This window comes from Onychomys torridus, chromosome 11 (genome assembly GCF_903995425.1).
Source record: "Onychomys torridus chromosome 11, mOncTor1.1, whole genome shotgun sequence".
Classification (NCBI taxonomy): domain Eukaryota; kingdom Metazoa; phylum Chordata; class Mammalia; order Rodentia; family Cricetidae; genus Onychomys; species Onychomys torridus.
This window is the reverse complement of record NC_050453.1, coordinates 50109768-50171490: the sequence shown is the minus strand read 5'-3', so window position 1 is coordinate 50171490 and position 61723 is coordinate 50109768. Positions and strand designations below refer to the sequence as shown.

Here is a 61723-nt window from a genome sequence, read left to right as displayed (position 1 = left end):
CATGGAAGAAAACAAGAGAGGCTCCAAAGGGTGAGCTACATTCTACTCACTGGCATGTTCCTAACACTCTTAAAACAGTTACTAAGTAATAGTTTCAATAAGTGGAGTTTCTACTAATAAAAAACGGTGAGATGGGCCAGGCGGCGGTGGCGCACGCCTTTAATTCCAGCACTCAGGAGGCAGAGCCAGGCGGATCTCTGTGAGTTCGAGGCCAACCTGGGCTACCACGTGAGTACCAGGAAAGGCGCAAAGTTACACAGAGAAACCCTGTGTTGAAAAACCAAAAAAAAAAAACCAAAAAAAAACCCAAAAAACGGTGAGATGAAAAGATTACTGCTCTGACTTTTTAATAACAACTAAGTCCTGAAAATATATACATAGTATCTAGAAAATAAAGTTTATTTTTCTTAAGGGTGTTTTTTAAAGCAGTATTTTTTCACACTATTTACTTCAGAGTAAGCCTGGTGGTAATTTGGAAAATGAGACTTGTTTACCACTTGAGTATATCCTATGCTTAATGAGGTTTAAAAAAAAAAAACAACAAGCCTTTCTATGGAGCTCTATTACATAGCAACATAGGCTGTTAAGACCTAATTGTGTTTGAGAGTTATTCCAAATAAAAACACCATACATATTCACAATTTCCTAAAGCAATCATGCATATTATCAATTCCTAATGTCTAAATAAGGTAAAAGTTTTGCGTAATTCTCCTGTACCTCTTACTAAATCAATGTGCTCCCATGTATGAGAAAGGAAAAGCTAGAATGGTAGGCAGAGAGGCAAACCCTTCTAGGCCGCCCCTCTCCAAAACCACCCAGCCTCATGCTGGGCATGGTGGCACACATCTTTAACCCTAGCACTTGGGAGCCAGAGGCAGGAGGATCTCTGTGAGTTTGAGGCCAGCCTGGTCTACATAGTGAGTTCCAGGACAGCCAGGACTATGCAGAGACCCCCTGTCTCAAAAACACAAACAACCCCCCCCCAAAATATCTAAGATTTCTTTCTATTCTGTGATTTTAAGATAAAATTGCTTTCAGAGGGGGTCTTCCTTTGTTTTTCTTTTTTCTTTCTTAAAACTTTTTTTTTTTTTTTTGAGACAGGGTCTCACTACTTAGCCTTCACTGGCTTGGAACTTGCTATGTAGAGTAGGCTGACCTCTAACTTCGAGGCCTATCTGCCCCTGCCTCCCCAGGACTAGAACTAAGGCTTGTGTCACCAACCTGTCTTCAATGTTAGCCTATTTATTAGGCCTACCTAAACGCTGTAGAAGAGTCACCTCTAATCTGATTTCCTTGACGGAGTAAATATTTGCTCCTAGACACATTCTGCTTGCCTAAAGCATTAGCTAAATAGTGCAGAAGTAAAAGAAATTAGCATTTATATAATATTCCCTGTAACAGTTCATAATAAGTTACATCATATTAAAACTTAGGCCCTGGGTTTAAAGAAGCCAATAGCTCTCATGTAATTCTTAGGGTTTCGAACCTTAAATACAATTTGAATTATGAAACTTTAATGTATCAGGATTAAAGATGTGAAACCACATGTGACTGTATTAAAGCCAGAGTAGCATCAGAAGCAATGGTATTGAGAGTGGGAGGTGATGCTCTCTTTGCTAATAACACCAGAGGGGACATTTTCTTATTCTCAGAGCCTAGTTTTCTTGGGAAGAGAAGAAAATATGTACACAAATCCTCACAATAGCAAAGACCCTTCCTTCCCCAAATAAAAAACTTCACCCCCTACACACATACAAGGCTATGTAACCTACACTTACTAGTTTTTGACTTTTCATATAAAGCGAGAAGGCTTTATAAGCCCTAGTAAACCTTTAATATTTAAAGAATACATAGAACAATTAAAGTTTTAGTATAAACTACCTTGGATACCATTACACAGTCAAGAGAAAACCTGCTGGCTTTTCAATAGGCCATTTTCACGAAGAACTCCCCAGTGAAAACACACGACTGCTCAAGAAAAGAATGTGCGTCAGTACAGTGGAAAAGAAGTTACTTTGTACAAAACATGCTTTTAAGTTTCCTACGTAGACTGACTGGTTGATAGCTGCCTACTCTAAAATTGCCTTTGAACTTGAAGGATCTAGCTTGCTTGATTATTTCTATGCTTTCGATATTTCTATCAAAAAAGGAATTAGACAAAAGATGGATAGTGGACAAAAATATAAAAGACTACAGATAAACTTAATATTAGAAAAATATAAAAATTAGTTAAAGGTATTTTAGGGGTATGGGAAAAGCTATGTCTTTACTGTTGAGATTTTAATTGTTACACTGTCAGGATTATGGATGGAGGGGACTTAAGCATGTGAAACATTTTGTTTGCATTACAAATATGAAAACAGGGAAGCATTAGGTGCATGAAACACTGTTGCTGCTCAGAGGGGATCATTAAGTATGTCTCCACCTATGGCAGTAACTACAAGGATACACAGCAAACTCCTCAGCCTGCACAAACTCAACAATCCCTTAGGGACTTCCATCATGACCAAATGGCAACAAATTCTAACAAGTACAAATAAAATACCTGAAATAAAACATCTTTGTCATTGAATAAGAAAGCTGTTGTTCCTATGATCTTAGAAAACTCTGAATTTGTAAAACTCATTCATAGTTTAGCTTTACCAAGTGTCTTGGTATAAAGGTTTACTTTGTGAGGTTCAATTCCATCACAGTCACGTGGTCTAGTGCACTCCGGAGTATTTGGACAGTATCAAAACTGTCCTTTTTCAGTGAAAACATTTAAGAAAACAAGCACTTCTCAAAAAGTGACGTGTGAGGCTACTTACACTTTAGGATCTCCCCTGCTTTAAGTACAAATGTGTGATACCCCAGAGTAAAATGTGACTATTTTACAGTTTCTATCAAAATGAGGTTCGCTATAGAGAAAGCTACAGTATCCTGAAGACTTCTCAAGAGCTAGCTGAGTACATGCACCTTTGGGCTCAACATGTTTTTCCTTCCTTCCCTCCTTTCCTGTTCTTGGCAAAGTCCATTTCCACTATGCACACGCTGATGACACTTCTCACTACTGCATTGAGCTGGGAAGTAGCTGTGACTTTTCAGTGAAGTCCACTGCAGCAGTGGACCCCTCAGGTCATTCCGGTACTTATGGTTAAATTATATCCAACGTGAAATTTCGAATTACATCCAGAGCTGAAGTATCAAAGCCGCACATATCCAACATGCCTCTATCATCAGGGTCTGCGATGGTAAAACCATTTGATGTCATCCCACAAACAATCAATTTAGCAGGAATATCCATTTTCTGTATGAAAAATATAGGCAAAAGTAAATACATATATAATTATATGCAAGAAAAACTAACAAAAAAATCCTTCAAAATTAAGGCCTTTTTTGTCGTGCTGGCCTAGAACTCATAACCCTGGTTCACCCTACCAAATGCTGGGATTACAGGTGTGTACCAAGTCTAGCTTACAGTTTTGATATACACAATACATCTTGCCTTCCAGAACTATAATTCGGCCCCCATTCTCTCTCTGACTCTCTGCTCCATCTCCCACCTGTTTCTCTTTCTTCTTCCTACCTATCCTTTGTGCTACGGACCAAACCAGGACCTTGAGTATACTAGATAAGATTGTCTACCATTGACCTACTGAGCTATAATCCCAGTCTCTCTAGATGTAGTTGAAATCACATAACTAAATATGAAGGAAGAAACAATCAATGGAGGTTCATTTTGTCAGGCACTATATATAATAAACCTATGAAAAAATATACTTAATGATTTTGTTTGATAAAACTTTCCTTGAGACAGGATTTAACATAGCCCAGGCTGGCCCGAAACTTGGTATATAGCCGAGGATGACCTGAACTTCTGATCCCAGTTCCTCTCTTTCCAAATGCTAAGACTGTAGGTATGTAGCACCATGCCTGGTTTTGTGCAGTGCTGGAGATTGAGCCTAGGGCCTCATGTGTGGTAGACAACTACTCTACCAACAGAGATACATCCCCAGCTCTTCTCTCTCTTTCTTTTTTTTTCTTGTGACAAGATCTCACTATAAGTGTAGCCCAGGCTAGTCTTGAACTCCTGCCTCAGACTCTTTTGTTTAAAGACTTTATTTTTAATATGCACGTGTGTGATGCAGGTGATTGCGGAGGCTAGATGCATCAGATCTCCTGGACCTGGAGTTATTGGCAGCTGTGAACCATCCAACATAGGTGCTGGGAAATGAACTCAGGTCCTTTGCAAGTGCAGAGTGTGATCTTAGCTGCTGAGCCATCTCTCTAGTCCCTTGCCTCCACACCTTGAGTATTATGATTACATGCTAAGCCATCATGCCCAGTTCTAATGAACAATTTTTTTTTTGAGACAGAGTATAACTGTTGTACCAACCTTACAAAGTACATACCATTACCTACTATGACATTTGTCAGTGAACTAATTTTTTCAGATCCACAATTAGCAGAAGAGTCTTAGATCCAATATCCATGTTGTGGAATATTAGTTAAAGATGTGTTGCATTTGTTTATGCTGTGGAACATTTGTTTAATGATGCAAAGATGTGTTGCATTCTTTTATGTTGCATTTGTTTAACTCTGTGAAGCTGTGTTACTGTGCCTGTCTAAAACACCTGATTGGTCTAATAAAGAGCTGAATGGCCAATAGCTAAGCAGGAGAGAGAAATAGGCAGGGTTGGCAGGTAGAGAAAATAAATAGGAGAAGAGATCTGGGAAGAGAGGATCAGGGAGCAGAAGGATAGGAGGACTCTAGGGGCAAGCCATGGAGTAAGAAGTAAACAGATGTAGATGGTATATAGAAAGGTAAAAGGCCAGAGGCAAAAGATAAGTTAATTTAAGAAAAGCTGGCTAGAAATAAGTCAAGCTAAGGCCAGGCATTCATAAGAAAGAATAAGCCTCTGTCTGATTATTGGGGGCGGGAAGGCAAAGAGTAAAAGTAAACCAACCACCAACATATCCAGACTGTTCTTAGTCCAAATACTATTTCTTCCTTTATGGAACTCAAAAGTAAGGCATTCATGAGAAACCTGAACCCTACCCACAGAGCTGGACTCAGCAGATGTTTGATAGGGTCTGCGATTTACTTTTCTAACGTGAACACCAAATGATGTTACAGCTGGTAGAAAGCTTATGTTGTGAGAACCACTGTTCTTCATAGCAAGTTCTGCTTTCCTTCTAGTCACGTGATCCATGTGTTCACACTCGACAGCCTAGCGACCAGTGTCTACCATAATGGCCAGAACAGTAACAGAACACTTCTGTCCAGGAGAAGGATCAAAACAGATCTATCCCTACATTTCGAAGACAGACTGAAAAAGGTGCTGTGACTTTATGTAAGCCTTTAGTTCTCACAAGTAATAACGTCATTTTTCAAGGAATGCACTGTATCATTAAAAATATTAGCTGAGGTCAAATACTTATTTGGTCATTATCAAAAGCTGCTGCCAAATGACATCCTTATTAATATTTAGCACTGGAACTGGGTGATGTCTGTGTTGTCCCGACCTTTTTATTTCAAGTACTTCTGAGCCCACTTGACACTGGGTTTCCACACAAATGAAGAGAATGTACGCAAAGGGAATGAAGTATTGTGTGGTGTGAAACAGGGTTGAGTTTTACCTGTCGGTATTCCCTCAGGGCAACAGCAGGATGCACCTGTCCGGCAAAGGTCTCATTATCGGTGAATACAATGAAGACATCGGCAGCTGTGTTTGTCTTCTGGGCCCAGATCATTGGAAGAGAGCAATCGGTGCTACCAGCTGGGACCTAGAGCAGGAAAAAAAAAAAAAAGTAGGATTGTCCAGCAGATGTCTGAAATGAATACATAAAAGCCCTACTTTCTAGAGCACCATTTTATGTAAAACCAGTATCGAGGCTTTGCCATGCCTGCACATATATATTTTCTATTGTGCTTGCTATGAGAAGTTAGAACAATTCCTTCCTACAGATATTATGCATGCCCCAAGTAAAAAAGTTACAGGACATGCTAATAAAACAGTGTCTTACTTTATTCATAGCCGTTAAAACCTGCTGTAAGGTCATGTCTGTCGTCACAGGAAACGGTACCATATCACATGCAAAAGCAACCACTGAAGACTCTTTCTCTGTTCGTGTGACCACCTGTAAAATGCAATGGTAACCATTTTCAGCCTACTGAAATAATTAGTCTCTTAAAGGCTTTTAAAACTGTATCTCTGAAAGGAATACTATGGTGCTTATTATGCTGAAACTTGTTTTTGTGTTTCAGAATATAGAGTCATAGCACTGTTCATGGCTGGTGAGATGGCTCAGCGGGCAAAGGTACTGCCCAAGAACTCAATCCCTGGAATCCACAACTCCTATAGGTTATCCTCTGAGGGTCTGCCTCCCCAAGAGCCAATGCAGTCAATGAAGGAAAACAAACACCAAGCATGACTCAAAAAATCTCCGAGAAACTGGTATTTACAGCACCCTTTGAGTTGAATAAACAAACACATGCTTCTCATTTCATTAAATTAGGAAATAAAGGCACAGAAGTGAAGGCTTCCTTGCTACATGGTGATGGAAGCATGGTCGAGAACTGAACCTCCCTAATGCCCACCTCTAGTTTCTTGAGCTTTTAAATATTTTTTTTTCTTTCTTTCTCCACCCCCCCCTCCACCCCCATCCCAGCCCCCAAAATAGGTTTCTCTATGTAACCTTGGCTGTTCTGGAACTAGCTAGCCTTGAACTCAAAGAGATCTGCCTGCCTCTGCCTCCCAAGTGCTGAGATTAAAGGCATGCAACACTACTGTCCAGCTAAGCATATTTTTTTTTCTCACCATCTTTCGAACTATCATCTATTTTTGCAAATACTAGTAACATTTAATCTTGCTACAGAATTTGGCAGCTCAGTTCAGTATAACTAAAACTTTGCGTTATAAACTTATCTTTAGATATAAATTGATAAAATAAGTGAAAAAATAATTCTTATTTTGTTTTGTTTTTGTTTCATGTGCATTGTCTAAATGTATGTCTATTGTGAGGGTGTCAGATGCCTGTAGTTACAGTTGTGAGCTGCTACGTGGGTGCTGGGAATTGAACCTGGATCCTTTGAAAGAGCAGCCAATGCTTTTAACTGCTGAGCCATCTCTCCACCTCTACAGTTTACTTTAAACACATTTTAGGGATCTCACCATGCACATTGCTGCAGCAACAGTACTAGCATTGAGTATACTACCCAGAACTCTCTGGTTCATAGACGCACTGACATCAACAGCTAGCAAGAAACGCTTCCCAGTCGGCTCAACTGTCTGAAAAGAAAACAAGGTGGTCATGAAAAAGTCAGAGTCTGTAAGTAGATTAAGCTACCAAAAAACAAACAAACAACCCCCCCCCCCCACTTATTTCTTTATCTTTTATTCAAAAGGCTCTCAGAGGAAAGACCTGTTTTTTGATGTGTAAGTTAAGTGTCTATTATTTTTAAAATTCTGTTATTAATTGGTAAAACGAAGAAAACAATGTAATCAGTTTAATTTTACTTAAAGAAGCTAAGGTCTTAGTTTTTTTTTTTTTTTTTAAGGTCCTAGTTTTTAAAAATTTTCTTAATGAAAAGTGGGAACTTCTAAGGTTTATCTATTTATTTACACTGTGGTAAAAGATAAACAACAGCCTTTACTGTTTGCCATTTTGAAAAGTATAATTCAGCGGCATTAGTATGTATTTACAGCTTGTAAGCACCGTCTCTATTTCTAGAGGCTATTATCACAATCTAATCAAGCGGCACCCTTAAGCCTCTGCATTCACCTTGAGCAGCCTCGCACCTTCTGGCTCTCCAGTGTGTGCTTCACAATGCAGTCACAGAACACACCTGGGTACCTTTTGGCTCCTGGAGTAATGCTGGGATGATCACTGGTGTACAAGTACAAGGTCAAACACCTCCTTTTCGTCTTCTGGGACACACAGAGGCCGAATTCTTGATGGTATTGTAGATTTCTTTCCTTTTTTTCCCTGGAGACACGGTCTTTCTATATAGCTTTGGCTGTCTTGGAACTTGCTATGTGGACCAAGCTGGCCCTTGACTCAGAAGTCTTCCTGACTCTGCCCCTCCGATGCTGGAAAAGGCATCCACTCCCGGCAGTTTGGTAGTTTTACTTTACTTTTTATGTTTTGTTTTCGATGTTTCTTTTTCAGACAGACAGGATGTTGTTATGGAGCCTGACCGGCTTCACCCTTACTATGTAGCCCAAGCTGGACTCTGAACTCACAGTGACTGCCTCTACCTTAGTCCCACCATGCCCAATGTAGTGGGAATTTATAGACATGTGCAGTATGCTGAGCACTGAATGTTTAACATTTGATCCTCATTTTTCACTGGATGCAACATTTTAGATTGTCTCTGATTGACAATAAAAAAGGGTTCCAATTTTTCCACATCTCAATACCTGTCTGTTACTTTTCTGTTAACAGCTATTCAATTAGGTACAAAGTGGCATCTCTTGGGCTTTTGATCTGGGTAACCATATTGAGTATCTTTTATGTACTTACTGGCCAATTATACATTTCCGAAAAACTATATATTTATGCACTTTGCCTATTTTTAAAATGACTTGTACTATTGAACTGCTGGGCTTATAGATATTAAACCTTTTCAGATATACAATCTGCAAATATTTTCTCCCATTATATAATTCTTTTCCCACTTTCTTCATAACACTCTATGATACACACAAGTTTCTTTTCCTTTTTTTTTTTTTTCCCCCTTGACACAGGGTTCTTCTGTGTAACCCTGGCTATACTGGAACTCACTTTGTAGACCAGGTTGGCCTCGAACTCACAGCGATCTGCCTGCCTCTGCCTACCAAGTGCTAGGGATTAAAGGCGTGTGCCACCGCTGCCTGGCTACAAATTTCGCAGTTCAATTTATTTAGTTGTTATCACCTGTGCTTTATTATTCTTTTTAGTTTTCATTTTTAGCTCCTAAATTTAGGCTACTGATCTCCTTTGAAATATTGTTTGAATATGCTGTAAGACACTGATCCATTTTGCTCCTTCCATATGTAAATGTGCAGTTTTTACAGGAACATTTTTGAGAACTGTCCTTTCTGAATTAACTAACTCTGAAGTCCTTAAACAACAACTGTCCAAATGTGTTTGTTCGTTCCAGACTCTTGTTTTATTCCTTTGTCTTTATGTCTGTCCTTTCAAGAATAGCACAATGCTCTGGTTACTGCTGCATTGTAATTGAGTTGTTAAATCCAGACATATGGATCCTGCAAATTTGCTCTTCAAGATTGTTTTGGTTATTTGGAGTCAGAATTTTATATGGATTTTTAATTTTCTGCAAATATGCCATTGGGACTTTGAAATCTGTAGATTGCTTTGGGTTGCCTATTCTCTTCACACTCTTCTAATGTACGAGCGTGATGTCTTTCCATTTGCCCTTATTCTTTTGGTGATATTTTATAGTTTACAGTGTGTAACTCTTGCACACTATTCTATTTATTCCTGTCTTTCTTTTACTGCTATTTTTTTTTTTTTTTTTTTTTTTTTTTGAGCTGAGGATTGAACCCAGGGCCTTGTGCTTGCTAGGCAAGTGCTCTACCACTGAGCTAAATCCCCAACCCCTTACTGCTATTTTAAATAGTCTCAGGTAGCCCAGGGTGGCCTTGAACTTGCTGTGTTGTGGAAGGTGGCTCTAATCTTCTGACTGCTACTTCCACTACCCAAGTCTTAGGATCACAGATCTGTACCACCAAGCCTGGCTCATTTACGTGTGTGTGTGTGTGTGTGTGTGTGTGTGTGTGTGTGTGTGTGTGTGTGCGTGCGCGCGCATAATGTATTGCTTTATAACCCATAAGTCTGTTGAATTCGCTTAACTCTAACATGGTTTATGTGTAAATTTCTTAGAGTTTTCTACATAGAATACTGAATATGCTACGTGAGGCTTTTTTCTTATAAAATTACCACAACTTTCTGTACTATGTGTCATTGAAGTGGGAAAAGTAGCCACCTTATGCTGGATCTTAAGGAAAAGCTTTTGATGTTTTATTTGAGTATGATGATACCTATGAATTTTTGTTAAATATAAGCTTGATCATGGTGAGGAAGTCACCTTCAAAGTTATTAAGTGATTTCTTGATTTTTTTTTTTTTTTTTTGTTTTTCGAGACAGGGTTTCTCTGTGTAGTTTTGCACCTTTGCTGGAACTCACTTTGTAGACCAGGCTGGCCTCGAACTCACAGAGATCCACCTGGCTCTGCCTCCCGAGTGCTGGGATTAAAGGTGTACGCCACCACCGCCCAGCAATTTTTATTTTGGTTGTTACTGTTAGATTTTGTCAAACGGTTTTTCTCTATCAACTGACACGATCATGTGAGTCAGAGTTAAATGTCACCTGGTAATTATGCATAACCCTCTTAATTTGCTACTCAATCTGGATGTTAGGTTCTGTGGTATATCCAGAAAATTTTGAAATAAAAAATATTTTAACTTTTAGCTCTGATTTCCATTTGGAAAGCCTGATTACCAGATTGATGAGACTTGGCTCCCAATTAGCAATGGAATTAAAAAATAGTACCAAGTTGAAGGAACCCACAGAAATACAAATTCTCAAATTCAGTAATTTATGACTATGACTTTAAAAAGTATTAAAATGCTACTGCTCAGAGTAATAAGAATTACTGATAAACTTACAACATCAATTTTGCAGCCACCTTCATATCAATTAAGAAAAACCCATGCATATATACTTTAGACTGGCTAAACTATTAATATTATCATTAAAATGTATTTTAAACTATTAAATTATCATTAAAATGTATTTTTACAAAATATACTAATCCCTCAGTCTTTTTTAAATGAACAAAATAAAACTATTACCTTAAATGTTTTATAAAATGCAGCATCCAATGCTTGCAAAATTTCTTTATCTGGAGTCCACTTCAGCTTTCCTCTGAGCCCATGGCCTGTTCTGTAGGTCTCTAACGCAATTAAAACATGAAATGGATGTATCCGAGCCTAGAAACAAGACAGACAGAAGGAAGTTGCCAACTTCAAGAAAGAATAACAATTATGAATCTTCAGAGTGCTGTGGGATGGTCTGTATGTCAAAGGTGTTGCTCTGATTAGTTGGTAAATAAAACACTGATTGGCCAGTAGCCAAACAGGAAGAATAGGCGGGACAAACAGAGAGGAGAATTCTGGGAAGTAGAAGGCTGAGGAGAGACACCGCCAGCCGCTGCCACAACAAACGAGATGTAAGGTACCGGTAAGCCACGAGTCACGTGGCAACTTATAGACTAATAGAACTGGGTTAATTTAAGATATAAGAACAGTTAACAAGAAGCCTGAGCCATTAGGCCAAAAAGTTTCAATAATATAAGCGCCTGTGTGTTTATTTTATATGTGGGCTGTTGGACTGCTGGGGTTTGGCAGGACCCGGAGAGAAAACTCTCTAGCTACATCAGAGTTTTATATTACTAGAGGTAATAAAGACATTTAATAAAGAAAGAACAAATATTAAACTTAGATTTAAGAATTAAATGCAACTTGTCATGAGAGAAGTCTTAGTTTTCCTGAGAGCCAATTTCTTTAGCTAACCAAGTCATGGGCCACACATACCTTCTTGAGCAGTTTTTCATTGCAGAGTTTTTCACACACTAGAGAGACTTCAGAGTTTCCTGGTTCAAGCACTGAATTAGCAGTCATCTTTCCCAGATTCCTCAGCAGTGCAGGCAGTGGCATTTCTTGTAACAAAGCCTTCCATACCTGCAGGGAAGAAAGGAACCATACAAGGTGAATAGCAGCATAGCTAGAAATGTAAAGAATTAAGGGGAAATGAGTCAGTGTGACATAGCCAAATCAACCATATTAGCAATATATTCTGTGAAGCGTTAACTTAGGGTTTCAAGTACTTCCAGAATGCAAATCAACTGATCAAAGGTTTATCAAATAAGAAACGGAAGGTTTTGTGGAGGAAATATAGAGCTCTTTAAATTTTCGAGGTAGCTTTTTTGTTTGTTTGTTTGTTTTGAGACAGGGTTTCTCTGTGTAACAGCTCTGGCTGTCCTGGAATTTGCTTTGTAGACCAGGCTGGCCTCAAACTCACAGAGATCCACCTGACTCTGCCTCCCGAGTGCTAGGATTAAAGGCCGTCCAGCAACATTGAATATTTTTAATAAAAGCAACATTGAATATTTTTAATAAATATCACTTTAAAGCTTTGTTTGGATTCATTTTCTATCTTGTGCTCTCTCTATGTATGTGTGTGTGTGTGTGTGTGTGTGTGTGTGTGTGTGTGTGTGTGTATAAAGGCCTGATGTTGATGCTGGGAATCCACTCACTTTCTTTTTCAGGCAGAGTCTCTCCATCAACCCCAGAGCTCCTTGATAAGCGATTAGGCTAGTCTTTCTAGTTCCTTGCTCTTGGGGGATCCCATCTCCGGGTTCTCAGCTGGCATACGAACACTGGTTGGTCCTCTTGCTTGTCCATCAAGTGCTGTAAACACTGAGTCATCTCCCTATCTCCTTCTCTTGTTTTGGAGGGGCTGGGGACTGAACCCAGGGTCTGGAGCCTGAGGCTTCTCTTTTCAAAGGAACTTACTCACCTCTTTAGACTTCAAGTGATTTGTGAGCAGATGTTCCCTGACTAACTGGTGTTCTTCAATGAGATGAATGACTTCCAGCTCATCTTTTGTGCGCTTCACTTTCTCCACAGCCTCCAGATACTTGAATAGTTTTTCAGTCTCCACAGAAAGTGCTTTTTCTTTATACAGTTCATGGACCTCTTTCCAGCCCTTTGTAATATATCTGGTCACGATAGCAAGTCCTTTAACAAGATGAAGAAGTGGAAAGGCAAGTAGGATTGGTGAAAATAGATCGGACACGATCAGCTTGACTAAGGGCAGGAGCTGACTGCCATAAGTGGGATGTTATGTTCTGCCACCCAAACATAGTCAAGCAAACGAAGTAAGTTTTGTATGTTTTTTTAAACACACCGTTACTGTCTAAATATGTGGTGGTGGGAGAATCTGCCTATAGTTTAAGCTAATTGTACTACAGAGGTACTTTTGAGATCCTGAAATTATAAACTTTGTAGGTAGTGTCTACTCCATGTCCATAACCTCATTCAGAGTACAATGATTTTCATACTGATTTGTCCTAACCTGAATAAATGTGGCTTTATGAACAGGAATGATTAACTGGAAACAGGAAATTAAATTGTTCAACAACAGAAATTATTACAAGCCCAATATTTTAAAAAAGGAAAATAACTTGTACATTCTTTTTACAATTTTTTTTTAACAGTAAAAAGAGATTTTGAGTGAGAAAATCTTTGTTGTAGCCTATAATTTGCTTCTGGTAATATCTTTTGCTGAAAACACTTCTTGCCTTTTAAGAGATTGAATTTTGTTAGACCTTGAAACCAACTGAATATGCCTTGAGGTCATTTAAAACTATGTACTCAACCTGCTGTTGTGGAATATTATTTTAAGTTGTGTCACATTTGTTTATGCTGTGGATGTTTGTTTAATGATGCAAAGATGTATCGCATTCTTTTATGTTGCATTTGTTTAACTCTGTGAAGCTGTGTTACTCTGCCTGCCTAAAACACCTGATTGGTCTAATAAAGAGCTGAATGGCCAATAGCTTGGCAGGAAAGGATAGTTGGGGCTGGCAGGCAGAGAGGATAAATGGGAGGAGAAATCTGAGAGGATGGAGGACTGGGGAGCAAGAAAAGAAGGGTCCAAACACCCAGCCACACTGCTAGACACAGAGTAAGAAGTAAAGAAAAGATACACAGAAATAGAGAAAGGTAAAAGCCCAGAGGCAAAAGGTAGATGGGATAATTTAAGTTAAGAAAAGCTGGCAAGAAACAAGCCAAGCTAAGGCGGGGCATTTATAAGAAAGAATATGCCTCTGTGTGTATTTATTTGAGAGCTGGGTGGAGGGCCCACAAAAAGAGTTTAAAAAAAAGAAACAAACAAACATAAAAACAAAACTACAACCTGTTATCCTACTGTGTATTTAGCTGTTTTAAGTTTAACCTGCCTTAAGAAAACAAAGTAACCGACTTGGATTTCCTATGTAATCAGCTTTTACAACTTAAGCAAATCTTAAAGTATCTACTCTTCCATGCCCCCAACCCAGACTAATGTATTTATGTGTGTTTATATGTGTGTGTATGTGTGTGTGTGTGTGTGTGTGTGTGTGTGTATGTGTGTGTTGTGGTAATTACGTAAGTTAAAAGCAACTTAAAAAACAAATATCTCAAAATGTTGGAATCAATACATGGACATTGATAATATCAGTGTTGGTTTTAAGAGCTATTTTGGTCTGTGTGGTTCAGTAAAGTAACTTCTTCCCTTGTAAACTTTGTTAAGGATTCTTACAGAAAAGTATCCCTCATGCCTTTCCCAGACCATGCTTTTTGTGCTATTCAATACAGAGCAAAGCCCTTTGTCAGGACAGGCAACAGGAACAGATTAGAGACAAACTACAGACAGACAACAGCTAGGCCACAGACCACCAAGTACAGACGGAAGGAAGACAGAGAGAGAGAGAAGTGAAGAATTCAAATTTGGGCTCACTCTTGGTCTAAACTCCTCCAACGGGAAGTCTCTTTTGTTCATTCCTTAATGCACATTTCTGATAAACTGTAACCTTTTTACCTCTTAATCTTCAAATCCGTAAAGGGTAGAGATTAACAAATTCAGGTGAAAATATAAATAGGTCATAGTGATCTAAAAACTGTCAGGATTGTGGTGGCCAGCCAGCATCAATTGACATGCGCTGGTTTAGTGCTGTGTCGTGTGCCCACCCCCCACCCCACTAGAAAAAAAGGACTTTCAAGAAGTCTTAGTCTCTGTGCGTAGGCCTCTAATTTTTAGCTCCTTTAGAGGCTGAGGCAGGAGGATCTTGAGTTCTAGGCCAGCCTGGGCAATTTAGTGAGACCTTGCTTCAAAATAAAAAAGTTTAGAGGGTGAGAGATATAGCTCAGTGATAGAGAATTTACCTTGTATGTGTATAGCTTAGGTCTAATCTTGGAATGAATAAGTAATGAAAGATAATAAAAGGGTTGGGGATATAGCTCAGTACTTTATAGAGTACTTGCCTACCATGTATGAGGCCTCAGGTTCAACCCCAGCATGGTCAGCTGATCTGAAGGCAGGTCAGAATATAAATTTTTATATGAAGTCTTCTGATTTTTTTAATATACTGACAAAACTTAATTTTTTCTTAAAATATTTTTATAGGCTAAATGAAATATATCCCTAAGTAAAACTGAGCCAGGCTATGTGCTATTTTTGAATTCTAATTTAGATAATTCAACCAAAAATTAATACTAAGATGCAGTGATTTCTACAGTATTGTAACTTGCTACCTTACAGATTTAAGACAAAGCTATCTTAAATGCTTCACATAAAAATGCCTTCTATGCTGTTTTTCCAATAAAAATAAAAATCCCTTAAATCCACAAGTACATAATAAATCCTTGATTAACAGAATTATACTTTGACTTGTTTTTTCTGTTATAAATGCACATTTTAGTTAATACACTAACATATATATTACTCTATTGTTCATAGTTTGTTTAAATTTCTTTTCACCTAGGGATCATCTATGATGTTGACGTTATCAACAAAACTTGAGTATGAGCTTCGCTCTCAGCAATTTAGAAAGAAATTTTCAGCTGGGCGGTGTTGGTGCACGCCTTTAATCCCAGCACTAGGGAGGTAGAGGCAGGAGAATCTCTGTGAGTTCAAGGCTAGCCTGGGCTACCAAGTGAGTTCCAGGAAAGGTGCAAAGCTGCACAGAGAAACCCTGTCTCAAAAAACCAAAAAAAGAAAAAAAAGAAATGAAAATTTCATGTGGAAGTAAATTTAGGGAACATCTTCTAGTCCTGACTTATAGACCACAAAAAGGAAGCCCATATAGTATCTCTTGTTCAGAGACTAATCCGTTCCTTATCACTAGTAATCAGGGGTCTTTCTACACTGAAGAGCTTGCTCTGTACTACCCCAGTGTCAAAACACAGAGTAAAATGACATCCACTGTACATTAGATCAGATTTAAAGTGAAAATTGGTATGCTTAAGGAAAAAATACACATGTATTTCATGTGTGTGTGATATTAGGATGGAAATGGGTTTTTCAAATCTAGGAAAATATTGAGGAGAGTGGCTGGAGAGATGACTCAGTGGCTAAGAGCATTTGCTGTTTTTACAGAGGACCTGATTTTTGATCCCAATACCCATGCCAACTGCTTTCATTCACAAAACATAATGTTGATTAATTGATTCAGACAGATTTCAAGCCACCTGGACACTGAATACTTGCTATAGATAACCCAGCCATTACTAAGAATCATGACTGATTGACAGGTTAATAGTTTACATCCTAAGATGGGACCAGTTATCGAGAATGCTCACCAGTGACTATGTCTGTGAGTGCACTATAGACAAGGTTCAGGGTTAGTATGCCTACATCTTCTTCACAGCAGGTGGCAGACAGCAAAACTGCACTGCTCTGGATTGCTATTCTTCCCCTGTCTTGCTAAAATCTGCCTGTCATGGATCTGGAAGGCTATGCTGAACTAAACATTTGGGACACTAATGTACGAAAGTGCCTGTGGAAAGGGACTTGAAAAGTTAGTTGCAATTACCGTAATTACTAATCTTTCTTAGAAGGGAAATTAAAACCTAAATATTAATAACTCAAAGTATAAAATCAGCATGTTCAAACTTTGATTATCAATGTCAAGATTACCTGTGGCAGGTCTTTAGTGTCAAGCTGCTTTTACGTATGTCTGGATTAATTAAACAGCATTACGGTCAGTGAGAGAAAGCTAACTCTAGAAAACTACGTCTTGCAATCCATTAGGAAAAGCGCATGCTCACCTTCACTGGAAGGTTTAAGATGGGACAGTCTTAAGAGGTCTTTGTGAGACCAGCCGTTTCTCTGTTTATACTTCGTAACTGCCAGAGCAATGGCCATGCCACCCTTTGCATTATACCAGTCTGCCACGGCCTTCCGGAGAGCACGACCCCACATGCCACACCTCATGCTTTCCTTTAGGTCCTTCTTAAACTGGATGAAAGTGAACAGGTGGGTTGGAATGTGACAAACCTCAGGCACAGCTTTAAAGGCTGCCTGCTTTGTCTTTATGTCCCAACACTGGGAACAAATGGCAAGGGCGAACAGCAAAGGCTCTTGTCTTGCGGTCCTGCCTTCCTGACTAAAGGACTTGATTTCCTGTATCACTTCGCCTCCTCTGCCATCTTCAATCAGTCTGACTAAGGCTTCGGCATTTTCAAGACCCAGCTTCTGTTCTTTGATATAGTAGGTGCCACCTTCAGAACCGAAACACAAGAAGCGGTGCAGCCGGTTCATGTCTGTGACCTGCCATACATATCCGCCTTCAGAGTTGGCTACCTGACTCTCAGCCAGTGGCTGCAGCTGGTCTGCAGATTCTTCCATCTTCCTTGTCCTCTGAGAGGCCTATCAAAAAGGCAAAATGTTATTACAAATAAACGGAGTCAATACGACTTTATAAAGGCAAGCAATAGGAAACCTCTGCCTACTGAAATGGTATGAAACTTTTAAAGTTTTTCTCAGTGAAACATCACCTGAGATGTTCTTAAGAGAAATTAGAAAGGCAGAAAACAGTAAAAACAAAACAAAACAAAATACTCACAATCACAAGTGACCATCTAGTAGCGACTTAGAATAAGACCTTGCTTGTGATTTAAAACTTTTATTAACTACTCATATATTTTTACAATCTAGAGAAATCCCAATTCTTCAAAAGAAGTAACAAGTAGTATAATAATCACAGATAACAACTGATTTTTAAGGTACAATATATTAGATCCAATTAATCAAGTAGGTCAGCGTGAGCTGGGGGGTCAGATAAAGACAAAAGGGGGTGACTATAGTCAACACTAAGAAAAGTCAGCTCCCTAAAGAATCGTGCACTGCTGCTCTCCACTCCAACACTTGCCCTCACAAAGGGAGCACGGGGCAGAGGATTTCAGGGAAATAATGTTTAGCAATGCCAAATGTTTGGAGTCCATCATCTAAATAAAATAATGATGGGAAGGGGCTGTTGCCGTAACAGAAGTAACCAGCGAACCCAAGTGCAGTCGAGTGCCAGGAGAAGGCTGAGTCCTGTGAGAAGAGGAGGCTGTGCACGCCACTCCACAGAGCTCTTCCCGTCCAGGAGCACAGCTGTGAGCTACAAAGGAAGGGAAGACACAAGCTGCAAGCCAGAAGGAAACTTTCTTGTCACACCCGGGGATGTGACACTGAGGCTGCCATTGAAAGAGTCAACCAGAGGATGGACAGCAGAGAGAGGGGAGAACTGAGCAGGTGAGACACCTAAAAGAAACAGGACAGGGGCTGGGGAGTTAGCTCAGCGGCAGAGTGCTTGCCTAGCAAGCGCAAGGCCCTGGGTTCGATCCTCAGCTCAAAAAAAAAAAAGAAACAGGACAGAAAAGGTTACGGTGCTGAGTTTGAAACTGGTTCAAGGATGACAAAAGCGAGACACTGCCTTCTCTCTGAGGGTGAAGTTCGAAGGAAGAGAACTCAAGAGAGATGAGGAATGAAGAAATTCCCATCTGGCAGGAAATACCACAAGGTAGGTGGGGAAGCCAGGCAGCTGGGGGAACTGGGATGTCACATAGCAAACAACGGTGTAGGGGTAAGTGCACGAGGGGACTGGACAGTCTTCCGTTCCTAATGTGACAAAGGGGACAGTGATTAGAATTTACATCAGAAACATCAGAGTCAACATTTCACATAAAACTTACAAAGCTGCTTATGTTAGGGCTAGTGTAGGGTAGCGCTCATGTGGTCGCAGAGAAAGTGGCCACATGAGGGATTAGGGATTAGTTACAGAGGACAGGCTGAAATTCCTGAGCTTAAAGCCTCTACTACTATTGCCTCCTCTATTTAGTTTGCCCCCCTTTTTTTAAGAGGCGGGAGAACATTCCCAGCGACTCCACTTTCACTCACAACTCCAAGTAGAAACCCTTGTTATTTGACCTTTAAGATATATTTACCATTCCTAGCCTATTCTTAGCTTTCACAGAAAATACTGTGATGGTACTCCAGCCTGTCCACTCCAGCTTATTCGCACATGTTAGCAGAGAAACACTGACATGGTATTCAACATTATGTTACTCTTCTATTTATGTTTTCCTACCCCAAAGTTCAAATGGTGGGATTTAAAGAGCTGAGCCCAAACTTCAAAAGAGATCTTTCTTATTCTTATACATCACTGGTTCCTAGAAGAGCGAGCAAGGACACTGAGTTTTATGTTAAAATCTTTCTTCTACATCTAGAACATCAAAGCTAAGTAAGTAAGGAGTGATACACATTAAAGGAAAACTAAATAGCAACAAAATTGATTTTGGGGGTTATGTGCTTAATGGAAATAATGCACAATGGATTTTCTTTTCTGTAATTCACTTCTTTTGAAAAAGCCTCACCATAAATGATGAAAAATTTACAATTCCTTATGATAAATCCTGCCAATAAATTAATAAATTTTGTTTTGTTTTGTAGAAAATACAATCAAGAAGAAAAGTAGGAAGAACTGGGCAAAATGTTAACAGAGAACAGTATTTCTCTGTTAGGTTTTCCTGTGGTCTCACTGACCAGGTTGGCCTGGAGCATGTAATCCTCTTTCGTTGGCCTCTCATGTCCCGTGATTACACTTGTCACTGAACTCACTTCTACTTTAAATGTAAATACAATTTATGAGAAGGCATCATCTCATTCTGTAGTCCGCACTAGTCTTTAACAGACTAGACCAAACCAAAACAGTGATTACATCGTGATTGCAAGTTAGATGCTATAGAATCAAACCAAAAATTTAAGGGACTAGACGGATCCTCCAAAAGACCTCCCCCAAAATAGGAACTGCTAATCTATCTGAGTCAACAAGGAAGTCCCTCCTAATTTAATTCTTATAAAAAAGTAACTGATGCTAACCAGGCAGTTTTCTATGATAAAGATCCCTGCTTTGCCAGTGTGCAATGAGACTACTTATGTCTTATAGAATAAGGTATTGACCAATTTTAGAACTGTAAATAAAAGACAAGTAATTTTTGTAAATAGTTTCTTCTTTTGACAAACGAAGTAATTTACCAGTGAACTCTTCCCTTTGCTAATTATGCCAAAGACAGCCAAAGAGATGTGCTTCTCCAGTATTCTTTCAGCATACACAGACTTTCATATGCTTCTCTGACTATACTTTCCAGGGTACAACGTGAAGCAGCAGAACAGACAGAGGGACGACAGAAAGGCACGGAAAGGAGAATGACAAGGACAATAAAGGAAAGGAGTCCCCAGCCCCTCTAAATCCGGCTCACATCTCTCATTGGCAGACAGTCAAGAGCTTTTACAACTGACCAAAACATTTCAAGACTCCCTTCAAAGAACGAGACTTTGCTTGCTGAGAGACCTACCTTAAGAAGAGCATTAAAACAGCTAATGGCTAATCCTTAAGGTCAAGATATATATCTTACACATTTATAACCTTTGCTTTTTAAACTTACCGGTGACTCAATTCTCATCAATAAAACTGAAAAATGTACCTCATCAACCACTCCAGTTTTATTCCCAAAAGGAATTTCTTTAAAAAGCAATGAGCAAACTAGATTATTTTTCATTTTAAGCTTCATTTACTTAATCTTTAAAGCTAATTATAAATTATGCCTTCTAAGTAATATAAATTTAAAAGCTACAACAATCACTCATACAGTTACTATTAAAAAACCCAAGAGTCTTTGTTATGCCCATATTCTAACCTGTCTTACTGAGTATCTTTTTTTCTCTCTCTCTCTCTGTGTGTGTGTGTGTGTGTGTGTGTGTGTGTGTGTGTGTATGCATGTGTGTTTGGTGACATTACATGTTGTGAAAGGAAAGAAAATTCCTAGAAAGAAGCTGTGTGTGTGTAAGGGCTGATGGACTGATTAAGACCCTGGACAGTCAAAACAATCCTGAGCAAAAAAAAAAAAAAAAAAAAAAAATTGAAGGGCTTACCATCAAGACTTCAAGATATATTACAGAGCCATAGTAATAAAATAAAAACTTGAAAAAAAGAAAACAGACCTACATATGACACATAACTACAGCCTTCTAATATTTGACAAAGATGTTAAAAACATTCCCTGGAGAAAAGATGGCATCTTCAGCAAAGAATGCTGTGAAAACCAGATGTTCACGTGCAGAAGAGTCAAGTTAGACCTGCATCACCTTGTACAACCAAATCCAAACAGATCAAAGACCTAAATGTGAAACAGGGTGGTGGTGGTAGGGACTCTAAGTAGAAGCGGGGAGGGAGGTCACCACAGAAGGAGAGGAAGGAAGGGGTAAAATAACAGTATGGATGTCTGACAAAGTCATAAGGAATCATATTATTATCTACTTACCTAAAATTACATATAATACACATAAGTCTGTGTAGACATAGTTTAAATGACATCTGGCTACCTGGGCTGACAATGCTTCCCCCAAGATCCAGACACCCTCTAACAAAAACCCCAACCCTAGGTAATGAGAAGTCCCCTTTTGAGTTGTTGGTCAGGGTTGTCTAAGAGATTCCCAAAAAAACCCCGATAGGCTATTGCTGTTGCCTACAGCTGCCTCCCAGAGCAGGAAGGTAAGTCCTTCCTTATTGCTCAAGACATCATGTATTTCAGACACATGACCAAGAGGGCTCCAAATGGATCTGACCTGCAAGCCTCCTCCCTGAGGACTAGCTTTCATACCAGAAGATACCACGCAAGCTTCCAAGTGAGGGAAGCAGCTAACAGCCCTACCTAGCTATGATGCCTCTGAACTACAAAGACCAGCCTGGCTTCAGACTGACTCTTCTGGAAACTGTCTTCTGCAATGGAAGTCAGGGGGGTCCCAGCTACATCTGAGCTTAGGTCTCTGAAGAGAACTCTCTCAGGTTGCAGAGCTGGCATCTTGGAACTGCATCTTGCCATACTGGTGACTAGATCACCTACAGCACTTCTTTACTTCCACAGATATCAGGATAAAAAAGTTAAATATAGAGAATTGAATGGTAGTATATTTCAAGCTATGCATATATATATATATATATATATATATATATATATATATGGTCTCCTTTTTGTCATTAAGTACTGAAATACTGATTATTTTAAAACTGGCAATGTAATATGACAGACATGGTGATACAGTGGTTCCCAATAGTTTCAAAATCCCTTGGAATGTACCAACTGCTGGGAGTATCTTAGTAATACTAATGAAGTGACTCATCCTGAGCCTCAAAACAGGTTCAAGATTCCCATTAGCTAACAGCAGATTAATTTCTTCTTTCTTCAACGCCAGTGTCCCCTTCCTCAAAACTTAAGCTCCAATCCAGTGATTTAGAAAGCAGCTGGGCAGGGAGGCAAATCAAAGTCTAGTTATCTGGTAATCTACTCCTATAATAATCAAGTGTATCTAAGTCAACAAGAATAAAGTTAATTCTTCTTTGAATTGTTCTGACCTGTTTAAACACAACAGTCTCAAGAATTTATACCAGTTGAAGTTTTATTAAATCTCTATAAATTAGTATGTAAAGTGAATAAAAATTTTTTAATAATAAAAAACTATAAATTAAAGCTTTGAGAGACATTAACTGTTAAAAAACACGACAACATTGAGTGTTTTACACTTGATCTTAGCGATAAGGTTGTTCTATATGTTGCCCATTCTCTTCTTAACTTACAATGTGAAATAGGTAGGCACTGGTAAAAATACTGGTGTAATAACACTTCTGCTTCAAATTGGGATCATCCAAATTATAATATATATTTTTACCATTACTTGTGGTGATACTGTGTCCCCCAATATACTGTGCACCCTAATAAACTTATTGGGAGGGTCAGAGAATAGAACAACCACTAGATTCAGAGGCCAAAAAATGGTGGCACTCACGCCTTTAATCCTAGTATTCTGAAGGCAGAGGTCTGGAACTCTTGAGTTCAGAGCCACAATGGAAACAGCCAGGCATGGTGACACATGCCTTTAATCTCAAGAAGTGATGGCAGGAAGCAGAAAGGTATACAAGGCGTGAGGACCAGGAACTAGGCATGTTAAGCTTTTAGGCTTTTAGCAGCAGTTCAGCTGAGATCCATTTGGATGAGGACTCAGAGGCTTCCAGTTTGAGGAAACAGGATCAGCTGAGGAATTGGTGAGGAGAGGAAGCTGTGGCTTGTTCTGCTTCTCTGATCTTCCAGCATTCATCCAATTAACTGGCTCTGGGTTCGTTTTTTATTAATAAGACCCTTTAAGAGTCGTGCTACAATTACTAATATAAGTATTCCTGTATTTTCTTTCGATCTACGCATCTATGAAATCAGTATCTCTGAATCATCTGTTATTTGAAAATGCTTTTTTTTTTTAACCCTGAGAAGTCAAACAAATATGCAGTTTCTTTTAAAATGGAAGCTAAGACTACAGTTATAAAGTTATACTACATTACAAAAACTAGGACCCACAGTCCAAATAGGTATACTATACACAAAGGTAATGCAAATAAGTGCCTCAAGCGCGGAGCAAGAAGTACTGAGCACTGTGGCAAGATGTCACTATGGTAGTATGCTCTGAACAGTGTTCTTTCCTCTGGAAGCCAAAAGCCTTCCTTGGAACATGCTTTTAAGAAATGCTGAAAAAACATACTCTTTAAAAACTATTGTAACACTACGGCACTCTGTAGGAGTCCTATGAATGAGAAGTATTAATTGAAAGTAGCCATTTTTGCTTTAATTCATCAGAACCATTTCAAGTGTTTTTAAAGTTAATGCATTATATTAAGAGGGGAGGAAAAAAATCTGATTTCTCCGTAAGGCACTGAATCCCGATACACGAGTCTCTCATTCCTTTGGACTTTTAGGACAAATCTTTTAGGGCAATTAATAAACAAATCGTTTATTATCCCTCTAAGAGAAATTCGCTTTCCGTCTTCCCCACAAAGCTCCTTCCCAAACCGGTATCCGAGACAACGCCTCTGTACCAAAGCCGCAGGAGGAGGGGGGAGAAAGTGAAAAGGGGCCTTGGCACGCCCGCCCGCCTGGAGCTTTGCAAGCAGCAGAGTCGTCCTGGGTTCCCCAAGACCCCACCCTCCGGTGCAACAGGGCCAGGCCCGAAGCGTCCAGATGGGGAATCGGTCCTGCAGCGGGGCGGGCGCGGGAGGAGCACAGAGGCGGCGAAGGCTTTGACTGGCCTCTGCTGCTGGGATGCCGGTGGGAGAGAGTGCGCACCGGCTGGACCTCGAGTGTCCGGGACCGCTCGGACCGCACACAGCCCGGATCCCCGCCCCACCGTAGGCCTCCAGCGACCCACCTGTGCCTGGAAGCCGACGCTCAGGTCCCGCGGCGCCTAAAGGAGAAGAAGAAGAAGCCCTGCGCAGCGCGGAGAAGAGGCGGCGGCCAGAAAGGGCGAGGACAGCTCCAGGTCCAGGTCGGAGCGAGCCCCGCCCCTTTCCGAGGCCCGCCCCTCCCACCGCTCCGCCCCAGCTCCGTAGTGCCGAGGGTCCCGGATGTGCCTCCCTTCGGCGTTCCGAGGCCCCGCCCCTTCTCCGGCCGGGCGGAGGGCGCTCTACGGATCCTGAGAGGCGGAGGAGGAGGAGGGAGGAGCAGGAGGAGGGGCGGGAGGAGCAGGAGGAGGGGCGGGAGGAGGAGGAGGAGGAGGAGGAGGAGGAGGAGGAGGCGTGTCGACGTCTCCTGGGTGGCTAGAGCGTCTTTCGGCGCTCTGTCGCGCTGTAGGTGACGGCGCCCGGAGGCTGTCGGGAAGTAGGCGGGGTGACGTGAGGTTGACGCTCGGCGGCGGGTTTTGCTGAGGTCCGCGGCCGGTCGGTGGTAGCAGCTGGCGCTGGGGGCTTCGGAGCGCGCGAGGTGGAGTGGGGCGGCGTGTGGCCGGGGCCATGACGAGCAATGCCGGGGAGTGGTGTCTCATGGAAAGCGACCCCGGGGTCTTCACCGAGCTCATTAAAGGATTCGGTGAGCACCAAGGGGACCGTCCCTGGGCCGGGGGTTCCGGGAGGAGGTCCACGTCGGGCCAGGTGGTCCCCTGCCGCCACCGACGCCCGGCGTCGGAGAAGTGACTTCAGGGACTGGAGTCGGCGTGCGTGGAAAGTAGGGCTTCGGCCGCGTCCTCGGCCCGGGGCGGCCGCGTCTACGCAGTGATCTTGGGAGCCACACCACGAGGGCAACGATCCCCTCTGCCTGGTGCACTGCTGTCTTCTCCGGACTTGGGACTCGACTTGGCATTGACTCGAGCGTCTTCCTTCCCCGTCTCCCTCCCTCAGCATCTCCTCCGTGCTTCTCTTGCCCTTTCCACTGCCCCTTCCCTGCGGAGCCTCCCGGTCCCCGGTGTGGTCAGGTGCATCGCCCAGGCCGTCGTCGGTCGTGCGGAGCAGCCGGTCTAGGGCGTGTGTTTTCCAGGGTGGTGTCTGAGGCCCCAGGCGCCCGGGAACTCGAGAGTCTAGTTTCTCAAAGCTGAAGTTTCACCTTTCATGTGTGGGCACCTCTTCCGGACCGCCGCAGATGCCGACTACGCGGGCCTGCACGCTGCTGCCCCGGGGTCTTTTAGTCCCTCCTTTTTGGCTTCCGGTGAAGTGAGTTTTCTCGAGGTAGTGCTCTTGCCTAGAGGCCACACATGCTTACCTCTGAATTTCTTTCCGACTTTATTTCCTTCCGCACTAGTCAACCAATAGGACGTTTATCCTTACTTTCCTCGTGTTCCCAGACTCTGGTTTTTTTTTTTTTTTTCATTTTAATTTTTTCCTCAAGTATTGTTTTTTAACTTTTATTAAAATTTCTGCCAGAGATAGAGCACACATTAGTGTAGATCTTTTTTCTTGTACATGGCTGAATATTTGGAATATTACCTAGCATATGTTCAACTGTACCTCGGACATACAGTTAAGGATTGGGAAATTTTAATGTGAATTACCAGATTGCTGTTCTGAAGAACTGAGTTCAAACTACAGTAATAGGTGTTCTTACATTAGGGGTATACAGGAAGTGTTTTAGACATATAGATCTTGGAGGAGCTGAGCAAAAGGAAGCATAGTTTAAATTTAGTTATCTGAAGTGCAGTTATCTGAACACAGCTTAAGGAGCAGCTAGCAAAGTCACTAAAACATGGTATAATGAATGGGCGGGAAGAGACTAGATCTTGGGTGGAAAGGTAAAGTCCTGCTAAACTATAAACCATATTGTATAGATTGGGTTGTCCTGTAGTCACAGGGGACTAACTCCAAAAACCTGAATGGCGGTCAAAACTATTAAAATAAAATGAAATTAGTTTGTGATTAAGAGTGATTATGCCTATAGTGTTCAGAGTTATAAAATGAGATGAGAAAATCTTTTTGAAAATGTAAGTTTGTGGGTGATTGGCCTGACATTAAGTCATGGGCTACAGAGGAAGTGGAGTTAGTGTTTACATAGTATTTCAATTTTAAGTTGCATGTGGAAGTACCTTCTCCTCCTTCTCTTTGGAGCAGGAATACATCCAGAACATGCTACATTACACGAGGAGTTCTCAGGGCTGTCAACCTTACAGTAGAGGTTGAGTGGTAGTATATTTCTCCTACATAAAAAGAAAAAAAATTATTAACAAGACTGCTGCTTTACTGAATGCAGGAAAGGAGACAAAAGCGATTAGTTACTAGCCTGAGTTGCTAATAAAGTGCAATTAGCAGACTAGGCTTGATAGGAAAGAAAATTAGATCAGTTTTGATCATCCACTGAAGTTGAAGTGTTTGCAGGGTTACTGATAAGGTTTACCTTCAGAATCCTTTTGTTTGTTTGTTTTTCGAGACAGGGCTTCTCTGTGTAACAAACAGCCCTGGCTATCTTGGAACTCACTTTGTAGATGAGGCTGGCCTTGAACTCACAGAGATCTTCTACCTGCCTCTGCCTCCCGAGTGCTGGGAGTGTGTGCCACCACCATCCACCGCCCTTCAGAATCTTAACTAATATCATTTAAAAAGTTGACTTTCAGAGATAGTGGCCTAAGTAAATTTATTTATTTTATTTTAGTTTAGTTTAGTTTAGTTTAGTTTTTTGAGACAGTGTTTCTCTGTAGCTTTGCGCCTTTCCTGGAACTCACAGAAATCCGCCTAGCTCTGCCTCCCAAGTGCTGGGATTAAAGGAGTGCACCACCACCGCCGCCTGGCCATAAATTTATTTTTTTAAGTTAATACTGCAGTCCTGGGCTGGTGATAAAATAAGTGGGCAGAAAGTGCTTGCTACCCAAGCTTGATGACCTGAGTTGCGTCCCTAGAAACCATGGTAGGAGCTAACCCCTCCTGAAAGTTGTCCTCTGAATTCCACACACTCACTGTGGCACGTGCACATTATTACTCTTATACACACAATAAAAAGAAAGAATGTAGTCCATAACCAGCTATTGTTTTCAGTTTCACATATACATTGGAAAATAATAAATTAATGGATTGGCTCCCAATGTAGAAGAACTTTGCAAAAAGTTAAATGAAGGTAGTTTATATCATCAGCTCCTTCAAAGGAAAACTCAACTTTTTTCCAAATTTTTCCATCTTTTTCCTGCCCAGTTCTTGTATTACAATAGTGTTTGGAAGTTAATTTTTTTTTTTAGCTGAGGATCGAACCCAGGGCCTTGCACTTGCTAGGCAAGCGCTCTACCACTGAGCTAAATGCCCAACCTGGAAGTTAATTCTTTTGAAAGTGAAACGTCTGCTTGCATTATGAATACTACTGCAGATCTTTGAAATGAACTTACTAACATTGACTAGTCTAATGTCTACTGTGTATATACTTTTTTGGGGGGGCGGGGTTCGAGACAGGGTTTCTCTGTGTAGCTTTGCACCTTCCCTGGAACTCGCTTGGTAGACCAGGCTGGCCTCAAACTCAGAGATCCACCTGGCTCTGCCTCCTGAGTGCTGGGATTACAGGCGTGCGTCACCACCACCTGGCTAGTATATACTTTTAGTTCACTGTGTTGATCCAGGTGTAGCAAGGTACAGAGGTCTTTGCCAATAAAAGAGGAAGTGTGGTGTAGTTTCCTCATCTATAACACCTTAATACAGATGTGAATTACTTGGGTCCCATATGGTTCCTTGAGATTAGGTGATCACATCTAAGGTGTATTTTACTTTGTTCTGAGGAAAGAGATAAGTTAATACTTGGCTTTGATACAAGAAATGTAGTTTTGGGAGGTTCATAAGTATTGTTTATAATTATTGGGATCCCCCAGGCAGCACTGGCTCATTTAAAGGGTGAGTTTCTAAGTAAGGGCTCTTAGTTAAGTTCAAATTATATAGTCCTTTTTTTTTTTTTTTTAAGAGAGGTTGCTTATTCACATCACCAGCCACATGGTGTATGTATAGTGTATACAGTGATCTTGTATACAGTGGGTTAACTGAGAATGGGGTTGAGGAAAACTTATGGGAGTGTTTTTGTTTTTGTTTTAGTTTTTTGGTGGGGGATGTGGAAACTATAGTCATTCCTACTGTTTGGTAGACTTGGTAATGATGCCAAGAGAATGAAAAATTGTTATGAAGCCATATGTTAGAAGATAGCATAGCAGTTGTTTAAGGCACTCGCAGCATTTTGGGAGAACACCACCAAACTATTTTTCATAGGGAAGGGTGCTCTGTGAGTATTTTTAAGAAAATTATTGTTCTCTACAGTTTGGAGATTCATTCCTGATAGCCATACTCTTGGTTTGGAATACTGGGGTTTATTAAGTATGTAACAAGCTAAAGTAAGAAAACACACAGCAAAAGATGGAGAGATAAGCATCAAATTGGGATTGCAGAGATGGCTCAGTGGCTAAGAACATGTATGCTTATAATTGCTTGTAACTCCAACTCCAGGGGATCCTCTGGTCCCAAGGACACCTGAACTCATGCGTATGCACACGTACAGTTAAAAAATAAACACTTTGGAAAAAGCGTCATCATAGCCTGGAGAGTTAGTTGACTGAACAGTTAAGAGCACTGACTGTTCTTCCAGAGGACCTGAATTCTATTCCTAGCACCCACATGGCAGCTCTCAACTGCCTGTAACTCCAGTCCCAGGGGATCCAGTGCTCTAGTCTGACTTCTATAAGCACCAGGTGTACACATGGTGCACATACATACATGCAGGCAAAACACATAAAATAATAAAATAAATAAATCTTAAAAATTCCCAAACCTAAACCCCATCAAATCAGGTTCTCAAAACATTCAGTGGAAATCCACTGGGGAAGTCCCTTTGAGGTTTCCTCCAGTGAGGCTTCCAGGTAAAAGAACCAATCACAACATCCACAGCATCCAGCAGAAACTAACTGGGGACTTGAGGCCAATTTAATGATATTTTACTATCTACCTGTAATTTACTGATTGTTCATTTACATTGACTTGCTATATATTTAATAAAACCACTCATTCAAAACCAGATGTATGACTACTGTAAATCATTCTTCAGACCATATAACATTTTTTTTTTCTTGGCCAGTCGTGGGGAGGCTGATGCAGGAGAATCACAAGTTCAAGGTCAACTTCAGTTGATTAGTAAAACTAAGGGAGGAAAAAGAAAAGGAAAATATTTTTGAAATTTGGAGTTTTATAGTTCTTAGAACTAACTGTATCAACATAGTATGTTAGTGCATAAGTATTTAAAAAATTCTGTCATTTTAATTTTAGAACCTCGTTAGAAGAGTGTTCTGCTTTGGATGACATTATATGATCATTCAGTATAGGATTTAGTTCAGTTACTTATGAAAATGTTCTCATAAACATCAGTTGTAATGAATGATCTGTCCAGCCCTGAACTTGTAGAATATGTCCTATGAATTCTTCATATACACATCCTGCTCTGTCTTTGATTTGTATGTAGTTATCTATTGGATCATAGTACTTATATTAATGTCTGTCCTTGCCAGGGCATAATACTTGTGCTTGGCACACAAAAAATATTTAGTAAATATTAGTAGTTCATTAACTTTGAAAAGTCTTCCCTCAACTTTAGATTTCTAGACATCTGTAAGCAAATGTGGGTTTTAATTAGTAGGGGAATTCAGTCAGACAGCTTAATATCCTGAATACTCTTCTGTTAGTCATATTCTGTAGGTATTAGAGAGTGTCTATGCAAAACAGTTTACACAAAAGAGACACTGGTAGGCATAGTCATTTTTATATGTTGTAATACTAGCTAACATCTGGTGGCCTTCAGTGTTGGGCATTATATTAAATATGTCTTATTTACTTTCTCATTTGTGTCTCACACCAGTTGTATGAGGCTGAGGATATAGGTAAAACGTCATACATAGTAAATGGTTGATCCAGCCAGGATTCAAATTTAGCAAGTTAGAGGCTGAGTGCCCACCACATGACTACTATGGTTCTTCTAGAATGAGGTTTCTTAATTGGGGTTAACACTATTGGTAAGATAATCCTGGAGGCCTCCTTATGTTGCCTAGGCTGGCCTTGAACTCCTGTATTCAAATTATCCTGCCTTAGCTTTCCTGGTCCCTGAAACTAGAGGTATGTTATCTCACCCAGCCAGATAATTTGTGTCCTGTGTAATGTGGGATGTTTATCATTATCTCTTCCTACTAGATGCTGGTGGTAAGTCATCTGTACTCTCCAGACTAGTGGCCAAAAAAAAGTCTATAGACATTGTGCTGTATATTCCCAGGGAAGCAAAATAACCATGTGGAAACCAGTGGTTTAGAAGAATGTGCTGGGGTTAGGGAAAGAGGTTAGTAGAATATATTTATACTTGGAATGTATCCAAACTAAAGATTGAGCGTTACAGTTAAGTGCTGTTATTTCATGAAGAAGAAAGTACATAGTGATTTAAAAAGGAAGTTAAGGACCGGAAGAAACAAAAAGAACCAAGGACTGAGATACATTAGAAGGCAGAGGTCGCAGGGCGCTGATTCAGTGTGAATAAACTTGAAACTTTACCACTATGCTTTCACAGTGACTAAGCAGCAGTGGGACATGGCGTGTTAGCAGCTTCACCTTTTGCATAGGTCATGTCTTGTTGCCCTGGCATGTGTCTTTTAGTTAGTGCATTATTTATTGGTAAAGGAGAAAATGAGTTATTTGTTTTCTAAAGAAAATAATTTCTTGTTTCAGGTTGCCGAGGAGCGCAAGTAGAAGAAATATGGAGCCTAGAGCCTGAGAGTTTCGAAAAGTTAAAGTAAGTGAAATTTTAGTTGTATTTACCTACATTTCAGCACTTTTAAAAACACTCCGATTTGTTTGTTCCTTTTACTTGAATTATCCTAGGTTGAGTACATTTAGTTGTTGTTGTTGTTTGTTTGTTTTTGATCCTGGCAAGTGATGATAGTTCCAGGCCAGCCTGGCCTATGTTGTAAGATTGTCTCTACAAACAAACCAACAGGAAACATTGGCTGCAGCTACAAATGGAGGACCAGATGGCTTTTCATTTCATTTCGTTTCGAGTCTTCCAATGGGGACAAGATGGGCTTTTCAAAGGGCAAGTGGCCGCTGGGCCGGCTGCCTCATTCTTTGTCATCTCAGTTTAGGAGGCTGAGGCAAAGGACTGTCAGGAAGTTTGAGGCCAGCTTGGCTATGTAGTAAGTCTTACCTGGGCTGTAGAGTGAGACTTTGTCACAAAAAGCCTAGAAAGTAAATAAAGGGGGAGATGGGTGCTTATAGCTGCTATACTGTTTGTAGTTGTAAGAAAAAGATGAGTTTCTTCCTCCCGCTTTTCTCTTCCTCATAGAAAGAGATGAGAGACTCATTCTGGTTGAAATTAGGAAAGGTGAAGAGGTGTCATTTGAACTGTCTTTTAAAATATAGTAAAGATTTTTTTTTTTTATTTTGAGAAGGAAGCTGTCAAAGATAAGAAATCTTAAATAATGACTTCATGTTTCTTATAATTCTATTAAGAGTGAGTAACTTCATTATGTCTGAGATGGCAGTAGCCATTCAGACTGTATTTGAGGATTATACATAAATTCAGTAATCATGTAAAAGTGTGTACTGACAGCTGTTTTTATATAAATACTCTATAGGAGCTTTAGTTGTACATACTGGGATTTGATGTAAATGAATAGCTTCCAGTTTTAAAAGTTCTTTATGTTCAGTTTCCCTTGCTTGCTTTAAGGCAGAGCCACATGTAGCTCAGGCTGGCCTCCAACTCGTGGTCTTTTTCCCTCTTCCTCCCAAGTGCTGGGTTTGTAGGCATATGCTACCACACTCACTCAGTTTCTATTTTGTAAGGTGAGTTGATACAAGATAAAAAAAATTGCCTCCAGATTTGAGAAAACAACTTTATATAATTCTGTTCTAAATGATCTAGGTTTTAGTTTCAAGCCAACTTTCTAATGAGTATAAGTGGCTGTTTTAGTTAAAAATTTTTCATATTCACTTAATTTAGTTAATTTGTATTCTCTTTGTTAAAGAGCTGACTATGACTTAATATATTGATGATATGGCTTTGGTGTTGCTAATTTAGTTTTTTATTTTGTAGGCCAGTTCATGGGTTAATATTTCTTTTCAAGTGGCAACCAGGAGAAGAACCTGCAGGCTCTGTGGTTCAGGACTCCAGACTTGAAACGATATTTTTTGCCAAGCAGGTATGGTCTATAGATTTGCTGAAAAATTGCATGAGCCAAGGGACTCTATGTATTTGCGTCTGTTTTAGTACTTTCTTTTGTTGTGGGTCCCTTTATACATTTAACATTTATTTCCAGAAATCACTTTTTGATTATCTCTTAGTATTTAATGTATTATACAGTAAAACTGAGACATTTAAGAAGTGATCAGAGGATTAAAATTTAACAAGATTGTCACATGTTAATATAAGTAGCTTATGGACGAACTCGGGGCCACTACCATAACAAGCAGCCATTCTATAACAAATTAATTCTGTGAGCCTCAAATAACATATTTTAAATGAAAATTTAACTGTATTTACCAAACCAAAATTTAAAAGTGGTTAAAAAAATTCATTGTTTTAATCATCTTAAATGTGCTAATATCTGGGTTAATGGCACCTATATAGATTAGTCTCTTCTGTTTCCTCATGTAGTCTCTGTTTTGTTTGCTTTGGTTGAAGTAAGTGAAGAAAATCTACACTTCAATATGTATGTTGTTAGAAGTAATAAAATTTTTTTAGGTAACTGTGATATTCTTTGACACTGTATGGAAACTCTAGAAGTGTTATTCTAAAAGTTATGTTGAACTGGTTGAAACAAGCAGGTCGAACTGAGTTGGAGGCCAGACTGGTCAGTACAGGCTCATCTAGGGCTACACAGTAAGACCTGTCTGCTTTTTTCTCTTCTGTTTGTTTATTTATTTTTGGTCTTTTTCTATTTTCTTTTAAGTTCTGAGTTTCATAGTTTTAAGAGAAGTTAGAATTTCTTTGATCTTTCTGGAAAATACGCTTTTATTATTGAGTTAAAACATCACTTCTTTCTAATAGTATGGGATTACAGTTATGAACATAAATATCTTTATAATCTCACACTGACCACAACTAGCCACTTTTAGTAATAAGTAGACTATGTATCTGTTATACAAGTTGTAAGTGTTTAAAAAATATATTGAAACTGAGAGTTCATTGTTCTTGCTTCAGAGATGGCCACTGTTAAATTCTTATATTTTTCTTCAGGCCACTGTTAAATTCTTATATTTTTCTTTATGTGTTTCTCTCTCTCTGTATTCTTGACTATGTCTGTATTTGCTGTTTCTTCCACATTAGTCTGTAAATCTGAAAGTTGAGAATTTTGTTTTAAAATATAGTACATGGCATATAGTATGTATCTGGTAAATGGAGACTGAATTGCTTGTAACTAAAACTATCATGACTAAAGAAATTTGGCCCAGTAACACCAAGACATGATTAAGATGTGTGGTTTAATCAAGCCTAACTATGTTTTTGTTGTGGTGGTAGTAGGTTTTATTGTTGGTGTGGTTTTTTTTTGGGGGGGGGTAGTAATCTCACTATGTAGCATATACTGGTTTGGAACTTGGCATTCTGTCTCACCTTCCAAGTGTTCGGATTACAGATATGAGCCACTATACTTGGCCAGAGACTTTGCTGTTGGTAAGGTTTAGGAGACTGCTTGATACAAAAAGATACTATAGTAAGAATTTATATAGTGGTATAAATTGATCTGGTATTCTTTGATTATTTTCTTAGTTATTCATTTTATTTCTTTTTTCATTCTTTTTAAAAACTTTCTGAGATTAAAAAAAATTGAATGTGAGTGTTTTACTTGCATGTGTACATATGTATCACATGCATGAATTGCCTGCAGAGACCAGAAGAGGGCATTGGATCCCCTGGGACTAGAATTATTGTAGCTGAAGTTTTCTCCAGTCCTGCCCAGCCCCACGAACCCCACAACTGCTTATAAAATAATCACTCAGAAGCTCATATTAATTAAACTGCTTGGCCATTAGCTCAGGCCTACCATTGTCTAGCTCTTACTTTTATACTCAGCCCATTTCTGTTAATCTATGTGTTGCCACGTGTTTCGAGGCTTTACCTGCTACCTTTACATGTTGCTCCCTGGATGGCAGGCTGGCATCTCTTCCTCAGCCTTCCTCTTCCCAGAATTCTCTTCTCTGCTTGTCCCGCCTATACTTCCTGCCTGGCTACTGGCCAGTCAGCATTGTCATTTATCAATCAATCATAGCAACATATATTTACAGCATAAAGGACATCCCACAGCAAGTTATAGACAGTTGCTAACTACCATGTAGGTGCTGGGAATCAAACTCTAGTCCTTTGGAAGAACAGTTAGTGCTCTTAGCCATCTGTCCAGCCCCCTGGGTTACATTTCTATCTTAATGTAATTTAATATTTTATTTGTATTGTACTATTATTATACTATTCTCTCTCTCTCTCTCTCTCTCTCTCTCTCTCTCTCTTTTTTGGGTTTTTGAGGCAGGGTTTCTCTGTAGCTTTGGAGCCTGTCCTGGACTAGCTCTGTAGACCAGGCTGGCCTCAAACTCACAGAGATCCACCTGCCTCTGCCTCCTGAGTGCTGGGATTACAGGCATGCGCCACCACTGCCCGGCCTATACTATTCTTAAAATGTCAAATTAGTGGTTTCCCAATATTATGTTTCATGTGAGCCTGTGAGGAGAATTATTACATAAATACATCATCCTTGATTTTATGTTTCAAGGACTTTAAAGGCTTGCAGTGAAGAACATATAGGCTTGTAGGAATATTTTCAGAAATCTAAAAATTGAATTTGAACTGGATGTGATCATATATTGAAGGCTGAAGCATTACATTGCAGTAATAGTTTTGTACAAACTGACAGCTAGGCATGATTTACTAATTTCCTTTCTATTTGTCTGACTACATCTCTTCTGCGTTTTAGGAGAGAATTGATTGAATAGTTAGAAAGACTCGGGGATTTCACCAAAAGGTGTTACATTCACCAGCTATGGTTTACTAGAGCTGGTATATAGATAAAAATCACTAAAGGAGAGAGTTATGTGAAGCAAAATCCAGGAAAGGTCCATGGGTGGAACTTCCAGTTCTATTTTGCTGTGGTTTCACAGACCGTACTGACTTTTCGCTCAACACATATTGACAGTATGGAGGTATTGGTGAAATTATTAAGGCCACTCCACTAGTTAAAAGGGAGGTTTATTCTGTGGGGTAACTTACAAATGAAGGGGTAGGTTGCAGGGTCTGGCAAAGGTATGGCGCAGTCCGGCGGTGTTCTCTGGAGAACTCTGCTCAGTCTCCCTCCAGCGTCCCGGAACCAAGCGAGAGAGACCTCCTCTTGATCCTTGGACTTCCGCTTCCTCCTCCGCCCTGCCTTGTGGGCGTGACCATTACCGAAGCCTCAATGGGGGTTGGAACTTCCAGGCCAATGCTGGGATAGCTATCCACTATATGGAGGGTATTGTCTTTAGGGAAATTCTGACTGATTTGTAGTGGTAATGGTTTTTATAGATCTGATTGGTTTTTCATGTAGATTACTTTAGTCTTCTGCCCATAGGAGACAGAGCTGTTAATGCTGACCCAGAGTCCCCACTCCAAGGCACATTGTTAGAATATGAGTGTGGCACAAAGCCCTATGTATCTAAAGACATCTTTCTCAGACATCACTTTTCAAGACCCCTCTGTAGAGTTGGACCAAGGAGTCAAACTTTTGAGGGTGAATAAATAAAGGATTTGACCTTGTTGAGGAGGTTTGCACAATCTGTTCTTAGTAAGAAGTTTAGCTGAAACTGTAGGTTAAGTAGGTATTACCTAGAGGAAGAGGCTGAGAGTTATTCCAGACTAACAACAACTTCATGGTAAAAGGAAGCATAACTACTGAAAGATCCTAAAAGGCCGGTGTAGCTAACTACGGAGAGCAAAGGGGAGATGATGTCATGAAGTAGGAAGTTGAGTAGGCAACATAGTCAGAATCAGGTTAGGCTAGATACAGTTTAGAGAAACAGTGGTCTTACAGTAAGTAATCAGTTTCCTCTTTTCTTTTATGACCACAAACTTCAAGGCAACAGTTCTGTTTCTTTGTGTATGTCTGCTATTTCAGAGTTTTCTATATGGTTCAAGATCATTGCCAGAGTTTGGTCATTCTACCACGGTTCCAGATGCCAGATGGTAGAAAGCAGGCAGCACACTCTGTTGCCTTTATGGACACTTACAGAATTTGTCAATGTCATATGCTTACTTTAAAAAGTTAAACAAAACTTAGTAACTTGAGTTAGCAAAGAAAACTAGTAAGATTGTCTTCATTCCAGTCACTGTGGACCAGGCCAAAATTTGGACGTTCAATTCCTACACAAAAAGAAAAAGAGAACAACTGTCAGATTATACCTGAAGGAAAGGGACAGATCACATAGTGTATTTTAGGTTGATGGACACTTTCCCTTGTTTGTTTGCTTATTCATCATCAGTGATACATTTTAGAATTGATACAATGAAATAAATAAGTTTCCTGGGGTTTTCAAATATTCTTTGAGATTCAGGGACAATAAGTCAGTATTCCTGAGAATTAGGATTGTTTTAAGTATACTTCTAAAAGTCTGAACACTATTATTTGAGAGACTTGTATTGCTTGAGAATTTCATACATGCGTGTATTATGTGTTGGTCAAATCCCCTCATTCCTTTCTACTCACTTCCTTCTTTTATCTGCCTTCATAACCGCATTTCTGTCCCAGTCTGATGTACTCTGCTTTTAAACCCACTGAGTCTATTGAATGTTGCTTATATGTGCAAGGGTATAGGACCATCTGCCAGAGGATGGGTAGTCTCTAAAGGACCACATTCCTGAAGAAAACTGACTCTTCTTCATTAGCTCCTCAGATATGTATGTGACTTTATGAACTCCTCTCCCATCCATGCTGGGATGCTGGCTGGCTTGATCTGCATAGGTCATAAGCATGCAGTCGTAGCCACTGTGTGTTCGTGTGTGCAGCAGCCCTCATTAGGATTGTTCTCTGTGAATAACAGTAAGCTAGTAAAATGTTTTTCAGGATAGCATGATCAAATTTTCATTTAGAAAATCACCTTGGTTACCCTGCAAGAATACATTCTTGACATGTTGTAAAATATAAGCCTAGATATTAATAAAATTCCAGTTGAGAGTAAACAAGACTGAAAGTAGATAGAGGTGGACGTAGATTTGGATACACGTAATCCTTATGAGGTAAAGTAGCTAGCACCGTTAGTGTATAATGAGTAGATTGTGAAAATGGAGGAGGAAGACATTGCTGATGCCTATTTTTTTCTCTTAATTTACTGAGGATACACAGAACATGGTATGTCTTTATACTTGATTTATAGCAAATTTATGATTGGCTCAGTCATGCTTTTTAAATTTGGCTATGTAGTTTTTTTAAAAGAAATACAGTGAATGCCTAAGAATATGAATAAACTTGTTTTTTCCTTCTGTCTTACTGTTGTCTAATATGTATCTTCCCTCTCTCCACCCAACATAATCATCGTGTGGAATTCTGTTTCTTATTCACCCCTTGCCCTTCTATTTGTGTGTGTGTGTGTGTGTGTGTGTGTGTGTGTGCGCGCGCGCGCGCGCGTGCCAGAGCCCAGTCATACACATTCCTCAAGCACAATCTACTTTGTTAAGTAAAGATCTCCCACTAGCCCAGAACTCAGCAAATAGGCTAGGATGTTTGACCATGGAGCTCAGGTATCCACTTATCTACTTCCCCAGCACTGAAGTTCTCAGCATGGCTGTTAGGCCAGGTTGTTTTTTTTTTTTAAATTGTGTGTTCTGGGCATTGAACAGTCCTTATTCTGCAGACTCTTTATTGACTGAGCCTTCTCTACCCAGGCTCCTTGTTTGCATTTTAAAATTGTTTTTGTAATTTTACAAACTTTAAAAAGGGTATATGTATGTAAAATTTTTAACTTAATAAAAAGTATCATGCTGTATGTAATTTTGAGATACTTTTTTCACTTATTGTTAAATCCCATTCATAAGCTGTCACTATAATTCATGTATTGTGTGTGTTATATAATATAAGCTGCATGGACTTACTATAGATTACTTGTAGATTATCATTTGGGTTTCTTTTCTATACATTCTTTTTGTTTTTTTTTTTTCTTCAATTTCTTTCTTTCCTTTTTTTTTTTTTTTGAATGCTGAATACCATTTATTAAAGGAGGGAGGAGGTCTTAAATACAGGCTTACAGCACAATGGGAGAACCCCAGAGGGCAGACGTTCGATTCCAATCTGGCATCTAAGCTGTTAACTCCCAATATGCAGGATACACAGACAAAGAACTTAAGCATTCAGGAGTGTGGAATCTTGCAGGGAATTAGCATAGGGAGGATATCAGGGTCAAGGTCAGCAAGCAAGGCAATAGTTACCCAAAATGGGGGCCAGGGCCCTATAGGCCTCCTTTTACTAAAAAATGAGCTTCTGACTTAGGTTGCATGGGACGGCAGCAGGTTACCTTACCCATCATGGAGATACCTGTCTAGGCCACACAGGCTCTCTGTCTTAGGTTGGTGAGTGCCCCAGGTATTACCCGTCTCTGAATACTCATTATCATACAGGCTCAATCCTGTGAGAGCTGCAGAGTTAACTGTTGCCAAAGATCTCTAAATGGCGCTGGGCTTGCAGTCTGTGTGTTTCTGCCTTTGTTTATAATTGTGTATGTGTGTTTGCATGTGGGTTTGTGTATATGAGTGCAGGTGCTCCCAGAGACCAGATGTATTGGATCCTTTGGAGCTGGAATTACCTACAGTTGTGAGATGTCTGATGTGAACCAAATCCAGGTCCTTTGTAAAAGCAGCAAGTGCTTGGAACTGCTGAGGCATCTCCAGCCCCTTTCTTTGCAACTCATTTTGTTAATGTTTACATTGAATATAAAGTTGTTGTGAGCAGTATAGAAAGTAATATTTTATAAAGTCATTAATGATCTTGCTGGAGAAGCCTATATGCATATATACATACATACATACACATATATCAATATATTTAAAATCAGCTTAGCGTGGTGTCTGCCATACAAATTCTAGAGTCAGACTGTCTCTCAGTTAGCTATGTGTCTTTGGGAAACTACTTAATTCTTTGTGTCTCAGCTTCTATAAATACAGCATAAAAATATTTTTGTAGTTTGTTGGGAAGATTAAAATAATAAAATGTGTAAAGTACCCAGAAAACTATCTGGTACAAAGGAGGTACTAGTAACTTTTTGTTGGCTCATGTTTATATAAGATCTATGTATGTAGTCTGTTGAACATAAAATATGATGACAGCACTGTGGCTTATGATTGAGTGAAAATATGTGGACAATATACTCTGGTTGGAAGAAGTACATTAATGGGGAGGACATTCCTTTGTTCTAGTCGGCTGTTTTAGGTTAGACTGGTTGGTCTTGCTATCTTACCTGGACTTGTTTTCAGTCTTAGTGGTTAGTAAATATCTTTGACTATCTCAAATCTTCAACTCAAGAATTTTATCAAGTACCTGAAAGTAGATCAGAGCGGGAACTAAATGTTTATGCTAAATGCTATATGAAATAGACTTTGAATACTACTTCTGTTGGGGGATATCTTGCCAATTTAAAATATTTAAATCAAACTCATTGCATTCTTCCTTTTTCTATTTGTATAGGTAATTAATAATGCTTGTGCCACTCAGGCTATTGTAAGTGTGTTACTGAATTGTACCCATCAAGATGTCCACTTAGGAGAGACATTATCAGAATTTAAAGAATTTTCCCAAAGTTTCGATGCAGCTGTAAGTAGTCTTCTTAATCTTAAAATGACCTATTTGTGATTGTTCTTGTTATAATAGGCTGCTTTTCAATATTGTTTTAGATGAAAGGGTTGGCATTGAGCAACTCAGATGTGATTCGACAAGTGCATAACAGTTTTGCCAGGTAAAGGATCTTAGCCTGTCTGTCTGTCTGTCATCTCTCTATCCCTTGTGTTTGCTCTCACTCCTTTTTCTTCCCTGTAGACAGCAGATGTTTGAATTTGATACAAAGACATCAGCCAAAGAAGAAGATGCTTTTCACTTTGTCAGTTATGTTCCAGTTAATGGAAGGCTGTATGAATTAGATGGATTAAGAGAAGGACCAATTGATTTAGGTAATTTGCTTTCTGTTCTGATATTTCATACTGGAGAAGGGAAAAAACATTTTATATTCTCTTTTATGTTAGCTGCAGTTCTGCTTAAATTTTGAGGATGAAAGCTACTTTGAGGTAGTATAATATGATGGTCTTGAGCACTTGATGAAATTAAATCACAGATCATATAGGAAGGACTTACTGACCCTATTCATTTGGGGCCTGTGAATTTTTTTCTAAGGGAATGTGCTTTCTTACACATAGCTCACAAAATTTATTTTTAATTGAAATAAGTAAATGATTTATTTTGAGATATGGCTTCTGTCTAAGAAGCTGGCCTTGAATGCTCAGCTCTGCAGTGGAGAACAAGAAAAGGGGAAACGATCTTAAGGGAGTTGGTCAGGGAGTCCGTGTGACAAGAAAGCAGAAATGGGAGAAAGAACGAATCAACTAGAAGTGGGTAGGAGGCGTCAGGAAGGGCACTGTGGGAAAGCAACAAACGGAAGCGAGGTAGAGTGAGTTGTGTGTGTGAAAATGCCACAATGGAAAAGCCATGTCCTTTATGATAAACTGAAATACAACTTTAAAAAACCTTTGTGTGTGTGTGTGTGTGTGTGTGTGTGTGTGTGTGTGTGTGTGAGAGAGAGAGAGAGAGAGAGAGAGAGAGAGAGAGAGAACAAGAGTGCAAGTGTACACGAAGCTCTACAGCCCGTGATAGACAAGGACTCCTAACACTGAACTACACTCCAGCTCTTCCCAAATGAGTTATAGTTCTTTTTTATAACTTCATTAACTTTCTTCTTTTGTTGTATTGGATTGCAGTCCAGCAGACATTTGCTATATTTGAATCTGATACATGCTATTGATTAAACTTTATACTTTTATACATTAAAAAAACCATTAAGCCTAGAAGTACAACTGAATGGTAGAGTTCTCACCTACCATGTGTGATTACCTAGGCTAATTCCTCATCACTGAAATAAATCATTAAATAGGTTTGTTTTGTTCATCATTTTTTTATCATTGTCTACATTTATAACTAATAATTCATCTAGTGAATTTTTTGTCTTTAAGAATATTTAATTATTCTATGTCTGTTACAGTAGTTTAGTAGAAGTTGATTTTCCTTAGTTTGATGATTAATTTTATCTCTGTATGTCTTTTGTTGACATCTGTCTGTTTATTCGTTATAATTACCAAGTATAAAGGAAGTAGTAGACAACATAGAATTGATGCATTTATTGTACAGCTGGTGGTTGTGATATAACTTCTGGGAAAAAGAGGATTAACACATTTTGGCTAAATGGTCTTGCATCATAGGTGTTTTTCAATTTTAATTTTTCCTAGCAAATAGTAATTATAAAAAGTAGTTTTGGGGTTGGGGATTTAGCTCAGTGGTAGCCCTGGGTTCGGTCCTCAGCTCAAAAGAAAAGTAGTTTTTATCCCTTAAGACGTTTCTATGCATACATATGATATATTTTGCTCTTTTTCACCCTCTATTACTCCTTATTGCTTTTATTTTACATTTTTGGAGAGTCAGACAATAAAGATTGAGTCCTTATTTTGCCACTAACATGGATTTTTTTTCTAAGCCTTCAGTTTTGTTATCTATAAAATATAGCCTAAAAAAAATTGGTTAAACAGTTTGTGTGTAGAGGGAGGAAGAGAAAGAGAGACTATAAATAAACATACCCATGGCTACATACGTGTTAGGCAAGCACTGTCAGAGTGTAGTGATTTTTATCTCATGGTTGTACATTTAAGTGAGTTATCTTCCTAATTTATCCCTTACTTCCTCGAGTATTTTAGTGTCTACCAACATATCTGTTGCGTGATAGCATGGCATGATGTTAAATGATAGTATGACAATGCAAACAGTAGTATTCTTTCTGTTATCAGAAAGTAAGAATTGATGCTTAATGTAATTACACTAAAAATAATTGACAAGATGGATGGTGGCTCACACCTACAGTTCAAGATCTGGGAAGGCTGCATCGGAAGAGTTGCGTGTTTTCAGACAGAGTAGACTACGTACTGAGACCTTTAAAACACACACATACACATACACACACACACACACACACACACACACACACACGACATTTGTATAAGTCCTGAATTTACTTAAGTATTGTTGATTAGAACTTTGGGAGAATGTTAATGTTATCTTTTCTATTTTTGTTTTAACTGATTTACATTTCCTTCTAGGTGCATGCAATCAAGATGACTGGATTAGTGCAGTGAGGCCAGTCATAGAGAAAAGGATACAAAAGTAATGCTCCATTCATGTCATTGATGTATAAATCTGGTTTTTAAGGTTTTTCTTAATTAAGAAACAATTTAATTCTTTAATGTTCTATGTTAAACATCTGACCTACTCTTCATTAAATTAATGCATTCAAAAAATGTGTTTTAGAAATTTTATTTAAGATATGGCTAGTAAACACATTGATCTCTACTAAGTGAGAATTTTTTCTTTTTGTTTTATTTTGTTTTGGCAGTGGAGGGTATCGAACCCAGGGCCTCAGTTGTGTTAGGCAAGCGACTGACCATTGAACTACAGCACCAGCCTTAAATGAGCTGCTTTTTACTGCTAATATTTGTACAGATAGTTTTGGAGTGTTGTTTTGGTTTTCGAGGACTTTCAAAATAAAGTTATTTTGAAATAATTATCCATGTCCAGTTCTAAGAAGTAATAGGTTATGTGTACTGTTTACCTTGTAATCTTACAAACCTACACTTTAATACCACAGCTGAGATACTGATACTGGTATAGATAAGGCACAGCAAAATTCAGGCTCACTTTAGGATCCTTCATGTTGTGCTTTTATACCCACAGCCAACTCCGTCCCCAGACACCCACTCTCCCTCTGTTTACACTTCAATTCCTAGTTTCATATTTTCACATTATATACGTAGAATTGTACACCTTATCATCTTTTAACGTTAGACCCTTTGTCCGACATACTCCGTTAGAAGTTGCTGTCGTTGTTTTGTGGTGGTGCTAGGGATCCAACACAGGGCCTTGTGTGCTCCAAGCCAGCACTTCACCACTGGGACATCTCCAGCCACAGTCAGCTTTGTCTGCCTAGTGCTCTGTACTGTAGAAGTTGGAAAAGTCTTTAATTCTGGTCAAGTTCAGTTTATCGATATTTCTCACTATGAACTGTGTTTTTGTTGTCAAGTTTAAGAATTCTTTGCAAGGCCCTAGATTCTGTTTTATTTGTTTTCCCTAAGAGGTTTATAGTTTATTATTTTTAATTTAATTCTGTGAAGTATTTTGGGATAATTTTGTGTATGGTGAGGTGTTTAGGTTTAAGGTCTGTTTCGTTAGCTTGTGCATGCTCAATTTCTCCATCACCAGTTGTTGACAAAGCTACCTGTTCTTCACTGAGTTTCTTCCATATCTGTTAGAAGTGTGTCTGAGGTCTGGGCATATTTGTGTGATTGTATTTCTGCATTCACAGTTTTCCCTTGATCTGTTTGGCCTCCTTCAGTGCTATACAGACCTATCTGATCACCATAGCTGTGAGTCTTGGTAGCTGGTGACCCGTAACTTGGGGTCTTTCTTCCTTCAAAGTTTATTTAGCTATTATAGTTGCTTTGTTTCTCACACATTTTAGTATATTTCCTATCACGGTTACAAAAGTTCTTGGGAGATAGGAATTAAAAAAAAATTTTTTTTTAACAATTTGAGAGTGGTTATTTCTAATGTGTTGAGCTTTTCAATCCCTGATCATGGTATATTTGTTTATTTAGATCTTGATTTCTTTTATCAGCATTTTGTAGATTCAGCATATTATTTGTTTTTCTGAATTAGCTAAGCACTTCATATTTTTGAGTGGTATTATAAACAGTGTTATACTTTAATTTTTGGTTTCTGTATAGTCTTGCTAATTAACAGAAAGAGAATCGACTCTTCTTTGTTTTACATTCTTTTTTTGGGGGGGGTTTTCGAGACAGGGTTTCTCTCTAGCCTGTCCTGGACTAGCTCTGTAGACCAGGCTGGCCTTGAACTCACGGAGATCCACCTGCCTCTGCCTCCTGAGTGCTGGGATTACAGGCATGTGCCACCACTGCCCGGCTGGTTTTACATTCTTTAACTTCAGTGAACACACATATTCTCTGACATTTCTACCTAAACAAACATCTGATCTGCAAAAGGGAGCAGCACTGAATTTCTATTTTCATTTTGATCAGTTTTGCTTTATATGTTTCTAGTTCAGTTGTTTAGTGCCTGCATATTATGATCAATATTTTATGTTTAGGGATTGATATTTTTATCAACATGTAATGTTTTTTTTTGTAATTTTCTTTGTCATGAGTGATGTTTGTGTGGTAGCATAGCCATTTTTGCTTTATTTTGATTAGAAAAAAATGTACATCTTTCTCAATCCTTTAATTTTCAGTTTGCCTAATGGCTATTTGAAATGAATTTTTTGTAGGCAGTATATATCCAAGCCATCCTATCAGTTTTTAATGTATTGAGATCATTTTTATCAAATATAATTGACATAAAATTACATATAAAATGCATTATACATTTAATATAATTAGTGTGGTTTAATTCTGTCCTTCAGATTTTTTTGTTAATTTTTTTGTTTTTCTATTTTCTGTTTCCTGCCAGTTATTACTCAGACATTTTTATAGAATTCTGTTTCTTTTTATCTATAGCATTTTTTGTTGTTGTTGTATATTCTGGATATTTTTAGTGATTTCTTATCAGTCTATTTGTGTCAGCATTCTACCAGTTAAGACAGTAAGGTGAAAATCTTTCCTTCCTTTACGTACTTTGGCTGTCCAAAGCATGTGAACACCATTGCTATGTGTAACGCCTCTGTGAGTACTTTAGGGGAGCATCAGCTGTAGAATGTTTTGCTTTCATCATGAAACAGCTTAGAAAACTTAAAGCCGAGATGCATGTACTATGTGGAGGAGCTGTTTCTACTTTTCCTGTTCTGTCTTGCTGATGTTCCAGGATTCCTTCTATTACCATCTTTGTTCTGTGTAGAAAACCTCCTTTGGCTTTTCTTTTTGGTTGGGTTCCCTGCCAGCATATTCCATTTTCTTCCTCCTTAGTTTCTTTAGAGATATCTTAGTTTTTCTCTTTCATTTTGGGAGTCTTATGAGATACAGAATACTTAATTGAGCCAGGTGGTGGTGGTGCACGCCTTTAATCCCAGCACCCAGGAGGCAGAGGCAGGTGGACCTCTGTGAGTTCGAGGCCAGCCTGGTCTACAGAGTGAGTTCTAGGACAGCCAGGGGTATACAAAGAAACTCTGTCTTGAAAAACAAAACAAAACAGAATGCTTAATTGATGGTCTTTTCGGTGTTTGGAGAGTGTTAGACTCCTGTGGACTGCCTGATCTGGTTCCTGATGCTTCTTCTCAGGAGTTTTATCTTCATGTTTAGTTTTCTTCAGAGGTGTGGCTATGCTGTTCTTGTGTTGATTTCTGTAGGCTTTTCCTCTTCAATTTAGGTATTTGTATTTTGTCAAACTCAGGAAGTTTTCGGCTATCCTTTCTTGGGAAGTTTAAAATTCGCTCTGTTCCTTCTTCCTGGCCTTCAAGCACTCAAATATTGGATCACTCATTTAGTCCCATGGGTTCCTGCGGCTTTTGTTCTTCTCCCGGGGCTGCTTGCTTGCTTGCTAACACTGCCCCACCCTTCCCTTTTTTTAGATAAGTCTTCCTATGCAATCCTGGTTGTCCTGGAACTCTCTATGTAGACCAGGCTGGCCTCAAACTCACAGATTTGTCAGCATCTGCTAGGATTACAGGCATGCATCACCACACCCAGCCCAAGGATGTTTTCTTATTTTGTGTGTTTATCTTGGTATGTTTTTCCTTCTCCATTTACTGATTCTTTCGCCTTGCTCTCTGTTCTGCTGTTGAGCCCATCTATTGACAGTTGAGGTTTTTGCCTTGGTTATTATATAAATCAGTTGTAAAATTCCTATTTGGTTCTCTAAAAATAGGTTGATTTTTGTTGCTCTGTGGTTGCTAATTGAGTGGTTTCACAATGACTTCTAAGGTCTCTGTCAGAAGATGCTGATGTCTGTCACTTCATAATGAAGTAGCTTTTTACTCAGGTTGACAGTTTGTTTCATGGTTTTCAAATGCGTTGAATAGTTATCTACTAGAACCTGAATATTTTGATTATTATAATGAGATTCTGGATCTTATTTCAGTTTTATTTCTTTTACTCAACACTGCTCTGGCAGGGTAAATTGGGATTGCTACCTCATTAATGTCAGATAGGAGCAGAACTTCCTATTCCCCACCTGGCTTCTGTTGACCCCTGAGGAAGAAAGAGGTTCTCTCTTAACTGCTGGGCAGTAGTGGAGTGCTGACTACCACCAGGACTTCCAGTGATCCTCTGGCTGGGGGAGGTATGGCTTCCTTGTTAGTGCTCCCTGCACACCTGGACTAATGCTGAAGGGGGAGGGGCTTCTCTGCTGTTAGCTGATAGTGACAGTTCTGGTTTCCACTCAGGCTCTGATCTGCAAATGGGGTTTTCTTATCACTTGCAAACAGGCATCTCATCATAACTTAGTGGTTTTTGGATATGGTATGGGGACTGTTGTCTAAAAGCATCGTGTCCTCTCAGCTTTTGGCCTTTTCTTTGATTGGAGAGCAGACTTTCACTGGGTCTTTTTTGTCTGTGCTTGTTGTCATGAGTTAGGTGTCATGTTTTTTGTGTTGTTGCTTCAGGTCTGGGCTATGTAAGGCCGACAGAAAACTAGGAGAATTCTCTGTCTTGTCATTTTGGAGGCAGTGTTCATTAGCTTATCTGCCTTCTCTCTGCCTTTGATTTTCCGTTTTCTTTCTTGAAGGTAAATCAATGCAAATGTGGCCTTATATTTTTATAGTATGCTGTTATCTTGATGAAGTGTCTTTTATATGTTAGAGATAATTTCTAATATAATATTCTTAAGGTAGTTCTTACTGCCATGAGCTTTTTATCAGTTTCAGTGTAATGAGTTTACAATGGGATATAATTTTATTGAAATAACAAATATTTCATATTTACTTGTAAGTTATAAATAAAAACTTGAAATATATTAACTAGCATTAGACACTACATCATGAATTGTAAGGAACTGTGTAGTATTATCAGTACAATCTAACAAATGTAAAGTCTTGGTGTAATTCTTTTTTCTGAGATTTAAGTAATAATTGTCCTATCTCTTACAAGGAGGAATGATGAAGACATGTTTTTCAAATGTTTTACCTGAAATTCATAGTAGTATAGAACATTTAAAAATATTTGCAATTGATGAAATTTAGATAATCTTTTGCTGCATTATACTCTTTCATATACAAAACTTTATTAAAATGCCAATTTTTATTGTTAGCTAGCCTAGTGATAATTTCATTTACCCCACTATGTAGTAAATACAGTGTATCTTAATACTAATTATTTTATAATTTTTATTACATTATACATTTTTTTTTGTAGGTATAGTGAAGGTGAAATTCGATTTAATTTAATGGCCATTGTATCTGACAGAAAAATGGTATATGAACAGAAGATAGCCGAGTTACAAAGACAACTTGCAGAGGTTTGTGTCATATATTACAATAAAGTATTTTATTTTATTTATTATTTATTTATTTATTTATTTATTTATTTATTTATTTATTTATTTTTTGAGCTGAGGACCAAACCCAGGGCCTACGCTTGCTAGGCAAGCGCTCTACCACTGAGCTAAATCCTCAGCCCCACAATGAAGTATTTTAATACAAATGATTTTATAATTTTTATTACATTATACATTTTTTTTTGTATGTGTAGTGAAGTTGAAATTTGATATAATATATATCCTTGGTAGTGTGTATCTGGGAGGATTGCTGGGGGGGGATATGTGTGGAAGCTGGAGGGGAATATCTAATATCCCATCACAGTGCATTTTTTTTTTTTTTTTTTTTTTTTTTTTTGTGGTAAGTCTCTCACTAAACTTGGAGGTAGGCCAGTGGCCAGCAAGTTGCAAAGACTTTCCTATCTTTGCCCCTGTAGCACCAGTGTTAGAGGCGTGTGTGTGGCCATTCCTGGCTTTTTCTGGGTGCTGGTGTATATGAAATCAGGCAATCATGCTTTAGCAAGAAGCACTGTTGCCCATTGAGGCTTCTTTGCATTCCCTATGGCCTTTAAGTGTACAATTTTAGCATAGGTATTATATTTTCTTAGGGAAAAATAACTTTGAGTTTCCTTTTCAAAATAGGTTTAATCAAGTGTTTAATCTAGATTAGAGATCTAGGGAAGATATTCTGAATTCATGCCACTAAGTTTTAGTTACTAGCTTTTCCAATTGGTATTTTTTCCCTGTTAATGTAGCATGAAGATTGTAGTCTAAAATATTATCATTAGAATTAAATTTACATAACTTAAAACAAAGACTAACAGGAGGTGAATGTTAGCATTGAATTATTTTAGCTATTTTCTCTATTTCATTATCTAATTAGAGTATATTTCTGTAGGAGTTAATTGAATATATTTAAATGTACATGTAATCTTTACTAATCTTAATGATTACCTTTTTACTGCTATAAATATTATTGGAAAAGAGAGCTAATGGTAGAGAAAGTCTTTTAAAAGTCCTTTGATCCCATCTTAAGACAGTTTAAGCAGATTTATTTTGTAATTTAATAGATTGTAACAATATAGTATATTACAATATTGGTAGCAGATGAAAAAGTCATATGTTATTATACAACATAGAAATATGGAAGGTGTATTTAGGGCTTTTATTCTTTCATTTTTTTTTTCTTATTGGATATTCGTGCCAACATTAAGTTGAAATTTGAAAGTAATTCTAGATCTTAATCATTTAAATGTAGTCAGGACTTAAGCCACAGTCATTAGGGTGCTGTTTCTTTTTCTTTTCACTAAGGAGGAACCCATGGATACAGACCAGGGTGGTACTGTGTTAAGTGCTATTCAGTCAGAAGTTGCCAGAAACCAGATGCTTATTGAAGAAGAAGTACAAAAGTTAAAGAGATATAAGGTACGTTTTTAAGAATGGGCTACTTTAACACTTTCGAAAATTTTGAGATGAAGGTATGTTGAGTGATTGCTTATCTGGCATCTGAAAAAGTTTCACTTTTTAAATACTATTATGAACAGATTTTTACCCTGTAAGATATCTCTGTTCACTGTGCCTACTGTTCTTCCTGATGTCTAGGACATCCTATCTGTGATCATGGGACACACAGGACCTCTTGTCTATAGGCTTTGAGAACGTCTGTGCTGTGTAGTGTGACTAGCGTCAGGCCCTCCTTGTACAGTGCCTGATCAGTACTTGCTGTCATTTTTGCAAAAGTTAATTAATTTATGTATTTTGAGACAGCCTCAAATGTAGCCCTGGCTGTATATGCTGTATAGTACTATATATTGTATATTCATATACTATGTATAGAGTATGCTAGCCTTGAACCAGTGGTGATCCTCCTGCCTCTGCCTTCGAAAGTGCTGGGATTACGGACACATGCCACTACAGACTAGCTGAAAATCATGTTTAAAAAGCACTAGGTGCTTGCCTGATTGCTAATTGTAGGCCTTTTTCAGGTTAAGAAGTACAGTTTTTGTTTCTAATGGAAGTAAATTCATATTAATATCTGTTTAGTATTTAAAAGGCTTTCTACTTAATGCATAAAATTGTATTTCTTAGTATGAAAATTTTGATTTCTCTGAACTTTACTCATTTGCTTCATGCATAGTAATAATAATACTTAAAATTTTTTAAATTAATTTGTTGCTGGGCAGTGGTGGTGCACGCCTGTAATCCCAGCACTCGGGAGGCAGAGGCAGGCGGATTTCTGTGAGTTCGAGGCCAGCCTGGTCTACGGAGCGAGATCCAGGAAAGGTGCAAAGCTACACAGAGAAACCCTGTCTCGAAAAACAAAAAAAAAAAAAACCAAAAAAACAAAACTAATTTGTTAGTGTACAAAATAATGGATCTCATTATGCTGTTTTCATATACATGTGCCGGTACTGTTAATTGAAGCTTTTTTCCTTATAGTCTCTTTGATTCCTTATTATATATCCCATTTTATTTTATTTATTTTTTTAAAGGTTTATTTATTCATTATGTATACATTTTTCTGTCTGCATGTGTCCTTGCAGGCCAGAAGAGGGCACCAGATCTCACTGTAGATGGCTGTAAGCCACACCATGTAGTTGCTGGGAATTGAATGCATGACCTCTGGAAGAGTAGTCTTAACTGGAAGAGTGCATTTAACTGCTGAGCCATCTCTCCAGCCTCTAAATATCCCATTTCAAATGTATATCCAAATCACTATGCCTTAAAATTACTTGAAATTTTTGTCTCTTGATTTTTGCTTTAAAATTCTTAGTTTTTAAGAATCCTTATTTAATTTTGTTTAGTTACCAAAACACTTATCGTAATTCTCGATTCTCCTTCACTCACAGTCTGTTTAGTAGGTGGAGAGTGGGAGGCGGGAACTTAAGTGCTGCATGCCTAGGTCATGTGTGTTTTCACGTGGAACTTGAAGGCAAGGATTGTGTTTTTGTTGTGGTTTTTGCTCGCTTGTGTCAGCACAGTGTCACATTATATTGAACAGCCAATGAATGACTTAATGTCACATTGTATTGAACAGCCAATGAATGACTTAATGTCACATTGTATTGAACAGCCAATGAATGACTTAATGTCACATTGTATTGAGCAGCCAATGAATGACTTAATGTCACATTGTATTGAACAGCCAATGAATGACTTAATGTCACATTGTATTGAACAGCCAATGAATGACTTATTGTCACATTGTATTGAACAGCCAATGAATGACTAATGTCACATTGTGTCGAACAGCCAATGAATGACTTAATGTCACATTGTGTCGAACAGCCAATGAATGACTTAATGTCACATTGTATTGAGCAGCCAATGAATGACTTAATGTCACATTGTATTAAACAGCCAATGAATGACTTATTGTCACATTGTATTGAGCAGCCAATGAATGACTTATTGTCACATTGTATTGAACAGCCAATGAATGACTTAATGTCACATTGTATTGAACAGCCAATGAATGACTTAATGTCACATTGTATTGAACAGCCAATGAATGACTTAAAGAGTAGGAAAATGAAAGGACGGTAACTGAATCCAAGTAGGATTGTTTCAGATGAGGGGTGGGCAGGCTCCCAGAGTACTTTACGCACAAAAAAGAAAGGGCTAGGTTTTATGGGAACAGGAAAGTAAGAGCTGGTAACTTAGCCATTATTTTCCATGTCACATAATACTAAAAGGTGCACAAACTACCTATGACTTAATTGTAAGAACCTGTAACAAATCACACCTAGTTTAAAAGAAATTATAAATTCAGATTTATATGAGAAAATGTTAAAATGACTTACGAATGACAGAGGCTTTAACTATAGGAGAGGAGCAGTCAATTGAACATCTAGTTGGAATGCATAATAATTCAGTGGTCATGAAAGGCTAGAAGCACATAATTTTGAAGACTGTTTACTTGCTTTTCAATGAAACACGAATACTTTTTCCCCTCTGCCTTCACTGATAAAAAACAATCCCCAAGAAATTTGTTGATCTTCAAAAACTAAAGCTCTCGTTTGGCTGGGCTTTAGTAGTTGTGTAACAGTAGCAGGGGTGTGAATTTATCTTACAGACCTTCTTAAGTTTGCTTCACAGCTTGTTTTTTATAAATATCCTTGGAATGGGCTTTTTTTTTTTTTTTTTTTTTCCCTTACAGTGCAGATTGTCTAGAATGGACTGTTTAAAAAAAAAAAGAAAGAAAGAAAAAAAAAAAAAACTTTGCTAAGCTAAGGGAAAGCAGCTGTGCCTAGGAAATGTTGTTACATGTTTTGTTGTACAATCTTTATTATCAGGAACCAAATCTCGTTTCTCATACTGTTTATGAGAACAGAAGATTTTAAGTTGGATGCAAAAGGATAACATAATCAGATGATGTGTTTTATTTTCAGATTGAAAATATCAGAAGGAAGCATAACTATCTGCCTTTCATTATGGAACTGTTAAAGACCTTAGCAGAGCACCAGCAGTTAATTCCACTTGTAGAAAAGGTATGTATCTCATTGATGACTGTTGAAATTCAGATTAGACTCCACACACATTGTTTTGAGCATGGATGGAGATAAAGTTCCTGAAGCTATTGTACTTTTATTCTTTTGCATAGTGTTTTGCATTCTTAGAGAAGTAGTGTAGCCTAATACTTTACCACAAAAACAAAGTATTTCCCCACTACTTTAGCATTCTGTAATTCTTAATGTCTGCAATCTGGGTTGTTCTGTGTTAAAACATCATTCCTTTCTTTAAAAAAAAACAACAACAAATTTTCAGTGTTAATAACTGAAATAATGGACTTTTTTGGCTAATTTTGTAAAATTTTGCATTGATACAATAGAATTTAGAACTAGAATGGACATTGATGGGGGACAAAAGAATAATTTGGCTAGCTAATAGGTTTTCTCAGTCCTAATCTATCCGTCCTCTGAGGGATAACTAAATAAATAAGTGGAAAATTCTGATTTATTTTTTAGTGTTAGGCATTTAATAAAATATTTGTGGAATAAATGAAGTACAGTTAAATTGTTTGTAAGTTTATATTGTAAATCAGCTTTTCTGAAAATGACCATCTCTGGATGCTCTTTAAATTACATGTTACCTGGCCCCCTCCCCAGATATTCTCACGTAGGGGAAGGAATCTTTAATAAGTTCCCCAAGTGATTCTAATGCAACTGATCTGTGTACCACATTTTGAGAAACACTTTGAGAAGACACTACTAGGCAAATAAAAATTTGGACCATTAATTTAAAGACAAGAATACATGGTAGGTATATTTTTCTTATTGATTTTAAAGTGTACAAAGCAAAGATACATTTTGTCCCAGATTACTTCATATTATAAATTTCAAATAATACTGATATTTTAATTCATAATATATTTGTGTTTACCTTATTACCTGAAACATACAACCCATTTTTTAGAATTAAACGCAAACTTATTGTAGAAGACTAATAACTTTTCTTTTCTACATAGGCTTTTCTGTTCATGTTCCTTGCTGAGATACAAAACTGATTTTAAAACTTTTATTAATAATTTATACCCTATGGTCATCAGAATTGTTTGTTAACAGGATATCTAGATATAGTAGTCTTTGGAACACCATGAACTGTTTATGTTTTGAAAACACTAAGTAGAGTTAGGTGTGGTGATACATGCCTGTAATTCTAGTGCTTTGGAGGTGGAGGCAAGTAGATTCAATGGTCAAGGTTGTCCTGAACAAAATTTCTCACTGGGAAACTATGGACAGATTATCGCTTTATGCAATGTAAATTTTATTTAAGGTTTGTTTTCAAATCTAGTATTTTTGTATAGATTAGGAAAATAATTTGTGTGATTTAAAAAAAATTTTTTTTCCATGACAGTGTATTCCCCAGATTTAGAGAACATCTTTGCATTAGAACCATAGTTACTTAGTTCACATTTTGTTTTGGACACAAGGTGGCAGTATGTGAATATATAATATTAGTGTAACATCAGCTCTGTTGCTCTTTCTGTTTGCATATTTTTCAAGGAAAGTAGTTATCAACTGTCTAGTTTACCTATTTTTCAGAAGTTTTTAGTTAGCAATACTATGTAAGCAATGCATATATTCTTTCTACATATATAGTGCTAACTGCTAGGTTTTGAGGATATTCAGATTCAACATTTGGTTGAATTGTTTTAAATTGTTCATCTCATTTGTCTAGCTGTACTTACATTCTAGGTATTTTGCTATGATATATAAATTTACTCAACCAACTTGTGGCATGGTTTAGGGAAGGGTGAAATAATTATAGTATGCTGAGTAGTATCATGAGATTAATATCAACACAGAGTCATGCTAAAAAATTTGGAAAAGCAGAGTAGCTTTCATGATACTTGTTAATCATAATACTTCCAAGAAAATTACCTATAGAATCTAGAAGTGAATTTGGGTTTGGAATGTATGGAATTTAGTTTGTTGGTTGCCCCCACACCCCCAGCCACCGTTTAAGGAAAAATAGCTATTAGAGTGTGCAAGGGAGTAGGAAGAACAAGACGGAAAGATGTGTACTTTAAGTAGTGGTGCTCAATGCGAAGCAGGGACGCTGTCTACAGCCTATTGGGAAAGCCGTTGGGGCAGCCATCTTTTCATTCCATTGAATAATGAGCAATGCATGTGACTATAATGACATGGACTAAAATTTTATGGTTTTGTTATATGAGAGTTTTGTACATTGCTCAGAAGGTAACCTACAACCTGTAGTTGTAAAACTTATTGTACCCTATACCGATTCTATTCCTTGAAGCATAAAATTAGCTAGATTAAGATTCTGTTTGTGAATCTTCTGTTTATTCAGGTATATTTACAGTACTTAAAAATTTTTTTTTCAGCATATGTGTGTATATGTATTTCAGCATATAGATGTATAATTCTAAATCATTGTCAATTCTAACTTTTAAAATTTCTAGTATCGGGGCTGGAGAGATGGCTCAGAGGTTAAGAGTACTGACTGCTCTTCCAGAGGTCTTGAGTTTAATTCCCAGCAACCACATGGTGGCTCACAACCATCTGTAATGAGATCTGGTGCCCTCTTCTGGCCTGCAGGGATACATGCAGACAGAACACTATGTACATAATAAATAAATAAATCTTAAAAAAAAAAAAAAAGCAAAATCCCTAAAACTTTTTCCTGTCCCTTAAATAAAGAAGTAAAACAATGAGCACAGTATTTTTGTTAATTTTAGCAAACATTGTGTAAACTGTATTCAGAGACTAAAAGCAAAATAGATACTTTTTTTCACATTATACCTAAAATTGAATTGTGTTTTCATTATTTGAAAGTAGGAAGCTTTCCTGGGGATAGTGTTGCATGTCTGCAATTTTAACACCCATGAAACCTAAGCAGGAGGATTGTGAGCTGTACAGCCATCTTAGGCTAAGAGGTGAAACTGTCTCAAGTATAAATAAGACAAAATCTTTAAAAAAAAATGAAATTTTGTATAGAACAAGGTATACATACATCTTAAATTCCAAATTATGTCTACTGATTAAAAAGCTCATATAGCAACTAATTTACCTATTTTCGTGCAGTAGTTAGAATTTAAATAATGCCTATATTCTATACATACATATTTTTTAATAATAATTTGCTCTAGGTTTTGTATGGTTTGTCTTGATTTTGTGTGTGTGTGTGTGTGTGTGTGTGTGTGTGTGTGTGTGTGTGTGTTCAGCCCACCGAGGGCTTCTCACTGGCTAAGTAAGCACCCTACCCCTATTTTTATCTAACCTCAGTCTCCGAGTAGCTGAGATTATAGGCCTGTACCACCACACACATTAGGGCTAGTGCAGAGCTCTCAGTTTTTCATACTGCTGCTTAATAGTTACTTGATATGTAATAACAAGTTACAATTGTTCTGTTTTTTAATTGTATAATACAGAATTCTAATTTACTGGTTCTTTGCAAAGAGCAGCAGAAGTGGTGTCCCCTGAGACTTGTTAGAGTTGTAGAACCTCAAGCAGTGTGGGTCCTGAGTCATCACTCTCCATTTGAATAGGGGACGGTTGGTGTATATGAGGACAAGTGCCCTTGACCTCTATTGAAACTCTCTATTTGTTAATTGTGTGGCTTTGGTCAACTTTGGTAATGTCTGTGAGCTTTGGTTTCTTTACCTACTAAAGGACAAATAGAATTACTGTGTTTAAGCTGTATAATTATGAGGTTCAAATGACATCATGTGGAAAAAAACATTTAGGTTGAATAAACTTATTGATACCACTGATATATATTCTTTTACTGATATTTTATTAAGCTTACTAAAACTATATTAAATTCATTTAGTCCAATGTAACAAAAGTGTAGAGAATTTTTTAGACCTAGTTTGAGTAAGAAATGGACAAGTATGTACCTTTGGAATTGTTATGATTGAGTTTGACTTTATAGAATGAGAACATTTTAATTATTACAATTAGTACATTTCATCTTCTGTAAACCAAAGATGATTATCTCTACTGAGGGTAAATAACTTTAGAATTCAACAAAAATTGTTACAAGTCTCAAGTTATAAACTGCCATATTCTCAGTATCTCAGGACACACTCAGAAATCTCAATATTTGTTTGCTTATTTATTCATTTATACCTATCCTTTCTATGTTGCCAGGTTGGTCTCTTGTATCACCCTCCCAAGTAGCTAGGACTACAGTCTACCACACAACTCTATTAGTGTGGACTGTACATAAGCCTTATTCCTTGAGAATACATTCATTGAATGCATTTTATTTTAATACGATCTAAAACAATCTTTGAGGAATTTGTAATATGTTATCTTTAATTTTTAGGCAAAAGAAAAACAGAATGCAAAAAAAGCTCAGGAAACTAAGTGAAGAGGATATTTGGACCTGTGTGCACTGTGCTGCACTTATTTTCGTGGAGACCATTCAATATTAAGGGAATGTGAACAACATCCTGATTGACTCAGTGCACGTTTGGCATAGTACCAGTCTGTCTTGTCCTTTATGCATGGATTCAAAACTTTTTTCCTACCTGCATCATGTGCATGTAGTGCATATTAAATAAAAGTGGAATAAAAAGTGCTGGCCAAATTCTATTATTTGATATTGAATCTGAGAGCCCTTGGTACTCTGGAATAAAACTACAGTAACGAACCTGGAAAATAGACAAGTGATGTTTTTTATCTGTAGTTGTTCTGATTAATACTTTATTTGTCGGCTTAAATATCCAATTTTAAAATGCCAGATTTTACTTAAACTGGGTCATCTGTTTCTAATTATTTATGGTAAAAATAATCAGTATTTTTGTTTTGATATGTGTTTTGCAGATCTTAAAATTGAATTTTATCTCACACTAATTTGATTTTTTAAGGCCAGTAATTTGGAAAGAATACAATACAATTTCTGATGATTTACATTGCTATCTGTAAAGAAGACAATAAACATCCCAATTTTATTTTAGCAAACTTTCTTCAGTTGTTTGGGGTTATTTGTTTATATATTATAGGATTATTCTAGGAAGGTCTGAATATTTTGCTTCAGAACAAAACTGGAGGTTAGAAAATGTCATTTTGAAGAGTTCAGAGTTACTCTCAAGTTTTCAAGATCTTGTTCTGTGCATTCATTGAGAATTAAAGGTTTGTTAATTTAAATGATCTGATTCTTTAAAAGATTGCAATGGTTCTAGAGTATTTGTCTATGCCCATTTGAACATACATCCTGCAGTTTCTAGGAGCCATGTATGTGATTTCACATTGGATATAAAGACTCCACACTAGATCTTCGTCTTTCAAAAGTTGTTTCTATTTTTTTTTTCAAATTAAACTTTTTTTTTTTAAAAAAAGATTTATTTACTGTGTATACAGTGTTCTGCCTGCACGTATGCCTGCATGCCAGAAGAGGGCACCAGATCTCATTATAGATGGTTGTGAGCCACTATGTGGGTGCTTGGATTTGAACTTAGGACCTCTAGGAAAGCAGCCAGTGTCTTTAAGCTCTGAGCCATCTCTCCAGCCCTCACCCCAATTAAACTTTAAAGGAAATTTTCAGCATGAAAAAATTATTCATTCAAGCACACTTTTAAAATCTATATGTGACTTCTAATCTATATGTGACATTTTATTTTTAATTTAATTTAATTTTTTAAAAATTTATTTATTTATTATGTATACAGTGCACATATCCCTGGAGGCCAGAAGAGGGCACCAGATCTCATTACAGATGGTTGTGAGCCACCATGTGGTTGCTGGGAATTGAACTCAGGACCTTTGGAAGAGCAAGCAGTGCTCTTAACCTCTGAGCCATCTCTCCAGCACTCTATATGTGGCATTTTAATGTAAAATAATGTAATTTATTTTATTAGGTAAATTGTGAACATATTTTCCAGCTTCGGCTTTGATTCAGATTTAATTTATTTAAATTAGCATACAAAGTGGTAGTTTATATTTTGGCATTTTCATATATCATTTACTTTTTGACTTTCCTTCTCTTTGCTCATTCTTGTATTTTTTTAACATAACATGTATTTGACCTACCCACCTTCCTCAAAAGCAGTTCTATCTGCTTGTGGGCCCTTTGCAATTTCATGATTACCCACATTTTAAAGAATACGATCTGGTGAGAGAAAAAAAAACATGTGTCATGCATCTTTTGAGTCACCCACTTAGTAACTTCTTTTGCAGATTCTGTACTTTTGTTTTTCTCTATAGATGAATAAATTTGTTATGAATAAGATTGTTATGTACAGAACCACATTTTTTTAATTTTTAATTAATTTATTTTTTGGTTTTTCGAGACAGTGTTTCTCTGTGTAGTTTTGGTGTCTGTCCTGGAGCTCACTCTATAGACCAGGCTGGCCTCGAACTCACAGAGATCTGCCTGACTCTGCCTCCTGAGTGCTGGGATTAAAGGTGTGCACCACCACCGCCTGGCTCAGAACCACATTTTAATTAGCCATTCACTTGGTTCCGTTTCTTTGCTATTATGAATAAAGCTGCAATAAACATGAGTATCTCTGGGATGTAGAGTCCTTTGAGAGTAGATATCCAGGAGTGCCGTAGCTGGGCTACGTTGGTAGTTCTCGTTTGGTTTGGTTTGGTTTTGGAGAAGCCTCCACACTGACTTCCTTAGGGGCTGCACTTGTATGTACTCCCAACAGCAGTAGTTCACCTTCACCCCAGCAGCACACCAGCTATGTCCTCAGTCTGTCATCCTTTGTTTTCTTGGTGACAACACTTCTCCAGAAATGAATTTGAGCTTACTCACAGACCTACATATAATAGCTAGAAAGCACAAAGGGTTTTTTGTTTTTGCAAAATCATACATGAATATCTTAGTGACTTGAGGAAGGCCACAGGTTTCTTAAGTCACAGAAAGCAATAACCGTAAAAGACCCTAAATTAGAGTATACTAAAACTAAAAACTTGTCACCGTCACCCTGAGATGTAGTTAAGAGGAGCTAGTATCAAATGACATTTTAAATGTAATTTTAGAAACTATTAATAGGCATACAATCTTATTGATCTAATTCTGCTAAAATGTGCTAAGAATAGTCATAGTTTAAGAATAGCATATCTGTCTCACAATTGTGAATGTGGGGGCACTTCATGGCTATTTCTGCTTGTGAATAAAGAAGTCATTGTTTTCGTCCTATATGTTTTGATTTAAAAATGGAGCTCATGGGTAGAGAAAATGGGAGAGTGAACAACAAATCAGATACATGTTAGTTAGGTGGACACAGTTTTGGAAGGAGTCATTTAAAGACACTCAGTGAATTTTGCCTTTTCTGAAATCTCATTTCACCACTTGGTAGAGAAAGGCATGAACATTCTGTCTTACAGTTCTGAGGGGTGTGCTTCTGCTGTTGTAAACACAGAAGACTTGCCCACAACTGCAGACTCCCTCCTCTCACCTCATGTTTAGTTTCCCAGAAACTGCCCTTTGTCCGGCAGAGAGCAGAAGCTTGGCTGTGCTGCTGGAGTAGACGGATGTTTGTTTCTGGAATTGTGGGGCACGGTACTCCTTTAGGTGTGTAATGAATAATGAATTGTGCTGTTGGATTCAGAGTAATACCTTCAGTTAGTCTCAGTTGCCTAAAACATCTCAAAATACATTTAGATTCTTTATTTCCTTTTGGAAGAAGTGTTGAGGTCATGGCTCATTTCTTTCTCATATGGAAACTCAGCTGTTCTGTCCACCTGCTGGACAGTTCTTCCTTGCTTTGCCACATTTGTCAAAAACCAAGGGGAAGTACGAGTGTATTTTTGGTTCTCTCTGGTATTCCAGTCATTTATTTGGTTAGTGGCTACTATGTTTTACAGTGAATATTGTATAACTTTATAAAAGTTAAGCCTCAATAAAAGCTTGGAAACATGGTCAGCCATAAATGAGACATTTACATTACACCCTCTTCCCCAATGCTCAGAGAACACAAAGGACGATGGGAGAGAAACAGTAAGAGCCAGAGGTCAGGAAGACTGCTGTGAAACAGCATCTCCCAGACAGAGAGCAGCTGTGTCTACCTGGGGAGATCAAGATAATCAACACTCCAGCACAGAGAGCAGAGGGGCACAAGAGGCTCCACTCCTAGCTGAAGAACTACTGGCAGTCTGGTTGCTGGAGAAGGGAGAGAGATTTTCTCCAGGGGTGTGTGACCCCTGGTGTGTCCATATTCCCCCAGTGGATGGCCCCATACCTTCAGTGGATTATTATCTAGAGATAATTACTATCTAGAGATAGTCATTGTATTAAAGAATGTCACTCCAGGGCTGGAGAGATGGCTCAGAGGTTAAGAGCACTGACTGTTCTTCCCGAGGTCCTGAGTTCAATTCCCAGCAACCACATGGTGGCTCACAACCATCTATAATGAGATCTGGTGCCCTCTTCGGGTGTGCAGACATACATACAAACAGAACACTGTATACATAATAAATAAATCTTAAAAATAAAGTCACTCCAAACAATATACATGTATTTTCTTTTTATGAAAATGTGGTAATATTAAGTATTGCTTGCTTTTTCAGACTTCATGTCTGTAAATATACTTGCATCACCATGCTTTAGTGATAACCTAGTACTATACTATATAGATGTGCTCAAATGTAACTAAGCCCCACAGCATAGAATACAATAAAATAGGCAAACTATATATATTAGGATTTTTAAAAAGTAATGTGAATTCCTAAATCTGTTAAACATGCATGCTACTAAATCCCTCTACTCACAAAGCCAATGGATCACAACTTTTAGCATACTTTGTACTTTTGCTTTTTTTCTTGATTATATTTTCAACGCCTGTTGGTAATTTATTCAGCCTTATAAAGATAAGTCATTTTTATACTCGTGAATGGTGGAGATAGTGATAAACAAGATAAAAATCCTTGTCATTGTATTAAGATAGATAAGTATGAGGTGTCATACACATTTCAAATAATTGAAAGAAGTATCTTTGTGAAGCTAGTAATGTGGGAGAATGCTGTGAGCTGAAGCTTTTACAGATGGTCTTATAAGCAGAAATGTAAATGAAGAAGGATATCTTCTCTCCAGTATTTCAGCAGCGTTGTGGAAATGGATTGCATATAGGCAAAACCAGTTTGTTTTAGTTGAGAATACTAATATGTAATAATGTTTTATAGTTAAAAGGTGTATGAAGATTGATCTGGGG

At 38.2% G+C, this 61723-nt stretch overlaps 2 protein-coding genes and 1 non-coding gene across 7 annotated transcripts; 2 read left to right on the top strand and 1 right to left on the bottom strand.

Annotated features, from left to right (window-relative positions):
• Positions 1–1144: 1144 nt before the first annotated feature.
• Ro60 (Ro60, Y RNA binding protein) lies at positions 1145–24468 on the bottom strand. The gene is made up of 9 exons (XM_036202916.1): positions 24325–24468; positions 16857–17457; positions 12565–12785; positions 11580–11726; positions 10839–10976; positions 7155–7271; positions 6007–6120; positions 5620–5766; positions 1145–3286 (listed from the first exon to the last, which is right to left on the bottom strand). The coding sequence occupies exons 2-9, from the start codon at positions 17434–17436 to the stop codon at positions 3134–3136; spliced, it is 1617 nt and encodes a 538-aa protein (XP_036058809.1). The 5' UTR covers positions 17437–17457; positions 24325–24468; the 3' UTR covers positions 1145–3133.
• A 280-nt stretch (positions 24469–24748) lies between these two features.
• Uchl5 (ubiquitin C-terminal hydrolase L5) lies at positions 24749–57532 on the top strand. Of its 5 annotated transcripts, none has more exons than XR_004946210.1 (12): positions 24749–24980; positions 31097–31160; positions 32460–32565; positions 40057–40182; positions 40263–40324; positions 40405–40535; positions 42723–42786; positions 47976–48078; positions 49408–49521; positions 52488–52586; positions 53205–53354; positions 56890–57532. XR_004946210.1 is itself a non-coding variant. In XM_036202647.1 (11 exons), the coding sequence occupies exons 1-11, from the start codon at positions 24905–24907 to the stop codon at positions 53232–53234; spliced, it is 975 nt and encodes a 324-aa protein (XP_036058540.1). In that variant the 5' UTR covers positions 24749–24904; the 3' UTR covers positions 53235–53355. The 5 variants fall into 5 exon arrangements, 3 of the variants coding, with proteins under 3 accessions (XP_036058540.1, XP_036058539.1, XP_036058538.1); XR_004946211.1 differs by having other exon boundaries at positions 24750–24980; positions 49411–49521; XM_036202647.1 differs by lacking the exon at positions 56890–57532 and having other exon boundaries at positions 53205–53355.
• On the top strand, positions 26448–26582 carry LOC118593581. Its single transcript, XR_004946255.1, has one exon. It is a non-coding gene; the product is annotated as a small nucleolar RNA U109 (small nucleolar RNA).
• Positions 57533–61723: the final 4191 nt, after the last annotated feature.

Excerpts from the sequence above, each read along its gene's own strand:
- Ro60 (XM_036202916.1), bottom strand. The coding sequence starts at position 17,436 with ATGGAAGAATCTGCAGACCAGCTGCAGCCACTGGCTGAGAGTCAGGTA. Across the intron at positions 12,786-16,856 it reads TCTTAAACCTTCCAGTGAAG|GACTTGCTATCGTGACCAGA; the intron begins GTGAGCATGCGC and ends ATCTTGTTAAAG. Across the intron at positions 5,767-6,006 it reads TTTTAACGGCTATGAATAAA|GTCCCAGCTGGTAGCACCGA; the intron begins GTAAGACACTGT and ends TTCCTGCTCTAG.
- Uchl5 (XM_036202645.1), top strand. The coding sequence starts at position 24,905 with ATGACGAGCAATGCCGGGGAGTGGTGTCTCATGGAAAGCGACCCCGGG. Across the intron at positions 31,161-32,459 it reads GAGAGTTTCGAAAAGTTAAA|GCCAGTTCATGGGTTAATAT; the intron begins GTAAGTGAAATT and ends TTTATTTTGTAG. Across the intron at positions 42,787-47,975 it reads ATAGAGAAAAGGATACAAAA|GTATAGTGAAGGTGAAATTC; the intron begins GTAATGCTCCAT and ends TTTTTTTTGTAG.